This window comes from Physcomitrium patens, chromosome 9 (assembly GCF_059467195.1).
Source record: "Physcomitrium patens ecotype Gransden chromosome 9, ASM5946719v1, whole genome shotgun sequence".
Taxonomy (NCBI): domain Eukaryota; kingdom Viridiplantae; phylum Streptophyta; class Bryopsida; order Funariales; family Funariaceae; genus Physcomitrium; species Physcomitrium patens.
In genome coordinates, this window is record NC_143418.1 from 12,157,852 (window position 1) to 12,229,940 (window position 72,089).

The 72,089-nt window shown below is 31.9% G+C and overlaps 5 protein-coding genes across 8 annotated transcripts; 2 read left to right on the forward strand and 3 right to left on the reverse strand.

Annotated features, from left to right (window-relative positions):
- Nucleotides 1–30,510: 30,510 nt before the first annotated feature.
- On the forward strand, nt 30,511–32,642 carry LOC112286691 (uncharacterized). The gene has a single exon (XM_024528832.3). The coding sequence runs from the start codon at nt 30,593–30,595 to the stop codon at nt 32,447–32,449; it is 1,857 nt and encodes a 618-aa protein (XP_024384600.1). The 5' UTR covers nt 30,511–30,592; the 3' UTR covers nt 32,450–32,642.
- A 313-nt stretch (nt 32,643–32,955) lies between these two features.
- On the reverse strand, nt 32,956–34,741 carry LOC112286693 (uncharacterized). Of its 2 annotated transcripts, none has more exons than XM_090253188.1 (3): nt 34,460–34,741; nt 33,806–33,974; nt 32,956–33,508 (listed from the first exon to the last, which is right to left on the reverse strand). In XM_090253188.1, exons 1-3 carry the CDS (start codon nt 34,724–34,726, stop codon nt 33,483–33,485), a joined length of 462 nt encoding a protein of 153 aa, XP_090109314.1. In that variant the 5' UTR covers nt 34,727–34,741; the 3' UTR covers nt 32,956–33,482. The 2 variants fall into 2 exon arrangements, with proteins under 2 accessions (XP_090109314.1, XP_024384602.2); XM_024528834.3 differs by having other exon boundaries at nt 33,801–33,974; nt 34,460–34,612.
- Nucleotides 34,742–34,814: 73 nt separating this feature from the next.
- On the forward strand, nt 34,815–38,224 carry LOC112286692 (uncharacterized). Its single transcript, XM_024528833.3, has 6 exons — nt 34,815–35,567; nt 35,890–36,023; nt 36,562–36,731; nt 36,912–36,989; nt 37,132–37,279; nt 37,410–38,224. The coding sequence occupies exons 1-6, from the start codon at nt 35,279–35,281 to the stop codon at nt 37,833–37,835; spliced, it is 1,245 nt and encodes a 414-aa protein (XP_024384601.1). The 5' UTR covers nt 34,815–35,278; the 3' UTR covers nt 37,836–38,224.
- Nucleotides 38,225–40,102: 1,878 nt separating this feature from the next.
- LOC112287093 (F-box protein SKIP31) lies at nt 40,103–44,772 on the reverse strand. 2 transcript variants are annotated; one of them, XR_012218110.2, is made up of 11 exons: nt 44,503–44,772; nt 43,248–43,349; nt 43,007–43,080; nt 42,597–42,681; nt 42,182–42,292; nt 41,648–41,822; nt 41,359–41,483; nt 41,149–41,230; nt 40,884–40,944; nt 40,556–40,699; nt 40,103–40,423 (listed from the first exon to the last, which is right to left on the reverse strand). XR_012218110.2 is itself a non-coding variant. In XM_024529749.3 (10 exons), the coding sequence occupies exons 1-10, from the start codon at nt 44,686–44,688 to the stop codon at nt 40,636–40,638; spliced, it is 1,065 nt and encodes a 354-aa protein (XP_024385517.1). In that variant the 5' UTR covers nt 44,689–44,772; the 3' UTR covers nt 40,103–40,635. The 2 variants fall into 2 exon arrangements, 1 of the variants encoding a protein (XP_024385517.1); XM_024529749.3 differs by having other exon boundaries at nt 40,103–40,699.
- Nucleotides 44,773–54,442: 9,670 nt separating this feature from the next.
- On the reverse strand, nt 54,443–58,076 carry LOC112286959 (NADPH-dependent diflavin oxidoreductase 1). Of its 2 annotated transcripts, XM_024529453.2 has the most exons (7): nt 57,181–58,076; nt 56,966–57,077; nt 56,503–56,704; nt 55,826–56,230; nt 55,105–55,632; nt 54,740–54,960; nt 54,443–54,613 (listed from the first exon to the last, which is right to left on the reverse strand). In XM_024529453.2, exons 1-6 carry the CDS (start codon nt 57,695–57,697, stop codon nt 54,763–54,765), a joined length of 1,962 nt encoding a protein of 653 aa, XP_024385221.1. In that variant the 5' UTR covers nt 57,698–58,076; the 3' UTR covers nt 54,443–54,613; nt 54,740–54,762. The 2 variants fall into 2 exon arrangements, with proteins under 2 accessions (XP_024385221.1, XP_024385220.1); XM_024529452.2 differs by having other exon boundaries at nt 54,443–54,960.
- Between the last annotated feature and the right edge of the window lie 14,013 nt (nt 58,077–72,089).

Below are 72,089 nucleotides of genomic sequence, written 5' to 3' on the forward strand. Positions count from 1 at the left end.
CTTCTTTGATGCAATATAAAAATCAATAGGCCATGTGATAAGTTAGACTACTCAAGATTGGAACCATTTGTAATTCAGAAATAAAATAATTACGTAACTTATTGCTTGGAATTACCTTCATCTATGAAAATTCATCTAGTCTTTAATGTTTCACTTTTGGAAAGATATAAAGAATCAAACATATTAAGTCAAGGACAACTACCATCTCTTATGATTGAAATCAATGATTATGTTTAATTTTAGGTAAAAGAGGTATTAGATTCAAGGATAAGATATAGAAGGCTTGAATATCTGGTCCATTGGTATAGATATGATATCAACAATTGCATGTAGAAACTAGTTGGCAACCTTATAAATACACAAATGAAGGTTCAAAGGTTCCATCAAAGACATCTATCTAGACTAAAAGTAGCAAAATGAAGAACAATAGCTTGATAAGATGGCTTCACCATGAAAATTCTTAGTTCTTGGCCTCATAAAGAAAGGAAGGAGGCAACCTATGAAGAGAAAATTTTTTCAAATGTTTAAAACATTATAAGTGAGTAGTTTGAATTCACGACTATAGCTTATTTATATTTTTTTGGTCTTATCTACTTTATATGATATGGGTAGTCAAGAAATAAATGCCTTGTCGGTCATACTCTCTCAATCAAATATCTAGTGGAGACGACCTCAAGATGAAAAACTACAAAAAATACAAAGATGTCAAAGAATATGTAGAAGGTCTCTGGTAATTGTATTTGAAGTAGAACTTGTGTATGAAAGACGTCTAGAAGAAGTGTTTGCAGGACACTTCCACAATAAAGATACAAAAGTTCATGCTTAGTCACAAGTCGAAGGCTTAGAGCACTATCGATGGCTACAAGGACCTATGAATGATTTACCTCACAAAAAACAACTAAAATATTTAATGGACACCATGCAACAGATCTTCAATTTCTTGTACATATACTAACTTGCTACAACATTGCTTTTCAAAGACTTCAAAACTAGAAGATGAAGTGATATCATGGACATATAACTAAAGAAGGTTTGAGAAGATTTTAGAAGGTTCCAAAGAGTTCTAGAAAGTTTTAATAGAATCTAAGAAGGCTCGAGAAGATTCTAGGATGTTTTAGAAGGTTTTGATTGGTTCCAAAAAGTTCCAGTGAGTTTCAAGAAAGTTCTAGAAGATTGTAGGAGATCCTAAAAGGTTCTAAGAGGCTTTGGATGATTTAAAAAGTTGTCAAAGAAGGATCTTATTCTTGAACTTGAATCCTTATCTTGTATATAGTCCTTAACACTTGAATTCAAACTTAAAAGTATGACAAGACTTAAAAGAAGTATTCTTAATATTATGAACAAGAAGATCAGAGGACATACTTAACTAAATTTTTTTGACAAAAGTTGATTCAATAGTCAATGTTGATTTTATTGCTCAAAGTTGAAATTATTTTGGCTTCAATAAAATTATCTTTATTGATTAAAAGCTCCATCTCTTTCTTTAGGTGTAAGATAAGAATGTCTAAAAAATGCATTGGACAAACCTTATTATTTTCTCAACCAATAAGTGATATTAAACTCAAATTTTGATAAAAACATGCTCCAACAAGTCTAACAATAATTTGAAATAAAAAAACTGACATGAAATACTTGAGGTTTTTGTGATCCATATAGACAGTGATTGGATTGGATGCACCTTTTAGATATTGATGCCATTCTTAAAAAGAATCTACAATTATAAAAAGCTCTTTATTGTGGATTTCATAGTTAATCTTGGTTATTGAAAATTTCCTAGAATAAAAAGCTATTAGATGAATTTTATCATGTATTCCTATTTGTAATAATACAACACCTAAAGAAAATTTTGATGCCTCTATTTCCATAAAATTACCTTAGAGAAGTCAATATGATACAAGATTAGTGTAGAAACAAAGGTTATCTTTAAAGCTTCAAATGTTACTTCCGCTTCTTGATTCTATTGAAGTTTGTCTTTAGAAGTCAAACTTGCAAGTAGAGCTACAATTCAAGAGAAGACTTTCATGAAGATCCAATAATAATTAACAAATCCTAAAAAATATTTGACACCTCGGACCATTTTTGAGATCTGTCAATCTATAATAGTTTGAATTTTCTTAAGATCCATCATAAGTCCATTGTTTGAAATGATGTAACCTAAGAACTCAACTTAAATAGTATAGAATATATACTTTTCTATCTTGGTATAGAATCCCGTATCTCTTAATTTTTATAACACACAATAAACATGATGTTTATGTTCTTCTGTGTTCTTATAATAGATCAAGATATTGTCTAAATAATAAACAATAAAATCATCCAAAAATTCTAAAAAAATATCATTTATAAGATGTTAAAAAATTATTGGTGCATTTATAAGTCTAAAAGGCATGACATTATATTCAAAATATCTATATCTGGTTAGAAATGTAGTCTTCTATTCATCTCTTTCTTTGATGCATACCAGATTATATATTCTTTGTAGATCTATTTTTATATAGATTTTAATTTAATTCAATTGATCAAGAAGTCCAAATATTAATGGTAGTAGATATATGTTCTTAATGGTGATCTTATTGAATCCTTGATAATCAACACACATTTGTAATGATCTATCTTTTTTCTTCACAAATAGAATTGAAGCTCTTGGTGGAGATTTGGAATGGCATATGAAGTTCTTGGCTAGATTTTCTTTAATATACTCCTTGAGTTTGGCCAATTCATTTTTTGATAAATTGTAGATTAGTCCAAATGGCGATTCTGCTCTTTTTTGAAGATCAATTGAATAGTCATAAGAATAATGTTTTGGAAGAGTATCCGCATTCTTTTTTTTCAAATACATCTTAAAATTCTTGATATTGGCTTAGAATGCCACTTAAAGACTTTGAACCATTAGAAATGGATTTGGCATAAATGACACAAGGTGATCTTTCTTTTACAACATCTAAAAAGTTCTTATACCTACAAATATAGGTTTAATTGTACTAGATTTGTGATTTTTTACTTGATTAATTATACTCTTAGTTATACTTTTAGAAAAGTTGAGAATATGAAAAATCTAATCTATTCAAGGATTGTATTTTTTTAACCACAATAAGCCTAAAATGATTGGATTAAAAAAAGATCTAATGATATTAAATACCACAAAGCTATTATGACCATTGATTACTATTTCTTTAGAAAGAATTTTGTGAGTAACATCTCTAGAAGACAACGGACAATCATCTATGATTTCTACATGAAGAAGTTCAGTTTTTTTCAGTAAAGATATATTAAGTCTTTTAACAAACTATTCATCTAAGAAATACGCTAAGACTCTTAAATCTAACAAGGCAGTGGCTTTATAATATTTAGGTCTTAAAATAATATTTAATATAAAACAAGGAGAGGGTTCTGATGAGAGATTAAGACCTTCATTAGGTATTGTATAAAGTTCCAATTGTACAATTTCTATTGTAGCTAGATAAATTTGTTTTCCAATATATTATCTTTTTTGACATTTATACTTCTCATTTTATAATTGCATCACTTCTTTGGACAATGTTGAATAGTGTGCTTGGGTTCTCTATAATATTAGTGCAATCCTTCATGGTAATGATAATTCTTTTCTTATTTAGTAAGAAGTTTGAAACATATGACATCAATTTGTATATCCTCTACTTTTGAATATATGTGTTGAAGAGGCATCAGTATTGCCATTCAATTATAATAATGTTGAGGCCCACTTGATTGATTCTAAGATCGAATTTGAAAAGTTGATTATCACACTTCACAATAAAATCAATTGTTTGACTCAATATTTGAAGATTAGATAAGTTGAGCATCAATTTTTTATTTGATATTATAATACATAGAAAAATTGGTTAATAAGTACAACATCATTCTACTTGATATCAATTGTAAGTTGTCAAAATTGTAAAGCATATAATATTACAGATCGATTGCCTTATCATAAAAGACAAATCTTATTAGTTGCAACACAAGTTGTATCATATTTTCCATACATAGATCAAAACTCTGCTAAAAAAGCCTTCAAATTATCCAAATATGAATCTCATCATTCAAAAAAGATAAAAACTATGATAATGTTAAATCTAAAAGAAGTGTATCAATGAATCTAACTTGTGATCTTAGAGTTGGATAGCTTTGGAATTGAAGTTCAATCACAAATTGTACTTGATTCATAAATCTTTAAAATTTAGATCTTATGCCATCAAACTTTTCAAGCAAGGCAGTTCTTGGTTCTCTAACACTGGAACGATGTTCCACCATAGGAGAAAGGATATGATTGGATGCAAATATTGAAGTAGCTCCAATTATATCTATATCTTTATTTTTTGCTATTCTTGTTGCTCCTTGTGGTGGTAAACTAAGTTGATATATCGCAAGCATTAATTCTCTCAATTGCTCTTGTATTTGTGCCATTGCACTCTTCATTTAAAGAAGCTCTACCTTAATAATATCTAAAAAATAAATGTCTAATATCACTCAAGACAAAAAAAAAAGAGAAGGCTTGAGAGTAAAGAACATACTAAGAATAATATTAGTTTAGAAGAAGATAATCCATAACTTCTAATAAGCTTATGTCTTATAAAAAAAAGAGGTAATCCATTCTCAATCAAGAGAAGATAAATCTCTAATATTCTAATTGTATTCTTGTCAATCTATCAAAGACATGAACTAGAAGAAGACTCAAAAATCTGAAAAATTTATATCAAAAGAAAATCAATAAAATAGAAATAAAGTAGTATGTATATTAAAAGGAAACTGGAATAGCTATTGCCAAAAAATAAGAAAATTAGAGAATCTTGAATTTAGTCTAGAAGCAAGAAAGGAGTTGATAAGAGTGAAGAAGGCTTCATTCTTCCTTCTATATATACTATCTAACTAGGAGCTATATGGTAATGTTCTATAGGACCTCTAATATGTGTTGACTTTGTAGGATATATGCCTTAGCTTACAAGACAAGTTTTCTATGTGTGAGCTACATAATTAGCTTATTCTTCAAGCTATCAATATGTGTGGCACATGGCCAACTTGTAAACCATATTTTTAACCTAAAAATTTAATTATAAATACCTATAAAGTCAAAGCAATATCTATGAAGCTTTTAAGAAGCTTCTATAAAAGATATTAGGGAATCAATCTACTTTTATATATTTTTATCTAATCATATAGGTAATTATTGATTTACATGTATATATTTGTGACACTATCATTTCTTCAATCTTTTCCATCTTCTCAATCCCATTCCATCTCATACAACTCCATATTGTTATATTGCTACTTCCATGATTAACTGTTTCTTTAATCTTCTTGTCAAGTAATGATTGGCCTTTTTATTTCTACACCTACTTTCTGCCATCTGATTCAAATTTGTTGATTTTTTTCTCATTTGATCAAATAACTCTCTTCCAATCTTCTATAGTCCATTCTTTGTACTTGAGAGCAAAATCTAAGCGCTATTTTTGATGGTCAATAGATTATAGTGGCTTTTTTTTCTTCACTACAACTTTTATATTCTATTTCTTGAAAATATTTCAAATAGTTTAGGTTGACATAAGATTACTGATAATATTTTTAAGATTTTTAGCAATCCCAATAACATTTTTAGCCTTCTTAGTATTGATTTGGTAAATAATTATTCTTTCATTTATAATAGTAAACTTCTTTGATATACCTAATTTAAGATTCTTCCTATTAAAAATAATCTTTTTTGCTATTCTAGAGATAATAGCTTTACTGCAGCCAAGTTTAGAAGCAATTTGGGCATAATATTTTTGAGAATGAAAAATAATAGAAGTGATGTTGTTTTAGAGAGAGGAAAAAATGGGTCTCATAGTTGTTTAAGGAATTGTTGAAGATATAAGAATCTTACAAAGAAACATGTCTAGATTAAAGACAAAGAATGAAATCAATAGCAAAAGTGGTTCCAAAGACTCTTATTTATACTATAATGAAGGTTACAAAAGTCTATGGTATTTTCTATAGAAGTTTTTAGAATTCTAAAAAAACTTTTAGAAATCTAAAGAGGCTTTAAGAAGCCTATAGAGCTTTTTAAACAATTATCAAAGATTCTATAAATATCTAGAAGATTCTAAAAATTTATTGAAGATTCTAGAAGGTCTTAGAATGTGGTAATTTGGAATATATCCATGCCAAGAATTGTGATTAAGAATGGTACTTTTATAGGTGCTAGTAAGCATTAATGATGTCATTAGATTAATAATAATATATAGTAAATTTAATAATGATAGAATATATAGTAAATTTAATATGTGATAATATTAATATATAATATATAGTAAATTTAATAATGATAGAATATTGTAATATTGAGTAATTTTTAAAATCCAAAAATTAGACACCACACTCAAAAAATTGTTTCAATACTATTCCAAATTAGATTGGTCATAGCTCAATAATTATTCAATAGATTCTTTTCAACTTGGGCTCATTTGATAGCTATAAATGAGTACTTTATTTGCTACATAAATCACATCTTATTATTTACTACAATTCATTTATAATACACCATTCTTTCCAAAATATGTCAATATTGAAATAGTTTTTTGAGTCACTATAGATATGCATATATATTATATGTTTTTCAGCTTAGACATTATAAATAATCAATTGAATATTTTACTTCTTAAAATATTTTATAAACCACACATATAAACTATACATTTACATCTATATTTAATATTTTTTATATAATATATTTTTTTATTTTCACTATCATAATAAAAAAATATATATTTAAGTTCTTTTTATATTATGAATAATATAACTAATTTATTAAATTAATAATTGATTATTTTCTTTTCAAATAAAAATAATAAAACAAAAAAAATAATATCTTTCAAATAAAATTAAAAAGATTAAAGCGCTTATAACTAAACCAACTAAAAATTAGTAATACTTTAAAAAAGTAATTGAGTAGAAATTATATTTGTGTGTATAGTATAGTTAGGTATAGTAAGTTCTTGTGTCATCTCTCAATAGAGTTAGTATTGCTAATTATCTTTATAATAGTCCCTTCAAGTAGCTAGAAAAAGGTGAAAGAAGAGTTGAATAAGAGGATTTTAACCTTCTACAATATACCATGCTAGTATTATGAGAGAATTGTGAAGGTTTTGAAAGCAAAAAAATCAAGAGTTCAAGAGGTGGTGAGGACAGAGGATTCACAAGGAGAGACGAAATGAGATAATATTGAAGATGCTCTTTGTAAAGGTTATTTGCAAAAAAATTACAAAGATTATAAGAAAGAAAGTAGAGGAGGTAATAGATGAGGATCCTATATTATCTTTATAAGAAAAAAAAATGATGGATTTTTTTATTTTTTTCAAATATTCATAAGATTGTTTTTATTAATGGATTCTATTTGATGGTATTGTGATTGAAATCCTTCAAGAGGTCATGACAAAAAGAAAAATATATAGGATTTAGTCATAGACATTGTGGGTGGACTTTGCATTAGTGGACTAAGGTTTGTTTCATTGATGAGGCTACTATAGTTTATAATCTATGTCCATGAAAGAGGATTCATATGCATAGAGGTAAAGAATTTCATGAAAATAATTTAAGACCTAATTTCAATTTAGAGAGAATAAATTTTAGAACTTTTTTATTTATTGCAAAATAAGGCCACTCTAGAATAATATTAATGAAGAAGAGGACATAAAAAAAATGTTATTCCTTACAATAGATTTGACCTCAATATTATACAACTTGCTTGAAAATGACACAAACCTTACATTTTTCTTTTTATTTATACTATAAGCCATGAGTTGAGTCACATCTACCTAGTTGTAGATGGAGAAAGATAGTACCAAGGACATAAGAATTTAGAAAGAACATAGCTATGCATAACTACCTTCCCTATCCAATTCTTTGGACCTTAATTCATTTGAATTTTTTTGGGTGATTCTTAAATGACATCTTAGAAAGAATTTCTTGCAAAGAAAAAAGAGACCTCATGATGCCCAAAATTTTTTTGAGGTAGCAAATGAAGAGTGAAACTTCATTGATTAGGGTATTATATATAAATGGATAAATGAAATGCCTAGAAGATTGCAAAAACTTCTTTATGCAAATGAAGGTCATATTCAATGGTAGAGAAGCATCTATATTTATCTTATATATATATTATGGAAAAACTAGATTAAATATATTTATAAAACAAATTTAGAGTTTCTTTCAACCATTGATACATTAATATTAAATTAAAAAATACATAATTATCTTGATAGTTTCAACAAAGAATATGATATATCAATGAATATTTTAATATAAAATGAAATTTCACAATAAACGCTTCATATCAAAAAAAATAATATCACATTTATATTTATATTATAGATTTTTATACTTATAATTTTAAATTTAATTTTTTGATATATAATGAAAATAAAAAATTAAAATTATGTATATATATATATAATTTATTTTTTATAAATCATATAATTAATAATATTTTATTTATAAAATCATTTTTTCAATAATTCTTTAATTAATATCAAATAAAAAATTATTATACTTGTTATATTATAAATAAGATAAAATTTTGAATGCATGATCATTAAAGCAATAATAAATCAATAATATATAATCATATATATTTTTATATTTTTAAAATAAATATTTTTATATATATGTAAGTATATACTTAGGCTTTTGCCATTGCGACCACTACTTGTCACCTATTCAATGTATTTTTTAATTTTAATTTTAATTTAACCATAAATTATATTAATATTTATAATATATTTTCTTCTTTGTAAATTATATAAAAAATGAGTTTAATTTTAATAAGAAATAATTGAAATGTTAAAAAGTTGTAATGATAGTAGCAAAAATTATGGTAGAATGAACAACACCATCTACATAGGGCTAAAGAATATATAAACATATAATTTATATAAGAGAATATTAAATAAACTAAGATTTTGATTAAATATATCCACTCTTAATAAAAAAAATATGATACTTATGATCAAGATGGTTGATTTTAATTGACTATAGATTCAATAATAGGAATATAAATCATTATTTTTGTTTTATGATGGTATCAAGGACATGAATCTCAAAGAAAGAAATCCTTAATAGACTCTTATGTCACTCAAAAGGACTAAAAAATCACTCAAAGATGATATAGTATTAAATTAGAATGGCAATTATTAAAGACAAGAAAACTAAAAAGCCTTGAAACAAGACTAAAGACTGGAAAGACATTGACTAGAGTAAAGAAGGTTTCACTCTTGCTTTTATATATACTTTTAATTAGAAACTATGTGGCAATGTCCTATAGAACCTCCAAAACATGTTGACTTTGTAAGACATGTATTTTAACTTACAAAACAAGTTTTTTATATGTATACCACATAATTAACTTATCCCATAAGCTATCAACATATACTTAACTTATTGACCAAATGTTTAGCCTATCAATCAACAATAAATATATGTAAAGTCAAAGAACCTACTATAAAGCTTCTAAGAAGTTTTTTAAAAAATATTATGATATAAATTTATTTTTATCTATTTTTACTTAATTATATAGGTAAATATTAGAGTAAATATTTTTTTCCATGATATTATCTCCCCTTCTAGGAATGAGTCCTACAAGGAGCAGTCATCATCTTTCATACATCTTATAATTCTTTATTTTGGTTTTGATAGATGTTATCGATGAAAAGCTTCAACTCTCTCTATTATAATTGCAAGATTCTTTGTTAATTCCCATGTGCATGCACTAATATTATATCTACATCAATGAATAAGATATTTTAATCTATTTTTGTATTACCTTAAATCTAAGATTCTTCTACTTTGAACTCTTCATTATTATCTACTTCTATAGAAAGAAGTAGTATTTGTCTTCTTTTCGAGATATTTATTATCTTATATAGTTCAAGAAGAGACACATAGAATATCAAATAGATTATTATAGACTCCGATAGATGTAATCAATAAGAAACATGATAATTTTATTCATAAATAGGAAAAAGTCTAAATCTATAATTGACCAACTTGTCATAAGAATAAGCAGTTTTAATATTGCAATAAAGTAGTCATACCTTATCATCTATGTTGAATTATAATTGTTCCTTGTAATAGGCATTTGTATTGATTTTTCGTCAATCTTAAGCTTTTTTTAATTGTACCTTTATTATTACCTATAGCTTTAATAAATGATTTATGAAATCTTTTACTACATGATTAACTTTTAAAAAATCAAAAATATTAAATTATGGATGATTACCATAATTGGAAAAGAAAGGTATTTATTGAGTAGAAAAATATATTGAATTTTTGTACAAAAACTTTGCTAATGACAAAAATATTGTTGAATCATCTTGATGACAATTAATGATACTTCTTAAATACTACTTTAGAATTTGATTTAGCCATTTTGTTTATCCATTAATTTGAGGATGAAAAACCAAAGAAAACTTTATATCCACATTTAAAATCTTAAAAAGGATTCTTCAAAATCTTGATACAAATTAAGTCCTATTATTTGATATAATATCTTTAGACAATCCATGATATTAGTAGATATTTTCAAAAAAAAACTTAACCATTTTTTCACATGATATAGATTTTGTATATGGTACAAAATATTCCATCTTGGTGAAATAATCTACTATCACAAATATAGAATCATACAAACTTAAGATTGAAAGATTCATAATAAAATCTATAGAAACAAAAGACCATGGTTGTTCCAAAATAGATAATGGTTGAAAAAGACTATGAGGTCAATGAAAAGGTTTTTTTTTTATTTTTATTTTAAACAAATATCACATAATAGTATAAAATATTTAATTACTTTTTATATTTGAAGCCACTAAATTTTTTTTAATATTAACTCAAAAGTCTTATTATATCCAAAATATCTGATTGTTGGAAATTCATGATGAGCTTAAAAAATATGTAATCGTGCTTTACCTTCTAGAATATATAATTATCTCTAAAAATAGAGTAGATTATTCTTAAACTTGAACTTAAAAGTATCATAAGACTTAGAAGAATTATTCTTAATATCATGAATAAAAGGATTATAGAATGTATTTGATTGAATTTGCTTAACAAAGATTGAATTAATAGTCAATATTGATTTTATTGCTCAAAGATGAAAATACTCCAACTTTAAGAGATTCATTTTGATGCAAGCTAAAAAATTTTCTTATTTTGATACAAGCTAAAAATATATAAAATAGGTATTTGATAAATCTTATTATTTTTTGGATCGATAAGTGATTTTGAAATCAAATCTTTATAAAGACATGTTCTAACAAGCTTTGCAATAATTTAAAATACATATCAATATGAAGTATTCAAGATTCTTATAATTTATATATACAATGACTAGATTAGAAGTACTTTCTATATAATTATACCATTCTTGAAATGAATCCACAAATACAAAAAATTCTTTGTTGTGGATCTCATAGTTAATTTTAGTTGCTAAATATTTCTTAAAATAAAAAGCTACTAAATAGAGCTTATCACTTTCTTCTATTTATATTAAAATAATACCCATGGCAAAGCTTGATGCATCTATTTCTATGAAGAATGCCTCCAAAAAGTCGATACAATGCAAGATTGGTGCAAAAATAAATGTTGTCTTTAAGGCTTCAAAAGATGCTTCAACTTCTTTGATCTATTTAAGTTTTTTTTTACATGTCAAGCGTATAAGAAGAGTCACAACTTGAAAAAAGTACTTAATAGAGTTTCAATAATAATTGGCAAATCTCAAAAAATATTACACATCTTTGATTGTTTTTGAGATCTTTCAATTTATGATAGTTTGAATCTTCTTAAGATCTATCATAAGGCCATCATTTGAAATAATATATCCTAGAAAGTCACCTTAAATAGTGTAAAATATATAATTTTTTTTATTTTAGTATAAAATCTTGCATCTCTTAGTATTTTTATACACAACAAACATGAAGTTCATATTTTTGTATGTTCTTAGAATAAATCAAGATATCATCTAAATAAAAAATAATAAAATCATTAAAAAACTCATGAAAGATATCATTCATTAAATGCTAAAGAACAACTAATGCATTTGTGGATCCAAAAGGCATGATTATATATTCAAATGCCCATACTTGATTAAAAATATAATTTTTTATTTGTCTCTTTTTTTAATTCATAATGGATTGTATATTTGTCATAGATCTATTTTTATATAGATCTTTACTTAATATAGATCTTTATTTAATATAAATCTTTGTTTAATTGAATTCATCAAGAAGACTTAAAATTAAAGATAGAGGATACTTATTTTTGATGGTGATGTTGTTGAATCCTTGATAGTCCATATACACACTTTGAAAGAATATCTGCATTCTTTTTTAAAAAAAAATATCTTAGTAATCTTGGTATTGACTTGAAATGTGATTTGAAATTTTTTTCTCCATCAACAATAGATATGGCGTATATAACAAAAGTTGATCCTTTTTTTGTAGCATATATAATAATTCTTACATCTATCAATAATACTTTGGATGTATGGATCTTATTGGTTTTTTTCATAGATATAAATTTTTATTCTAATATTTATCCATATAACTAAGTAGAAATAGATGAAAGTAGATTTATCTCATAATATTTTTTAGAGAAGCTTCTTAAAAGATGATAGAGACTATTTTGATTTTACATGTATTTATAGTTGATTGATAGGCTAGAAACTTTGTCAACAAATTAAATACAAGTTGATAGCTTATAGAATAAGCTAACTATGTGGCACACATATAAAAAACCTTGCCTTGCAAGTTAAGATACATGTCTTGTAAAGTCAACATATTTTGGAAGTCCTATGGATCATTGGCGCATAGTTCCTAATTAAGAGTATTTATGGAGGCAAAAGTGAAGCCTTCTTCACTCTTATTAATGCCTTTTTAGTCCTTAGTCTTATTTCAAGACTTTCTAGTCTTTTTGTCTTTGATAATAGCCATTTTAGTTTAATATTATATCATCTTTGAGTGATTTTTTAGTCTTTTTAAGTGAAACAAGAGTGTGTTGATATTTTAATTCTTTGAAGTTTATGTCATTGATAATTTCTACTTGCCTAACAAAATCTTGGACTAAATAATGGAAAAAATCAAGATCACAAGAAATCCACTCTATTTGATGGTTATACCTTTCTTACCATGATAATCCAAAATAATTGGATTAAAAAGTGATATAATTGTATTAAATATTATCAAACTATTATGACTACTAGTTTCTACTTCTACAAGAATAGTTTCATGTGTGACATTTCCAAAAGATAATGAATAACTATTTATTACTTCTACATTCATAGGTTTGATTTTCTTAATTAAAAATATATCTTATTTTTTGACATTGTCTTTATTTATAAAACAAATTCATGTTCATGAATCCAATAAAGCTAAGACATTGTGATTTTTTGGTCCTAATTAAACTTCTATTATAAAATAAGATGATGGATTTTACTAAAAAATAAGACTTTTACCAGGAGTTGTATAAAATTTCAATCATATAGTCATTATTGCAGTTGGAGAGACTTATTTTTTGACACATTATTCTCTTTAGTAACCATGCTTTTCATTTTGTGATTGCATTGCTTCTTTGCTTAATGTCAAAAAAATTGCTTGAATTCTTTACAATATAGATACAAATCTTTTTATCAACAATAAGTCTTTTCTTATTAAATAAGAAGTTTAAAATGTACCATATCAATTTACATTGATTCGAGCCTTCATGAATAAGTTTTTGACAACTTAAAAATTATTGTCATTATTGAAGTAAGTCACTTAGTAAAAGGTATTAACTTAGATAAGTTACTAGTGGTCAAAAGGTAGCAAAGAATATAGAAAACTTACTATGGTGGCTTCTAGGATTTGTAGGTGGCGGCTAGGTTAAGAAAGAACCTAGGGTTTAGTTGGATGAAGTAGAAATGGATGTAACATTGATGGAAGTTGCCTCATTGGTTGGCAACCACCACCTATAAGTAACAAGTGTATGAAATAAGAGTTATCTTACTCCATACTTCCTTTTGTATGTAACCTTGCTGATGCTAAGTGTTGTAACTTCAAAGTGCTTGTTCTTCAATAGGCTATGGACCCACAGTCCTTTAGTTGTGATTTTTGAAGTTCTTTGAAGTCTTTGTTGGTATTAAGAATAGATCTTATAGTTGTTGCTGATGTTAGGATTTGATATCTTCTAAATGTGGTTTTACATCTAGTTGTTGATGTAGTTATGTTCTTACTTATTGTTAAGAGCATTCATAATCTTTGAGGTTGTTAGATACATTAGATTAATGTTTAAGAACACTTGCGTAGTGTTTTCTTGCTGAGTTTCACCATTGGTACTCTAACTTTGTGTTTTTATGTATTAATCTCCTTAAGAGTTCTACTCATTGTGATAAGAGATGCTTTGTGAGATTAGAAGCGTTTTGTGAAAGAAGAGAGGTGATTAAAGAGAGGAAAAGCTTATTTAAGAGGTTATCAAATTTGTAAGAAGTCTTATAAGTAAAGTTGAGAGTGATTGAAGAGTTTAAATAATAGTTTACTCATTAAAAGGGCATTCCGGATTCCTAAGGTAGTATCTTCTTGTTGATTTTGAAAGTTCATTCTTCCTTTTTTTGATTTTTTTTTTAATACACCCCTTTCTTAGATATGGCTAGAAGTAAGAGTGAGGATTTGAGAGTAAATGAGAAGTTTAAGGGTGACAACTTTTACCATTGGAAGAAGAAAATGGAGTTGTTGTTGGTTTCATTAGATCTTTGGGACATTGTTGATGAAAGTAAAGACCCTTCAAGTGACGATGCTGATGTGAAGGTGAAGAAGGAGTACAAATGATGTGAAAAGAAGGCTTTTGGCATGATTGTAAAAAATCTTGATGATACCAATTTTTTACATGTAATTGCTTGCACTGGACTAGGGGAAGCAAAGAAGACTCTTTGCAACATCTATGAGAGTAGAAACCTTACCAACATTCTATAGATAAGAAAGAAGTTCTTAATAATAAAGATGGAAGAAAGAGATGACCTCATGGCTCATATCAACAAGATAAAAGCACTTACAAATCAACTAGTACTTGTTGATACATCAGTTGATTATAGAGAAATTGTGTTGATATTACTTATGAATCTTTCTGAGTCCTACAACTATCTCATTGTGGAATTAGGAATCCATCAACATGAAAGAGCTTATTATGAACTATGTCATATGAAGACTTGCCCATGAAGTAATTAAGAGAGAGAAAAAAAAAAAAAAAAAAAAAAAAAAAAAACATCAAAGTGAGGATTTCGCTCTATTCTCAAGACAAGGCAAAGGTAGCTATTTTCACCAACATCATAGTTCAAAGAGCAATATGATAAATTACTATATTTGTAGAAAATCAGGTCATTTTACTAGGAATTGCTATAAAACCAAGAAAGGAGATAGAAAGAATGCAAACAATACTTGTGATAACTTTGGTGAAGATGACTATGCTTTCATGGCAAGTGAAAGAGCTTCCATGGCTACAATGTCTAAGTGGATTAGAGATTCAGGTACTACTAAGCACATGATATCATATATGTTTTCATTTGATACTTATAAAGAAATTTCAGTAATCAAAGTTTGGTTGGGAAACAATGGCATGGTACAAGCCATTGAAATTGGTTCAATTGTTGTAGAGATTGTTATGAAGGACCAAATCAAGAAGATCAAATTGAAGGAAGTGTTACATATGCCAAAGTTGAAAAAGAACCCCCTTTTGGTGAGTAAACTTATATCACATGGTTGTAAGGTTTAATTTGACATGAATGGATGCTTTGTAAGGACAATGGATGAATAACATGTTGTCAAAGGCCTTAGAGATGGAAATCTCTACTTCATCAATTATAAGAAGGTGAATAGAATTGAAGTGGTTGCATTTGCTCATTTTCCACAAGACCAAGATAAGTTTGGAATTTGGCATCAACAACTTGGTCATTTAAATGCCAAATGCATGAAGGAGCTTCAATCTATGGTAAGTGGCTTGAATCTTGGTTATTTCAGCTACAATGCCATGACACTTGCTTGTGAAGGTTGTATACAAAGCAAACAATAAAGAAATTCATTTCCAAATAGAGGTCCAACATATGCAAGCAAATTATTGGAGATTATACATTCTGATGTTTGTGGACCAATGAAGATACCATTAATTGGAGGAGCAAGGTACTTTGTGACATTCATTGATGATTTTTTAAGAAAAGAATGGATTTACATCATTAAATCTAAGACTGAGTATTTTTCAAGATTTAAGGAGTTTAAAGCTCTTGTAGAAAAACAATATGAGTGCAAGATCAAAGTATTTCACATGGACAATGGAGATGAATATATATATCAAAGCATTTTGATGAATTCTTAAAGATTCAAGGTGTTACAAGACAAACCTCTACTCCTTACATTCTACAACAAAATGGAGTTGCTAAAAGAGCAAATCGTACCATTATGGAAATGGCAAAGAGTATGCTTCATGCACAACATCTTAGGCATGAGTATTGGATTGAAGCTGTGGTTACTTCAGTGTAGATAAGGTATAGGTGCCCTATAAGTGCACTAACATCAATGACTCCATAAGAAGCTTGGAGTGGCAAGAAACCTTGTATTTCACACATAACGAATATTGGATGTATTGTTATGCAAAGGTACCAAATTGCATGAGATCCAAACTTGATACAAAGAGTACAAAATGTGTATTTTTTGGATATTGTGAAGGTACAAAGGCATATAGGTTAATGTGTTTAGAAACCAAGAAGATCATCAAAAGTTGTGGTGTTGAGTTTTTGGAGCATAAGCATAGTTTTGAGTACTTGGAGATGTATCCAAGTAGGAGTAATGGTATATTTGTGGACATATCATCAATTTTAGCAAAGAAAGAAGAAGATAATGGTGACAATGAAGATGGAAGAAATACAAATCAAGGTGAAGTGCCAAAGAAGGTAGACCATAGTATACCTTCAATTATTACAATCACCAATAAATATAATGAAGATATTGATGATACTGATGATAATGATGATGAGGAGTATCAACCTTTAAGTGCAAAAAGACAAGCTTTAAGCAAGAAGAAGCTTTGAAGAGAGCATAAAGTGCAAGAAGATGAAGCCTCTCCAAATCAAAGAAGATATCTTTTGAGAGAAAAAAAACCACATGGTGAATAGTGGAAGGACCACATTTTTTCTCAAGTAAGTGAAGAACATGTCAATATTGCTCTTTTTGCTAATCTATTGAATTTTTGTGATGCAATGAAGTCCAAAGATTCTATGAAGTCAAAGAATGCTATAGAAGAAGAATATAAATCTTTCAAAGATAATGAAATATGGGAATTGACTCAATTTCTATCAAATCAATCTTCAATTGGTTGTAAGTGGGTGTTTAAAACAAAAAGGGATGCAATGGGTAATATTGTGAGATACAAGTCTAGATTGATTGCCAAAGGCTATTCACAAGTTGTTGGTGTTGATTTTAATGAGATATTTGATCCTATGGCCAAATTCACCACCATTAGAATCATTGTGGCAACTAGGGCAGCAATGGACTTAGGGATGCATCAAATGGATGTGAAGACGGCATTCTTGAATAGAAGCTTGAAAGAAAACATCTACATAGATCAATCTCAAGGATTTGTATAAGAAGGCAATCAACATCTTGTTTGTAAGTTGAGAAAATCTTTGTATGGACTAAAGCAATCTCCAAGGGCATGGTACCAATGCATTGATACATTCTTTGTGATTGAAGGATTTGTAAGGAGTGAAGCTGATCATTCCTTATATGTGATATAATCAAATGAGTCATATTGATTGTCATCTTATATGTTGATGATTTAATTATCTTAACCAATACTATGAAGATGATGGATTGGTTGAAGACAAAGTTAGAAAGAGAGTATAAGATGAGTGATTTGAGAGAGCTTCACTATTGTTTAAGAGTGGAATTTATAAGAGATCATGCTAAGAAGACTATTACAATGAGTCAAAGCAAATATATTGAAGAGATGTTGAAACGATTCAACATAGAGGAGTGTAAGCCTATTGGAACACCTTTGGAAGCCAATTTGAAGTTGATGAAGCTCACAGATGAAGAATTTACTGAAGTTGAAGGTCAAATGCAAGGAATTCCATACAAGGCAGCAGTGGCCTCACTAATGTATGCAATGGTTGGCACAAGAGTGGATCTTGCATATATGGTGAGTATTCTGAGCCAACACATCTTAAAGGCTGGACCTATCCATTGAGAAACCATTAAAATGATCATAAGGTACTTAAAAAGCACTTTAAACTTCAAATTGTGCCTTGGAAGGGATAACATTACTTTGCATGGTTATTGTAATGTAGATTGGGCTGAAGATGCAAATGATAGAAGATAAAAAATGGGATATGTATTCTTAGTTAGAGTGGGAGCAATTTCATAGAATTGCAAGAGACAAACAACAATTGCAAGATCAATAATGGAGGCAGAGTACATGGTAGCAAGCTATAGTGCAATGGAAGCAATATGGCTAAGACAACTTTTGAAGGACATTGGAAATGTATAAATGGAAGCAACTCCAATGGAGTATAGAAATCAAGGATGTCTTGTATTTGTAAAGAATTCCAAACATCATTCAACGACAAAACACATTGATATTCAACATCACTTCATAAGAGAGAAGTTTGAAATGAGAGTGATTGATATAAAGTATTGTGCAATAGAAGACATGCTTGCTAATTAGTTGACAAAGGCATTAGTAAAGGATAGACATCACATGTTGACAAAGGCTTTAGGATTGAAATCCCTTTGACTAATAGCAAAGTAGGAGTGTTGAAGTAAATCACTTAATAAAAGGTATTACCTTAGATAATTTGCTAGTAGTCAAAAGGCAACAAAGAATATAAGGAAGTTACTATGGTGGCTTCTAGGATTTGTAGGTGGCGGCTAGGTAAAGAAAGAACCTAGGATTTAGTTGGATGAAGTAGAAATCGATGTAACGTCAATAAAAGTTGCCTTATTGGTTGGCAATTACGACCTATAAGTAACAAGTTTATAGAGTAAGAGTTATCTTACTCCATACTTCCTTTTGTGTGTAACCTTGCCAATGCTAAGTGTTGTAACTTCAAAGTACTTTTTCTTCAATAGTCATTACTTAACTTGTTCTTCTCTTGTCAAATATTTGTTTTTGACCCCTTTCAAATAATCAATTGTTGTATGCAATAGCTTGAGTAATTAGTTATTATAAAGATTTTACTTTTGATATTATAATAAATTTGTCAATAATAAATCTTTGATATTTTTGTTCAACTCATATCAAAATCAATTGATAAGAACTTTGTCATTTTAGTCTATGATACAAGTAAGGTTTTGGAATTCAGTAGCATATATAGTGGTTAACCGTGATCGTTGTTATAAAAATAAGAGCTTGGTCTTTGATACTCTTTCTTGATTGGTTTCTCTAAATGGAGCCATAAACACTTCTGGGAATGATTTCAAATCCTAAAAGATTTATAAATTTTTTTCCATCAAAGATACAAACCAAGAAAAAATTAATTCAAATAAAAGTACACCTATGAATCTAACTTGAGTAAATCCATCAAGATATTGGAAGGAATGCTATCTTAGATAGAGCTTATCTTATTACAAAAAATTTCATAATTTTGATCTTATTCCATCAAAATTTTCAAGCATAGTAATCCTTATCCCTATCATATTTACAGAAGCAAAACTTCCTTGATTTGATTATGAGATCAATCTACTTGTTTTCTTCAATTATACAATTTTTTTGATGTTGTTGTATGGTAATACAAATATATATTGAAAAATAAAAATATGAATGTTTATTATAGAAGAACCTAATATAAAGATGTAATAAAAAAATAAAGATAAATAATAGAAAGGTACTAAAAGATATAGTCTTAATATTGTCTTTTCTAGAAAAAACTTCTATTTACTTTGTAGAAGCATAAATGAACTAAATCAAAGTAAATGAGATAAGAAATTGATATAGAAATATTTAGAAAAAATTTAACATTGAATTAAAGCAAAACTTACCTCAAATTATTAAAAATTTATACTTGAAAAGGACTAGTTGTCAACTTTAATTGAAATCAAACCACAAGGTACAAAACCATGTCCATATGACGACTTTGAGGTTGTTTTGTAGATTAAAGAGTGAAATTTGATAGAATACTTAAGAAGAGATTTTAAAATTTTTTTTTATGTCATTTGAATCAATATTGAGATTTTGAAGAATTTTCAAAGTTAGTAATGTTCTTAATAGATTTAGACTTTGAAAAATAAAAATGTGTTTACAAATTTGAGGATTTCTTAAATTTTGTAGTGTATATATAGATAGAATTTGGAAAAATGAATTGGTATGCTAGTAATAAATGTGTATGCAAATTTTGACATCAATTGAATAGTTAGATTGAAGTATATGAGAGTTTTGTAGATTGAGGTCTCAAAAATTGGAATTTGAAGGTTAGTGAGTATTTTTGAGATTATTAGCAATTGATCAATTGAATTGAAGTGAATTCTTTTTTGTATTTATGTTAGACTTGATTTCCAATTTCAGGTGAAATTTGAAAGTGATTCAACAATTCAAGAAAGAAGTATTGGCACTAGAAGTTTAACATTTAGATTGGAGTAGGAGGCTACCTAATATTTGATTAGATTATCTTATATTTCTCTCAATTGATAAGTGTAATTTTTTTCATCTTTTTGTACTTATTTTTAACTAAGTTATTAAGTGGTGTATAAAATTTGAGTTAATATAAAAAAATTGATTATTAGTTATTGAGGTTTCAATCTGCTATAGGATTTATTAAGGATTTATTAAGAATTTATTTAAGATTTAAAATTTAATCAAGTTTTTTTTGTAAGATTTGATTTAAGATTTTTCTAGAATTTAGGATTTTATTAAGATTTTATTAGGATTTGGACTAAATTTTGGTTAAGATTTAATTAAAGTTTCAATTAAGATTTCAATTAGGATTTTCCTAGGATTTTATTAAGATTAAATTAATATTTTAATTAATATTTGACCTAGGATTTTATTAAATTTTATTAGGATTTTAATTAGAATTAAATTAAGATTGATTAGAATTTATTTAGGATTTTTATTTTTAATATTTTTTTAAGATTCTTTATTTCTTTTTTAGAAATTTTTATTTATGATATATTTTTTAAGATTATTGTTATTTCTTGAAAGGTTTATTTTTATATTTCTCTAAAATTTCTTGTAATTTTTTTTATAAAATAAGTTAGGACTTCTTTGTATTTTTTTATAATTTATTTTAAATTTATTTTAGATGGATCAAATTTTAATTAAGATTATTAAGGTTTACTTAAAATCTATTTAAGATTCTATTAGACTTGATAAGATTGTTATTGCATTTCACTTAGCTTCTACAATTAGGCACCCAATGCATTTTCAAACAATAACATATGCAATATAATAATATAGACTATGAACTTCTTTTATAGGCATATAATTAGTATTTTTGTAGTTGGTATTAGTGATGTATGTAATTTTTATTCTAAGAGTGTTGACAAATTTGTAAAGATTTGTAATAATTATAAATCTTTTCTAAATTTTGTCAAATGAAGCATCTATAATTTTTTCTTCTATTTTAAATAATTAAATAAATTCATATGTCAAATTAGAAGAGGTAATCTGTAACTTCAAATGTCATAAGATGGATAATCTACTCTCTTTAAGGTAAAAAATTAGTTTTTAAAAAAATTAATAGTTTGTTTAAATATAATTAATCTACAATCTTCAAAATACGGCAATAGAAATAGAATAATCGACTCTTTTTTAAAATAGGACAAAAACAATGAGTTAAAATTCTTGTCAAACTATCAAGGACATGAATCTTAAAAAAATAAATCCTCAATATATTCTTATGTCACTCAAAAGGATTAAAAAATCACTTAAAGATGATATAGTATTGAACTAGAATGGCTATTGCCAAAGATAAGAAGACTAAAAAGTCTTAGAATAAGACTAATGACTAAAAAGGTATTGACAAGAATGAAGAAGGCTTCTCTTGTATCTCCATATATATTTTTAATTAGGACTTATATTGTTGTATGGTATATTTTTATAACTAGGAATATATTGGGTACATAGCTGTAAAGAGTTTAGCTTTAACTTATTAAATAAGTTTCAATAAGTGATGTATTCATATTATAAAGGCCAAATAAATATAATATTATTAAAAGATATTCTACTAATAAAATTTTTTTATATTTAAGAAGCTTTATACATAAGACTTTCTAGAGCATCTACAAATGCCTTAACATCCTTTGCTATACTAAGTTATAACTAAATCATTTGCCGATAAGCTTAATATCCAATAAGCTCAAAAAAAATCCATTATCTTCTTACAAAAATCTATCTTTGTATCATAATTTTTTCATAGCTTTATAGCTCCATTTTCATTCTATATATACATATATATATATATATATATATATATATATATATATATATATATATATACGTGTAAAAATATAAAGTCTATGCTCTCAAAATCCTCTTTATTATGCATAAAATTTCCAAAGTGTAGCAAAATCCTTTCAAAACATTTTTTTCCTACAAAGAATTTTTTTCCTTAAATTTTAGAAATTTACATGAAAAATCCTTTCAAAACATTATAATCTTCTAGTCCATTTTTATATTTGAGCAAGTACTATATAATTCATCTTGTATATTATTAGCTGCCCATATTATCCATCCATATTCCATATTAATTGGCCATCTTTGCTTCATGTAAAGATCCTTAGATATAAGATTTATCTCCAAACTATGGTCAATTAAAGCAAAAACTAGCTCATCTATATCTCCAACCTTCATTAATGCCTCTATAGTTGCTCTAGCCCAATGTTTTCAAGTATAATGACTTAAAACTTCTTTATCTTTATTGCTTTGATCATCAAAACGTATTCTTTAATTAAGTCTCCTTCCCTCACTTCCTGATTGTTTGCAACAATTACAAAATTCATCTTCTTCATCCTCATATATGAGTGCATCAATATTATGATTTAATCCAACTTCTCCTATTAATTATCTCTTTCATTTAATATTATCAATAATGACATTGTAGAATTCTTTCTTGACAATTTTTAAAATTTATTTTAATATAAATTCAACCTTAGTATTGAGCACATGTTCCTTAAGCATTTCCTTTAAATCAATTGCCACTTCAAAATTAGAGAGTAATTTGTAAGTTTTCAATTTATCTTTATCTTTTGTCTCCTTAGCTTTTTTTTCTAATATTTTTGAAGTAGTATTTGTTGGCAATTCTTGCAAAGCCGCTTCATGAACCTTATTTCCTCAAGTTTGTTCTTAGGAAAAATTTTCTTCTCTTACATCATCAAAATTTTCTATCCTCTTTTCTTCCATTAAAGCTTTATGTTAGCTTTTAGCAATATATGCATGTATTAACAAAGCTTCTATAAGATCTTTTTAGCCTGTAGTACCACAAATTATTGTAGCAATTCTCAATAAAGCTTTTCATTGCATCTTTTCTTTTTGGATTGTAGAAATGGCAGAAGACCAAAGTCTATTTGCTTGAACATTTCCAACAAAATTATGTTTGCTATCATTATCTATCTTAGTTCCATAAATTGAAGCTTCCATTGCTCCAATTCCATGTATTGCTAAACAATCCTTAATCAATACTTTTATACATCCTTTATCAAATTTGGTTTGGAGAAAATCACCAATATCCTTTAATGTAGCTTTTCCAACTTTCCAATAAACCATCCTTTGTTGCACCATATCATTGAATTCACCACAATCTTCTTAAGAATAAGAATTATGATCACACCAAATACATCTTTGTACATATCTTTGTTTAAAAATAGCCTTTGAACTTATTGTAGAAGTCTTCTCTTCAAGCCTTGGAAGTTTGATTTGAAGATCTCACATTCCACGTATAATCTTCTTAAGTCTTTTATCTTTTTTTTTGGTATAGCTAGTAGAGGTTAGATAATAGGCACAATCAATTGTATAGTAGGCATTAGAGTCTTTGATACTTGTACCACTCTTTGAGCACCAAATCTATTCTTTCTCGTTCTTCTTTTAGTAAGCAATCTTATGGCATCTTTAATAATCCTCCTTTTTGTTGTCAACCCTTCATCTTCTTCTTTGTCTTCAAGAAGTACTTCTAACTTTTCTTATAATTATAAGAGAATTATAAGAAACAATTCAACTTTATTTTATCCCAATATTAACTTTCCTATTTTTGATACTTAAAAAAACTATATTTAAATTTTTTTAATAATTTTGTAGCTTACAAATTCTTATTAGATTGTTCAATCCATTCCAAGAATGATTTCTTGGTAACTCAATCAATATCTTCCAAAAAATACTCATCCTTCAATGTATGTGAAAATACCTCTTATGAACTTCTAAATTATTCGATATAGATTTTATATGCTTTCTTATTTCTAGTATCATAGCAAGCTCAAATAATTGAATCATCTCCTTCTCGAAAACATGATTCAATTCTATTTCTTACACATAAAATCTTAAATATTTGAAAATATTCCTCCCATCAAATTGGTCAACTTTTTTACCTATAGCTTGTAATGCTTTGGTTGCAAAAGCCTATTTGCAGTCATTGCCATGTCGCTATTGCATAAATAATGTAAATGCTTGAAAAAAATTGTAGTATTTGGATCAAAGTACATACCTTATTCACTAGTAAAAAACCTACTTAAAGCTCTATCCAAAGCTCCATCAAAAACTCCAAATTCAATCTTTTTGTCTTCTTGTGCCATCAATTCAAAATAACTACAAATACAATTCAATACCTTCCACCCTAAACTTTTACATTGGATTCACCACTTATATCATATTATGTGTTGTCTTATTTGGAAATGCACTGGGTATCTTGCTCTAAAAGGTGGGATTGTGTTTTACAAGTACTTAAGAATCTTAATATATTTTATCCTTATAAGAAGAATATAATTTCAGTTTTAATTCAAAAATACTTAAATCTAATATAAAGTGCTAAAAAATACTCTTTTTAATAATTTCAATCATACATAAACTCCAATTTCTTTGTTACTTTCATAATTAGGCAATTTTGAATTTTCTCTGCAACTTTAATCCGAATCAACAAGCTTTTCAAGCTGTAGCTCCTAATCTAATTATCCACTTATTGCAATATTTTGCATAAAAATGCGACTATAAGTCTTCTATTTCTTTAAGAAGAAATCATTCCAATTTAACTTGTAAATCATGAAAAAATACCTAAAAACCATACTAATATTACTTAGCCACCAACTTGAAAGTTGATGTAAATGTTCCAATAGTGATTTCTCTTTCTTCAATTATTAACTTCAAGTCAAAATTAGTATGTAGCTTTATCTTCAATTCTTTTAACACGATGCCAAATTTCACTTTGATCTAACTAACAGATCTTTAGATATCATAGAAATTCTATCCAACTCTAATTTACTAGCTTTTGATATTTTTTGTACCAAAACCTAGATATCTCTCAACTGTACTATTAGATTTTTATAGATTTTTAAATACACTTAGCACATCAAATTAGCTAAATACTTTCAAATTTTGAAATGTAGATATGATACAAATTTTACAAACTACTCGAGAGTACTAGTCCTAATTATATTGCATAAATCCTAAGTTACTGATATAAATTGTGACTTTAAAGAGCAATTGCTAAGTCTAAATAAACCCTAAAAAAAGAAGCCTAATGTCTTTAAAACAAGATCTAAACGAGCTCTTAAACTCTAATCTCCAATCTTTGAATGAGATCCTATTTTGCCTTAGATAGTCTTTTTAATTGAAAGAGATCTGATTTTGACCTTGTCTCACAAATGGTCAATCCTTGGGTATCAATCTAACCTATCTTAGGAATTTTTTGGCTTAATCCTACCCTCAACTTAATTCTAGTACCAACCATGCTAATTATTTATTTCTTTTAATTTGATTTTACTAATTTATGGTCTTTCTAAGGTAATAAAAGAGTCTCTACATCCTAAAAGATAAAATTACTAACCAATCTTCAACCTACTAACTATTAAGACAAGAAAATAAACTAAGAGGCTTTTATAAAATCCATTTTTAAATATCTTGAATTATTATTGAATCAAGATTATTAGATATTTAATTAAAAATTTAATTTTTTTTTAATCCATTGCAATCTCGCTTTACAATGATGTGTGGTAAAAATTGCTCATATGTTCATTTCTAAATTCTCTAGTAATCTTTGGCAAAGGTTGCTCTCTCAAAATTCTACAATTTTTCTCATGATTAGCACATATCTTCAAAAATTGCACCGTTTTTGTTCCATCCTGATTCCTAATCCGAGCATATTTTCATCCATTTTCCATTACCTTTATTTCCATGTGAGTAACTATAATATAAGATTATCATAGAATGATATGATAAGTAGACATATCTTACACAAAGAAATTTTGCTCATCACTAACATCTCTTATTATAACTTTCAAATTTGAACATGCCCCATATAATTCTCTTCATGAATTATTTGCCGCTCAAATCATCACCTATACTCAATGTCAATAGGCCGTTTCTTCCTTTTATACAGATCTTTTGATACCAAATTGATTTCCAAACCATGATCAATTAATGCCACAATAGGTTCTTCTAAATTTTCTAACTTAATAAATATCTCCGTTGTTGCTCTTCTTGAATAACTATAAGAATAATAACTTGAAGTTTGGATTTCTTCTTCTTCTTCCATAATCCTTATACATTAAACATCTCTATATGCATAATGATTGTCTTCTTCATCTACCATCACTCTTATCCCATGTGCATTTGAAGCCATATTCTCATCCAAAATTTGTCATTTCTTCTTAATAATATCCATGATAATCTTATGAAATTTTTTCTTTGTAATCCTAAGAACTTCTCCCAATATAAATTCCACCTTGCCATTTAAAATGCGTTCTTATAAAATCTTCCTCAAATCCACTGTTGTCTTAATATCTAATTATAATTTATAAACATGAGTCTTTGCTTTTTATTTTTTACAATTTTCTTTTCTTTTGTAGAAATATTCTTTGTTATTTCTTCATACCACATGCAGCTATGTGTTTTTTCTCCCCTTGTAGTTTTTTTTGATGGCCTTTTATTATTTTCATCTCTCTTTTGTTTTTTTTCTATTAATACTTTGTATTGACTCCTTGTAACATATACATGCATAGATAGAATATCAACTAGATCATTCCAACTTGTGGTTTTTCAAATAGACTTGCTTGTATTAATTAATATATCTCTAGCAACCTTTCTATTTGCCACATATTTCATTGCATTTAGCCACAATGAACTTATATGATCTGATGCTTCAATGCTTATTCCCGCACAATCTCAAGTAAGTCCAATCCTATATATCTTTGCTTCCTTTGCGTGAACCATCAATGCTTTCATACCTCCATTACCAAAGTTTGTCTCCAATTTTTCTCCACTTTCTTTTAGGTGTATCATACCATCTTTGAAAAAAATATTTCCTTTACGTAGCACCTCTATAAAATCTTCACATTCTCTTCTTGAATGATCTACACTATCACACCACATGCACCTATGTACTACACCTTCTATCAATCCTAACCTTTATTTTGTTGATACTCTTGATGATTGATCCTTTTCTTTAAATTTTACAAATCTTTCATCTCTCATATAATTTCATCAATGTCCATTTCTTCTTTCTTTGATATAGCCATTGAAGGTTGAATCATAGATATAGAATTGATAGTAGGCATTTTTATCTAAGATGCTTGCAATGGCCTTTGAATGGATACCCTATTCTTTTTCTTTTTTCTTTTTATAAGCAATCCTAATGCCTCTTCTACTTCCTTTTAATTTGTTGTCAATCCTTCATCTTTTTCTTTATCTTCAAGTAAGATTTCTAACTTTTCTTGCAACTCTCTATCAATTGCTTGAAGAAAAAGATTCACTTTGCTTAGATCCAATAGTTGCATTTCTTTCTTTGATAAACAAGAATATTGCTTTTCAAACTCTTTTAATAATTCTGTTGCTAGAAGATCCTTCTTTAGCTTATTAATTTATTCAAAAAATGACTTCTTTGTGACCTTGTCACTATCTTCCAAGAAAAACACATCTTTCAATGCTTGAAAAAATTTCTCTTATGAACCTCCAAAATGTCCTATAAGAGACTTTATTTGATTTCTTATCTCTAATGCACAGGCTAATTCAAATAATTGAACCATTTCCCTTTCTAAAATATGCTTCAACTCCATTTTTTTTTTACATAACACTTTAAATATTTTATAATATACTTCCTTTTAAATTGATTGATCTTGTCCACAACCACTTGTAATGCTTTATTAGCCATATCTTCTTTGCGGTCTTTAACTTGTTACTATTACAAGAATAAGGTAAAAGCCTCAAACATGCTTATAAAATTGAAATCAAAATATATACTTTTTTCTCTATTAGTTCCATGATCTGTAGCTCCACTTGAAGCACCACCTATAGCTCTTATTTCAACTCCCTTGCCTTCTTTCTCTATAATTTAAATAATCTAAGAAAATCAAATACCTTCTACCGTAAGCCTTTCATGTAGAATTCACCAAATATGTCATATTATGTGAAGTCTTGTTCGAAAATGAATTGGAGACTTGACTATGGAAGATACAATAGAAATTGCTACAAAAAAAATCCTAACTATAATAGAATAATAAATAAATTCTAATTAAACCTTAATAATACTATATAAAATTTAATGAAATTCAAAATAAACCTTAAAGAAATTACAAGACAAACAATAAGAAATCTTAAAAGAGTTGAAAGAAAATCCACAATAAAACTTAAAAGAATCATCAAGAAATCCTAAAAAATATTAGAATAATCAAAAATATATCTTAAATAGATTTCAACCAAGTTCTAATTTAATCCTCATTGAAATCCTAATGGACTTCAATCAAACCTTAGAAAACTCTCAAATCCTAAGCCAAATCCTAGATAATTCTTAAACCCTAAATCAAACCCTAAAAAAATCCTCAATCTTTAATTAAATCCTAGACTCTAAACCAAATCCTAACCAAATCTTAACCAACTCAATCTAACCTTAGTATTGTTTACAAGCTCAATATCTATCAATTGAACTATTGATCTTACTTAAAAATTTACATACTTTTTAATAACTAAATTAGCAAGCATACAAAATTTGAAGATAATTGCACTTACCAAATGGAAGAAAAATCCTAAAATCCGCTAGAGTATTAGCCAACCTCCTACTCCAATCTAAATGTTGAACTTCCAACTCCAATATCTCCTTTTCAAATTTTTCAATTATTCTCAAATTTCACATATGTGTAGCAAATCAAGTATATTATCTTCAAACACAAATTTTATCCTAATCCAACTAGTAGATTGTTGAAGATCTTAGAAATCCTAACTATCTTTCAAAGTCCAATTTTTGAGACCTCAACCTAATTCAAATTCAATAACCTTCAATTCAACTATTCGATCAAGCTCAAACTTATAGCATATACTCCAAACAACTATTCTCATAAGTCATTAAAATTTGAACCATAGATCTACTAACAAACTCACAAAATTCTTCAAAATGTAATATCCTTCTTATTTTACAAATTTCAAAGTCACCCAAACCAACTCTCACTTTGCAAAGCTCTTGCAAAGTCATTACACACTCAAACCACTCAAAATCAATGCTTAAAGAAATCTTTTCAAGTCTATTCTCTAACTCCACTCTCTAATCTGCCAATGAAACTCCCAAGTTGCTGTAGGTGCCTGATTTTGTGCCTTGGGGTTTGATTTTGACCCAGGTTGATAACCAATCCTCTTTGGGATCAAATTTTGTCCTTTTTAGTTATTTTTTTGCTAAAAATCAACTTCTAACTTGCTTCTACGTATGCTCATATCCTTTGTTTTTCTAATCTACCTTGTTTTGCCTTATTTATGGCCTTACAAAGTAAATGGAAGCCTACTTTACAAAAAGGTAGCATTTACATTGTTAATTTTACTTTTTTTAGACTATAAATATGTATGTTTGTAACAGATGGTTAAAATAGGTGGATAAATTTAATAAAAACTTGGCTCTATTTTAAATTCTTCTATGTTTAAAGATATATATATATATATATATATACATGTATTAATTATTTAATTCGAATGGATATATTTTCTAATTGATAATAAAAAATATACCAAAATACCTTAATTTTTTTAAATAATTATCAAAATAAATATGATTTAATTTGATTCAATTCAATTAAATGCAATTGAAAATAAAATTAAAATTCATAAAAAATTAAAAAATCAAAATGGACGTATTCTTGCTTCATGTTTTACATGAATTCAGCGCAGAAGAAATGATACCGAAACATAAGTACTTCCTTGGTTATCAGGAGGTTATTGCCGTTGTACCCATACGAAATCCGGGTCTCAGTTTCAACACATATACCCGGAGAGTATCAAACATGGAGGATATCTTTCGTGGGAACGGGTGGTTCCCTCCCGGCGGTGAGACCTGCTTCCGGGGCAAGGTGGAAACCTGCGTCTCGCAGACCAGGTTGTAGTGTCTCGTCACAGCGAGAGAAGCAGAGAGTGAGTGATGCAAATGGATCGTGGCAGGGAGAGAGGCCGCGATGGCTACGTCCATAGCCACTTGCGTTCTGTTGCGGTACCAGTCAGGGATTCCAATAACTACCGCCACCGCGAAGAACACGACCGCCTGGAGGATTCCGACAGCGATTCCGAGTTACGTCGCACGCAGGATCCTTCGGAGTATCGTCGCCTCAAGCGGGAGAAGATGCGTCGCCAGTTTAAAAATTGCATTTGGAACGTTACCCCGAGCCCACCGCGGCACCGTGGCGGCGAGCCGGAGCGTGAGAGGAAGCGGGAGGAGGTTGGTGGGAGCGAGGGGGAAGACGAGGGTTTGCTGAGGAAGAGGGGGACAGGGCATCACAATGGAATGGATAGTAGTGGGGAAGGTGGGGATGAGAGCGACCGAGAGGTGGACAGGAAGCAGCGGAAGAAGTCGGTTGAGAAGGAGAAAGTTAGGGTTGAGGACGAAGGGGAGAAGTGGCAGAGGCATGGGAGGGCACATGGAAGGAAAGATATTAGGGTTAGTAAGAGTGATGACGATGGTGCTGATGATGATGAGGATAGGGGTGGATGGCATACGAAGAGGTCGCATGATCGGAAGGTTAGGGCTGATGAGAGTGAGGAAGAGAGAGAGAAAGATGCAAAGATGAGCGGTAAGGTGAAACGAAGAGGAAGTGTTGAAGAATGCGAAGAAGACAGGGAACATGACGAGAAGCGGAGGAGTAGAAGGTCACACCGAAATGGGAGCATTGATGAAAGTGAAGACGAGAGGGAGCAGCGTGGGAAGAGGAAGGATGGAAAGCGGACTGAGCGGAAGGTTGTTGCAGAAGAAAGTGAGTCCGATTCAGACGTGGACCGAAAGAGGAGACATAAGAAAATGAAGCATAGTAGGAGGGTTGAGGAAAGTGAGGAGGATTCGGATGTTGATCGAAAGAGGAGGCACAAGTCCAAAAAGCGTAGCAGTAGGTCTCATAAGCGTAGGGAGGCTTCGGACGACAGTCAATCGGATGACAAGGTGAGTAGAAGAAGTCGAAGAGTAAAATCTTCCAAAAGGAGACGTTCTGATGACAGCAGTGAGGAAGACTCTGATGTCGAGCGTAAGGAGCGTGCAAGGACGAAGCGGGGCAGTAGCAGAAGAAGCAGTGAGAGGCGATCGAAAGAATCGAGAAAGAAGTTGCGGAAGTTGGAGGATAGTTCGGAGGAGACTGAAGAAGAGGTCGATCTTAAATTGGGTCTCATGTCCAAGGAAGGGCTCAAACCATCAGGACCTCCACATTCAGATGGAGCAGCAGAGAGTTCTTCAGGAGGCTCCGACTCCGATGAAGCGGATGTAGAGGAGATTGGTGAGGAGGTCGCGAATCAAAATGAAGTTGACGAAGAGGCTTTTAAATTTAAGGAGTTGCTGGAAGCTCAACGGAAGGCTGCTGCAGGGGGTCTCGAAAACGAACCGATGATAGGGCCAGCTCCGGCACCAAGGGCTGAGGGTCACATTAGCTATGGTGGTGCATTGCGACCTGGAGAAGGAGATGCTATAGCTCAGTACGTACAACAAGGAAAACGTATTCCACGACGAGGAGAGGTGGGACTTTCAGCAGACGAGATTTCAACTTTTGAAGACTTAGGTTATGTCATGAGTGGAAGTCGGCATCAAAGAATGAATGCTATTCGTATTCGAAAGGAGAATCAGGTGTACAGTGCTGAAGATAAGCGTGCGCTGGCTATGTTCAATTACGAGGAGAAGGCAAAGCGGGAACATAAGGTGATGTCAGATTTGCAGCGTCTTGTGCAGCGTCACATTGGACAAGAGGTTGCTCCTAATCATGACCCGTTTGGAACGACGAAAGCTGACGAAGTTCCAAGTTGATTCATTCGTGGTGAAGTAGAGATGTTTAACAGTGAACGTAAGATTAGATCCCCTCTCTGGGACATAGGTCGCTCTGGCGTAGTATCCCGAACAAGTTTGATGCGCATTTTCTCGATTTTATAACTTGGACAATGTCGAGCAGGTTAAGTTGTAATCTATTTTTGAGAAATGAAAATACAGTACCTTCATGTAACATTTACGCCCCGCATCACATCCTTTTGGGATCGTATGTACTGAACATATGCTTGGGACATTTACGAGACTAGTGTGTGTTTTGGTCTCACTCGCAATTCAAACACGCAATTCATAGACACCTTCTGAAGGAGGAGCATTAGCAAGTTCTAACAACCCAAACCAGATTCCTCAAGTTTCAGATTCCAAAATTTCCTTGCTAAGTTTGATTGACTCACTATGTCGAAGCCCTCATGTCGTTGCAGATGAATATCAATCAATAGATTAAAAAAATTACCTCTTAATGTACATACCAATAGTTCTAAAACCGTAGAGAAATGAAAGGATTCACGTATTGATATAATGAGAAGTTACAATAGACATATTTTAGACAGGTGTGAGACATCCAACCTTCAGTTGCCCCTTCCACAATTTCAATGGATGCAAGTGCAATTCATATTGAGAGCAATGAGTATACGCCGTACGTTTGGTATCTATAAAGTGACTTCACTCTGGTTCGTGAATTATCTCATTCTCTTGACAGATTTCAACAGAAGCAAATCTACCACTTGGTTGTCATAGTTAAGATGCCCTACATCACTATCTGACATGGGATAATATGCTGTACACTAGAAAGAACCTCGTCTCTGCCGACAAACCTCATAGAGTTTCAAAAGCTGAGGTTCCTTAGCGGCCTGTGAGACCGGTCTTGCCGTCCCTCCGAACTGCTAGAGCCAGATTCAAATCCCATAGTTCGCACCTGATGGGCATTTCCACTTCATAGAATGGGTTCTTCAGAACATAATCCGTGTAAAGCTCATAGACAGTTTTCAGCAAGCTATCAATGCCCGGCGTTCCTGGTTCAGCGGCCACGAAGATTTTTTGTGCCTGCACCAGCAGTGATGGGAATAAGAAAATGTTTGACATGACCATTACACCAGCAACCTGCAAAATTAGAATCTCCAAGTGATAAATCCTCGCGCAACGCAACTGGAATAGGATAATCTGATGCACACAATGCAATTGATATAAAGGGTTACCGATGTCGAGCCACCGTTGTCTTCTGACACACTACTGATTTCCATAACAATTGTTCTGACCTTACTGTAACGGAGACTAAGTGCTGATGACCACGTTCATACCAGCGATATCCAGGAGATTTCATAACAAAGTCTCTTACCATACCTGTGAGGGCCTGGAAGCAATGAAGTTCGAAAGTATCGGCCTCTAAAACCTCGATCCCATTGCACCCATTGACTGGAGACAACTCCTTCGAAATTGCGTGCATGGAGTGCCACAGACTCGCGAGTCTCAAGCTGTCATTTGTGTCGAGACGGCCTTGCGTTCCATAATCCTGCACCATTCCATAATTCATGGCCTCTCAGCACCTACGAACAATGATCTCAAATCACAGCACCTAGTCTAAAAATTTATCTTTCAGGATATAATGGATTCCGTTAAGCACATCTTGATCCTGGAAAACACTACCCTATACTATCGAGATTCGAAGTTCAGAAACCCACAGCCGCATTTACAGAGACCCTGCCAAAGTGACACGCTCTATCAATAAATTATCACACTAAATAGCTCGGTCACACTCCAGTTAAAACAACACGGTCTATGATGGAAATACCAATGTAAGTAGCCAATTCCAATTTATTATACGCAGGAGAAAGCAGATTTTTCTTTTGTCTGTGATCACCACGACGAGTCTACATAGGATTTTTACTGTTTAACAACATTGTGGCCGGAGGTTGGCCATGAGTCAAGCTGGTTTCCTACACTGAAACTAAAACCCTACAAATTGGCAAAAGGCGCGAAGTATAAAAAGCGGCAAACCTTGTAGAAAATCAGCCCGCCAGACTTGTTGATGACGAAGAGGTTGAAGATGATAGCGGCCATAGCTGGTGTATGCCCTCCAAAGACATTGACAAACTGGGCTTTCCTCTCCTTAAGAAATCTGAGCTCCAAATCGATTTTGCCATGCCTGCCATACAACTGTGCATAGCTGCAGGGGATATAGCGGGATTTATAGGTTTCCGAATTAAAAGGAAGAAGGTGGGCCAGGTTGGGTGGCATCAGGGCAACGGGGCAACCCAGTTCCATTTACCGGTCCTAGTTGCTCCACCCGTCAGAGGCAGGAAGGCCTATAAAGTTTCTTCACTTGCAAGCACTGAAGCTCCATGGATCCCACTGTTAAGCCGTTTCCAGGCGGTTAAAGTCATTGCGAAGGATCTCGGAACATGAACTCTTTCCAGTAGTGATGTCAATCGGGTTACTTGCCTGTCTAGTCTTCGCAGTAGAGGACCTTTCAAGGTCAAGCACCGGTCCGACCATCTTTACTCTGTAGACTGCATTGCACACGCACTTCTGTTCCAAGCGGGTGCAATTCTGTGTATGATTTTGATCTGTAAAATTTTTTTAGGGTGGAGTTTGAAAGCTCCAATGTGACTGTAATTGTAACCCTTCAATTGAGAGTTAGGGTATGCAGTACCGAAGATAGCCAATTCAATGAGAAAGACTTTGGAAAGCTCTTTGAATTGGGTTTTGGGTTTGTTGGCAGTGAAAGGTAGGATTCGGAGTCTCTAATTGGATAATTACTTCGCGGGAGGCTGTGGAAGGGTTTTGGGTTTGTGGGGATCAAGGGGAGTGCGTAACATGGATGGCGGTGGAAGGTGCCAACAGAGTGAATTAGGGCGTTTTGGCACTGACCGGGAATGCAAGTGCGCATTTTGTACTGAAAGGCAGCTTGAGAGCCAGTTTGGTGAGTGTTCCAGGTGTGCTTTGGGATCGAATCGACAACCGTCCTCCTCTCCGGCCGCATCAGCTGTAAGTAGGCTTCAACACCATGCAGGAGCTAATTCAGTCAGTGTCATGACAAATTCGCCGTCCGGTGAAGGCGGTCGGTCTACTATGGCATGTACTTCTATCAAGGGCAATCAAATAGGTTTGTTCCATTTTCGTGTTCAGGCCAATTTGTTTTTTGAATACTGGATTGACAATCAGCATATCTTTAAAGGACTGACGATTTTGCAACTGATTGAAATGCGCCTAAAATTCGGGTACTAATCGGATCATTAATCTGAGCTGTGCAGGAATTTCTTTTTGTAGCTAGAACCACAAAAAAATCCTAGTTAATGAATTGAGCTGGTTTGTCCAAGCCATACAGAATTGGATAACCAACTTGCTTGCTCTCCTACTCATATCTTCTTTGGTACAGTAAATGGAGCTTGTGGATCCGTTCTCATACAAAAGGTTGTGCTCCTCAGATGTAGCCCCAAAGGCGTCGTCAATACATTGCAGGAGTCTTCTGAGTTTGTGTGTGGGGTATATTGGCGAACATCTGGAGGACTTGATTGATGACATAGACGACATTGCCCCCGCCTTCCCTTTTCATGTGAAGGTATGTGCCGGGTTGTAGTGGTTTAGAGCTGAAACGAAGCTGGTCTATCCCTGTTTTTTAGGAAAGTCAGAACATACACTTTTTCGTAGTCACCTGTGCGCCTGCATACCTCCGAGACTATTTCTGCACTGATCGTAGCAATTTTGTAATAAAATAAATTTTTATGTCTCCCTGACAATGCACGGAATTTGTTCTCGATTTTCTTCATTACCATTGCACTAGCCCTATATCAATTAACGGTGGTCCTCTTCTCTTTGAGCTCAATGTGTCTAGTTTAGCACCACAATTACAATAGGTCTCATTCACCGATAATTCCTCCCTTGAAATTCGTGAGCTCGTCCCGTAGTAGCACAATCCAAATGCAATGATTGGGACATTTTTAATGAGTAATGAATTCTAACGTTTAAAGTAATGAATCGAGGGTTTGTTTTTCGTTTAGGGTCTGTCGCGTGCATTTCCTTTTAGCATAGATACGACGTTTTTCTGAGTGGATGAAGTAGGTGAGATAGAAGTTTTAATTAGATGTTTCATTTCGCAGGGTAAATTGCTAGCGATTGCCCGAAGAAGGAACCTGCTATGTGATGAGCTCCTCACTGCTTTGGCAGACATTTCTTGGGAAATTCTTGACGTGTCAGGTTCAGATGTGACGGACTCTAGTTTAATTGCGGCAGCGCAAACGTGTCCAAGATTGCAAGACGTCGACATAAGGTGTGTGGAATTAAAATTTTGAAGTCCATCTTAGTGCAATTTGACTGGAACACTTCTTCACTCTTTGAGAACTCATATTAGGGTTTAGGGATGTGAATTGTTGAATTTCTCGTGTTTATGAGGGTTATAAAAGAGTGACAGGCACTTTAACTGGGTGCACGGTATTGTCCCCACATGCAGTCGATGCAATAAGCTGACCTGCGCTGCTGTTCGTGCTTTAGTCGAGCATTGTCCTAATCTAAGAACTTTGCGATACGGGTACGCAGCTTACTTCATCTTCCTCTGTCCTGTGGAATTAGCTTCTTTATATATGGTATTTGTGTTGTTTTGTTGATAACCTTTATTGTATATTATGTTTCATAACAAATCTTCCACCTGACTGTTGCTATTATTCCTTCAGTGGCACGCCTATGTCCGATGCTGCTGCTAGAAAATCAATCAGCTACATAGTGCCAAAACTAAATCGTAATGAGGAGGAAGATAGCTGGGAAGTGCTAGAGACCAAGGCTGTTGCCGAAGGCGCACAGACATTGAGATGGCTAGTTTGGGTAAGTCTTGCGCAATCCCTCTTTTCAGGCTTCTCTAGCGAGTCGAAACTGTATCTAAATTTGCTCCAGTTGGAGAATCTTGGTCGTGTCAACTGGAGTTGCTGGATCTCAGACCTGGTCATATGTACAGCCCGGTATCGACCCCATTTCAATGGAGCGTTTGAAGTCTGAATGTCCTCGGATTGTTATCAATCCAGTTTTCTCTTGGAAGTCTTACGGTATAATTCCACCAGCAGCGCTACGTGACGCGGTGTTAGACGAATCTTTCCTCGAGGACATCGACCCGAAAACGTGGGCAAATAAATCAAAGACTCCACCAAGATCAGAAAAAGTCCCACCTCGCGCCACTGACGAAGTCAAGAACGAGCTCTCAGTAGCAGAAAAGTTTCGGCTGGCGTTTGTTGCGAGAGACGAGCGTTTGGCTCCCAAGAGAGCCAAGAATGCGAGGCAGAACCAAAGACGTGCAGAGAAAGCTTGGTTGAACTCAGACACGGAGGCCAAGTCCATTGTGTGGGCAGGCATTGCCCAGAAGTCTCTCAAAAAGCTCGGATTGTGACCCACTTATCAGTTCCTGCTCTTGTATGTAATTTTTGGAGCAATTTTGCACACTTTCTAGCAAGGTGCCCAATTGATTCACTTGGTCGCTTTGTTAAATCATCCTGGCTTTGTCACCGTGGCTATGCGGTTCATTTTACTGTATTTCACCTCTCCAGTCTCAGAATAATGTGCCCTTAAAAGAGGAACCAATTGCCCTGGAATTATCAGCAGTGATCTCATTTTGAGATGTGTGTATCGAATGAGGAAAATAGAGAAGGATGAACATAGTACCTCGCCATTTTCGTACCTTTTTTTGCTGATTAGAAGAAACCGGGTTTGATACAACTGGATAACTAAAATGAGTTCCCTCTTCAGTTCAAACTAACTGATAGCTTTTTTGAGGTTTTACTTGGATCACTGGCATGACTCTGGAAGTGGTGCAAATACTTGCTACTTTGTTGACTGGTATATTCTAACTTTTTCCAGTGCTTTCATGGTGAGAAATCATATTGTTATTTTGTCTGATTCAAAACAACATTGTTGACAACTGATTTGCATATTGAAAATGAATACTCGCAGATTGTGTGCATCAAAGTCTTCAAGAGTAAGCAAAAAAAAGCCAAGAAAGGCTTTGAAACCATCTTTTCAACTTACACAAGTTAGATCTAAATTTCCAAAATGCCTTACATACTCTTTGTAAATACTAAAAAATAATTGGGTTGGAAGTGCAATCAGTTTGTCCCATAGTTTATCAAATTCATTAATTAGAAGCATATTCTCACAATGCTCTTTGTACAGCATCCTTCAAAGTTGCCTGTGGGACACATTCTCAACAGTTAAAGTATTTCAGTAAACCATGAAACCATTTAATGGGTTAAAATTTACAACAATCTCTTTTCATGATGAAATTAGTATTTTTAAAGCCTTCTGACAAGTTCTTATTTTTAGTTATAATATTTTTTGGATTCAATCAACAATTTATTTACATGTTAAAAATTGTCTTCTAAGGAACAAAAGCACTAGTTATTGTAAATGGGTGCCTTGCAAATTCCACTTTAAAAAAGTGCAAGTCAAGGATGTTTCCTAGTTCCCTCAGTTTTATTGTTGTTTGGGAAATATTTAAAGTCACTATTAATAACGCTATTATGTGCAAATGCATCATTAGTATCTTTTTCTATGGTGGCACTAAGCAACAAATCTTAAATTAATAAGCAATTGATTTTTCATTGATTGCAAGAAACATAAAAAATAAATCATGCTTAGTATATATTCTAAACAAAAACCTTCTTGGATTTAACAATGAAATTAGTCAAAATTGGTGGCATATTAGTGATATTATTCTGCAAGACTACCAGAGAAAAAAAAAATTTCAAGTGTGTAGCAATATGTATAATAATACAAACCAAAGCACAACATGGAAATAAAGACTAATGGTTATTCTTTAGGCTTTTAGAGGTACTCAACATTTGATTCCAAAAATGTACACATGATATGATGATATGTACAAAAAAACCCAGATATGAGATTAACTACATATGTTGGAATTTAAGAGAGACTAAATCAAAGAATATATTAGATTCCAAGTTATAGTTTTCTTGGAAGGATGTATGATTCTATATTTGGGCACATAAAGAGGTTATGTTTATGCAAATAATGTAGCGTAGAGGGATTGCAGCAAATTCATGGAGGGCCACCACTACCTTCAAAATAGTCTTTTTGCTTTTCGTGTATGTTTCTAAAGTAAGAGACAATCTTACAGAGTTTAGGGGTGCTTACAAGCATGTTGGATTTGAGAGAGGGCTACCACTATGGACTAGACACAAACCCAAGACACTGAAGATTGTGGAAATTGGATGTTACACAAAAAAATATGCTTGTGAACCTGTGTCGGAAGATGTCTAAAAAGAATAGTCTTTATATTGGAAGATATTTATACTCAAAAAATTAATTTGAGTATAAACAAATACAAAGGAACGTTAAGTGCTATAGAGTAAATAAACAACCAAATAATGACAAAATATTCCTTGCACAATGGGACAAATTGCAGATGCCAAAAGCTAGGTGAGTGTCACAAACAATATAAAAATTTATTAGAAATCAAGAAAACCACCTTATGACGTAATCACTCACAACAAAACAAAATATCAAAAACAAAATAGTTCTTCCCTAAGCTCTCAGCTCAGAGATGGCAACTATAATCAGAAATGTGTGAGATCAACAACAGCTACAGCATCCATTCAGATGGCTAGCAATGGTAACCAAATCAAAGAAATAGGCTTCGAAGCATGAGGTAAACTTTGCTCAACTCCTGTTTGAATTTAAAAGTACTCATGACATGTTCCTTTCTTACGAGCAATAGTGCGTTGGAGAAATCGTGGAAGATGTATACTTTCAAATATTTGGACAAAGTATCGTAACTACAGCTTTTCAACTCACATCCTAGATAGTGTCATATCCTTGCACGAACGACTGCATTCTCAACTAGAAAGTGGCTTGTACTACGGGATGTAGTTCGTACAAGGAAAGTCCAAATGTCTACTGCAAAAGGAAATTGCCAACGCACCTTGCACTGATGCTAGAGTGGCTAAATATGTATGTACACGTTCCCTGTCAATTAATCGGAACAGCTCTCTTATCCAAAACGTGAAGAATAATTGGAAATCGCGTGACAACTGTAATAACAAGCTTCGAGAGAATCTGATGTGGAATGAGAGGAAGGTGAAGACGTAAAAATCTTACAAATAACCGATTGAATCAAGCCGCAAATGAATACTAAGCGAAAGTCGCAGCAAGGGCTTGTTCCAATCTACTGTCTGCAGTCACTCTAGAAAACAGCCGCCATAGCACGATTTCGGCTTTTTACTCCTGGGATAGACAACCTCCCTGCAAATAGAGAAACTACGGTCAGCATGTTTATTCATATAGCGTTGTCAATACCCATACATGCCAATCTACGCATGGCGATTGCCTCCACGCGACTACCAAAACTACCGAATCCGGAATAAATCTTCCAAAATTGGATACAATAGTGTGAAAATAGGATTGCACCTTGATCACGTATTCATACCTATAAGCGGCATCTAGCTCTCGTTCGTCTGCACAGTTGTATCCCAACAGGTACGCGCGTCCTGCACATCCAAACATAATCTTTCGACATCAACTACAAATGACATTTGAAAAGATAAGGTACATGTAAGCCCGCAAAGGACATCAATACGCCAAAGCTTAGAAATCTTCCATGTTGAACTCAATCAGTTATACAGACCAACCATGCTTTGTTGTTCCCAAATCTCTAAAGCATAAATGATGAAATGCAAGATTTGTCTAATTACCCAGGCGACCCGAGCCCAAGAAAGGCTCCCCTTCATCTGCTCCTGCGTTAGCATCAGCCTGTTGCTGCCCTTGTTGCTGCCCCTGTGACATTCAGTATCAGTAAATAACATTCGATGAGCGCCATCATAAACTTGAAAAGCTCAATATTAGCTGGATAAGTATAATCAAACTTTCCTCGATCGATGCCAAGAATTTTGGAAAATACTTACAAATTCTTCTGCATAGTTTTCCTCAGAGGGCGAGAGCCAACGATCAAAACAGCGACCAGATACAGTGCACACAAGAAGCTCATTGGAGGGATCCAGGAGAGTTTCTTTACAAGTGTCATCACATACTGCAACAAGAAGAGGAAAAAAAATTATACTTTCCCAGTAAGATACTGCACCAAAATATTATAAAATTCACCAACACTACCCTCACACAGCATTCCTCAAAATGTACAAGTTCAAATGAAGTTCGACGCAAGTTGTGAAACCAAGGGAGATAGACATGGATTACCATGAGCTCGTCCAGTCTTCTCACACAAAAAGACATCCCCAATTTGATGGTAGGAGCAGCTCCTACCGGAGCACCCATGATCACCAACATATACATCTGGCAGACTATATCTTCGTCTCCAGGCCGTAATCTGATCGGCTACAGATGTGTCCACCATTAACAGGTCATCATATACCTGCACGACCAAACAAGTAATATTAAGAAATATAGCGTTGAGCTTTTAGTGCAACACAGCACATTGTCTCAGTCAATGCAGCATGTTGCATGCATACGGAGATAAGAATCTGATCTACTCCTCATGTGTTGGACTGTAGACAGGTCTATTACACATGTCTACCAAGTTTTAACCTAACCGAGTTTATCAACGACCCAGCCATCCAGAGAATTTCAAGAGTGGAGAATCCACTATGGATCCCATGAAGTTTATCGCCATACAAAAAACGGATTCAAAGCATTAACAAACTATGTCTAACGACGTCAAGTGAATACCATCACAATCACAATGCAGCATTTGAAGCACATACAGTAATTTACCTGGGATTTCAGAGGGGCCTGGCTTCGTTTAGCAATCTGCATCTGGATGAATAACTCACGGAATTCTAAAGGTGTATTTCGTACGAACTCCGCCATATCTGCATGATCACGCTGTTCAAATCCAACCAACAGTCAAAGTTAGCGTTTGATCACGTTACATTTGATTTGTATCATCTAGAGAAAAGTCATACATCATTGCCAATCACGAACCTAAATAATATAAACGAATGCAGACAAGTCCTTGAGGAGAAGGCAAGTAAATAAGATGTACAAAAGCCATTGCGCAAAAAATGCATAATTGAGCTGTACTCAATGACTAACTCCAGTTAAAGGATTGTAGAAAGTACGATGTGACATGATTATCACATGCTTATGTCTATACTAAAACACAGACAAACAGAAACATCACACTCACTTCGAAGTAAAGTTTCTTCCATGCGCTTCCATGGGGTTCCTTGCGACCATTTGGTTTAGTAAAAGGACCCCATCTAAGACAGTACCTGCAAAAGAAGGCAAATTTGATAAATAAGTACCAGCTAAGTTTGATGAGCAAAGACTTGGTTCACTACTTAATCGTCGCGTTTCTGTGATAGCACCTCTAAACTTCACATGCTTGAATTGTCATTTCTGCTTTCAACAGTTACTACACGCCCTCTGTTAATTAAGTTGAAGTACCCAAGTCACTGTAGAAATTCTCCAAGGCACAATTCAGATACGAGAAATAGTGCCAAAATAGCAGAGCACTACAACCAAGGCAAATAGCGAGTTCATGCAACAGTAGCCAATAGACGATAATTCAAGACAGCATTGAACAAAGTAACGCACAGTTTGCGCCAGAGCCTCTCGTCAGAACCAGCACCCCGAAGAAAGCGGCAAACACTTGTACAACTTGAAAGATCCTGAAATAAAATTTGCATCAGATCATCACGAAAAGACGCATTAAGAGCCCAAGCCCGGTGAAAACCTGCACTTTTCTATGTACAACTGAGAAAACAACAGAAACGCACATGGCACACAATACTCAAATAATACGACACACAACGTCACTTCTGGGAACGCGATGTACCTCTGGAGACAGAAATCGCAATATGTTCTGAAAAATTTCTGGCGGAACCTTGCCGAGGCTTCCGGTCTGAATGCTGAGTTGCAACCCTTCTTTCGGATTTACCTACCCAGATAAAAAAAACACAACATAAACGTCCTGCGAATAAACAAAAACTTCTGGATAACTTATCATATAATGAACCAGGTGTATCAGGCTAGATCAACACCTCCAGCAAACCGCCCACTCAGGGGCAACCGCTCAAACACAAACACCACCCAGCACTCTACTAGGGGCACAAGAGAGCAGTACCGAATTAACCTGTTTCTGGGACAGCACAGGCTCCAGCTTGAGGGGCAGGCAGAGAAATCAGCCGATGAACGATATCTGGAAGCCAGGTCTAGCATCCAGCACCATATCAATGGTGGTCAAGGTTCTTAAATTCTCCGAATACACATCAGATACTTCTAAACTACGCACAGATACCACGAATTCCTATCTTCGGAACAAAACATGTGACTTGTTCCGCAATGAAGTGTACAAACGTTGTGAGGAAGTTCGCTAAAGATTAGTTTGTGACTACCAATGTCTTCCTATGATGTAGTAACGCACTAATTAGTACGAAAAACACTCTCGGTATCACAAAGCACACAGAATGCCTATGTCACTCGAGAATTACGCAGTTCATGTCGATGGAGATCATTAAACATGACTATTCACGTGGACCCAAATGAAACACGGGAAAACTGCTACAGATCATCTCGATCGAGATGATTAAATTATTATGAACGGTGTAGGCATATATTCATAATAATTTAACTTCCAAAACGGAACAATGCGTACACCGACGAAATGGTTACACGTAATTTTTTAAAACTTGTAACGACATTCTTCACGACATTAGGAGTCCTCATGTCCCAACATGAAAATCTTGAACATCTCATGAATAAATGTTTCGTAATTTTAACGTAATTATAGCTCATGAAAATGCCAGAAAAGAAAAAGGAAATACTCATTCTAAACTAAGCAGATAGACACAAAATATAAATTGTAAATACCAGAAAATTCATCCAGTTCCTCTTTTAAAAAAAGTTAAGTCATGTATTTGTAGAATAAATTTTAGACGTGACACACTCGACTCAAAATAAGTTCCATTCTATATACTTTGGCAAAACAACCTATCAACAAGCCATCACAAAAGCATGCGAAGTATATTCAAAGTAATTACGTCACAACAAGGTCGATCCAAAAGCAAAAGAAAATCGAGCCAAGATAATACCCCTAACACCGCAATAGCTTCTTCATCATCCGAACCACCAGCCTCCGCTCCCGAGCGCGGTGCGTCATCGACGTCACCACCTTCCTCCTCTCCCAACACCTCAGACTCGAGAAAAGCGCAGAGTGAAGCGTCGTCCTCGTACTCCCCGTCGCTGCTAGCGCCGTCGAGGTCCTGGGAGGGATCCATGCGTACAGCCGTAGGCACAACACACCGAAAACACGAGCCAAAGAACGCGAACCTAGGGTTTCCTCAACAGCATTCCGCCATAGCCAGATGCAAGACCCAGAGGACGCCAGAGCTCCAAACCCCAAAGCGCTCGCGAGAACCGTGGATGACTGGGAGTTTATGTTTAAGAACGTGTGAGACCCGGATAGGGGCAGGTACCTCTGTCCTGTTGTGTTATCGGTAGCAGTTTCCGTCCAGGTCACAACTTCGTCGAACGAAAAACTGGGTCCCAAGTTTCGTTGCACATGCTTTTGGAGGAGTGGTCTCAATGAAACTTTTACTTTTCCAAAGGGGTACCACGCAGGAGAAACTTGTTGGGTAGTTCTTCATGGAAACGTGCTACTAAAACTTGATTTTTAAATAGAGATATATGTGTATATAGAGAGGGCAAGAAAAAAAAAGAAAGATATACGAAATATTGATGTGAATGTATTTTGAAGTTATACAAATCATTTATATTCTATTATTTTCATTTCTATTTTTTATTTAATTTAAAAATATATTTAATCTTTTAAGATCTATTTAAAATATCAAATTAAAAAATTTGAAGATGTATTTGATATAATTTTAACTTCATTAAAATATTCTTGATTTATCAATTATCTAATCTATCAATATGTGTGGTTGGATTGCTTAATATTGTCTCTTTCTTGATATGGTGCTAAGCAAGTGAGAAGTAGTTCATAGACTTGCACAATGCAATCCACAATGATTGGTATCTTGTTAGTTGGTGGTTGCATGATTTTGTAGACAAGAGAGCATTCAAACCTTCAACTAAGTCGTGTCATGTAGTAACATGATCATTAAGTGAAAGAAAAAAAAAAAATTATTATAAAAAAGCCTAATTAAAAAGATATAATTTAATGACTTTGTAAGAGATTTGCAAAATCACAGTTATTTTAAATGAATTTGGTTTTTGTAAAATAAAATAAGATTGATATTTTGGATAATTTCATGAATTTTGTAATAAATCTATAAATAAAAATTTGTGGATTTGTGAGTATAATTATTTTAAATGTATGCTATAAATTTAATCTTAATTGAATGGTTAAACTAAATTTTATTAAAGTTCAAGTGAATTGAGGTTTCAAAAATTGGAGTTAGAGGGTTAATAAGAATTTCTAAGATTTTTAATAATCTACTAATTGGATTAAAATTAAAATTATTAATATAAATAATAGATTTAATTTCTATTATTTGTGTGAATTTTGAGAGCAATTTAATGGTTTAAAAGGAAATATTGGAAATAAGAGCTTGGCATCAAGGTTAGAAAAGATGATTTTCCAACACCTAAATGGCTAATCTTATATTTTTCTTAATTTGTAAGTGCAATTGATTTCATTTTTTTATACTTATTTTCAATTGAATTTCTAAAAAGTATAAATTTTATAAATCAATATCAATAATTTGATTACTAGTTATTGAAACTTCAATCTATAAAAGGATTTATTAAGAGTTTATTTAGGATTTAGGATTTCATTAGATTCAATCTAGGATTTAAGATTTATTTAGGATTTATTTAGGATTTGTTAGAGCTTGGTTAAAATTTGTTCGGATTTCATTAGGATTTGGTTAGAATTCAATTAAGATTTTTATTTTTATTTAGTTTTTAGATTTTAGATTTTATATATATATATATATATATATATATATACATATTTAAGATTAATTTATAATTTTTTTTATAAGTTCATTAGAATTTTTGGGGGTTTAATTAAATATTGATTAATATTATTTCAATTTAATTGGAGTTTGTTTAGAATTCTATTAGAATTATTACTGTCTTCTTATTGTAATTTCTATTTTATCTTCCATAGCCACATGTTTGGTGCATTCTTTAATAAACTTCACAAAATATGACAACAGATAGCACATTAAAGCTCCAATAATTTCAAGCTCGTCCAAATTATTTAAACCTCGAAAGCTATCAAAGACAAGAACATGATAAAAACAAATAAACAAGTGAGACTTCTCTCAAAAAAAAGATGAAAAAATAGAAATAACTTGATATGTATATTAAGAAAGAAATTGGAATGGCTATTGCCAAAAGCCAAGAAAACTAGAGACCCTTGAAACTAGACTAGAAGCGAGAAAGAAATTCACAATAGTGAAGAAGGCTTCACTCTTGTCTCTATATATACTATTTAACTAGGGGCTACGTGGCGATGTTCTATAGGACCTCCAATATGTATTGACTTTATAGGATACATGCTTTGACTTACAAGGTAAGTTTTTCTATGTGTGGGCCACATAGTTAGCTTGGTCTTCAAGCTAACAACATGTGTTGCACATGGCCAACTTGTAGAGCACGTTTCTAATCCAAAAAGTCAATTAAAGACACTTATAAAGTCAAAGCATCGTCTATGAAGCTTCTAAGAAGCTTCCATAGCAAATACTATAGAATTAACTTACTTTTACCTACTTTTACATACTTCTATCTATTTATACATGTAATTATTGGCTTACATGCATATGTCCATGACATTACCAGAGTGGGAAGACCACCCAGTTATTTGATCATTGTTGAGGCCTTCATAACTTCCTTCAAATAAGATATTTGAAACACCATCAAGAGTTGTTTCTACCTCTAGTAAAATCACCAAACATTGGGAGTCCCTTGCGGGGTTGTGATACTAAACGTGTTATATCTCATCATCTATTTGAGGAAGAACATGTTATTCTTCAAGATCTTCATCTCGATTGCATCATCTTGAAGGTTGTGACAATTGTAATGTCTCGTCGGGTAGGTCAACAAACGAAGGCTCTTGAGTCGAATCTGCTGGTTGTTGATTCTCCATCTCTTCACCATCACAACTACAAAGAAGCTACAAACAAGGATTGAAAGTAGAACGTTCTCTTGTTTAGATCTTGTTTCTTTTATAAAGAAGATTTTCATCTTAATTTTGATGGATGTCATCAATGAAAAGCTTCCACTACCTTTGCTGCATTTACAAGATTCTTTATTGACTCCCATGTGCATTCACTAATATCATATCCATGCCAATGAACAAGATATTCCAATTTATTTTGGCACTGCCTTGAATCTAAGACTTCTTTACTTCAAACTCTTCATTATTGTCCACTTCTAAAGGAGCTTCTCTTCTTCTTGGTATGTCCACTGTCTTGCATGGTTCAAGAAAAAATACGTGGAATATTGGATGGATTTTCATTGACTCTGATAGATATAAATGATATGCAACTGGATTGATTTAAGGTGAAAAATAAAAAATGGTCCAAGCCTTTGATAGTCCAACTTATCACAAAGACGAGTGGTTTTGATATTGCGATGAAGTAACCATATCTTATCACCTATGTGGAATGGTGGTTGTTCCTTTCGATAGACATCCGCATTGACCTTTTAATGTTCTTGAGTTTCTTTTAACTATGCCTTGTTCGTTGCATGTAGCTTTGACAAATGAATTGCCAAATCTTTTGCAATAGGATTATCAACTTTTGAAAAGTCAAAAATATCACGTCATCGATGGTAACCATAATTGGCAAAGAAAGGTGTTTGTTTTGTAGAAGAATGTACCGTGTTATTGTAAGCAAACTCTGCCAATGACAAAAGAGTTGTCTAATCATCTTGTTGGTAGTTAATGGTACATCTTAAATACTACTCCAAAACTTGATTAACCCGCTCCATTTGTCCATAAGTTTGAGGATGGAATGCCAAAGATAGTTTTATATCCACTTTTAGAATCTTAAAAAAAGTCTGCCAAAATCTTGATACAAATTGAGTTCTCTTATTTGATATAATATCCTTGGATAATCCATGATAGCAATAGATATTGTTGACAAGGAAAGAGCTTAGCTGTTTCTTCACTTGTGATGGATTTTGTACATGGTGCAAAATGTGCCATCTTGATAAAACGATCTACTATCATGAATATAGATTCATAAGAAGCTGAGATTGGAAGATCCATGATGAAATCCATAGAAACAAAAGACCATGGTTGTTTTGGAATGGGTAATGGCTGAAGAAGTCCATAAGGTTGATGACAAGGGATTTTTAATCTTGAGCAAACATCACAAGATAGTACAAAATCTTTGAGTGCTTTCCACATTTGAGGCCACCAAAAGTCCCTAGATATTAGTATCAAAGTTTTATTATATCCAAAATATCCTACTGCTAGAAAGTCATGACGAGCTTAAAAAATACGTAATTAAGCTTCACCTTCTGGAACATATAGGTGTCCCTCAAAATATAGTAGATTCTTCTTGAATTCAAACTTAAAAGTATCATGAGACTTTAAAGGATTTTCCTTAATATCACGAATAAGAGGATCCGAAGGCATACTTGACTGAACTTGCTTAATGAAAGTTGAATCAAAAATTAGTGTTGATTTCATTGCTCGAAGATAAAGATGCTCTTTCTTCAAGAGAATTGTCCATTGTTGATCGAAAGCAGCATCTCCTTTCTTTGATACAAGGTAAGATCATCTAGAGAGTGCATCTGACAAACCTTGTTATTTTTCTAGTCCATAAGTGAACTTGAATTCGAATCTTAACAAAGACATACTCTAATGGGCTTGGCGATGATTCAAAATACGTGCTAACATAAAATATTCAAGATTCTTGTGATCCGTATATATTGTAATTGGGCTAAAAGTACCTTCTACATAATGGCGCCATTCTTCAAACAAATCCACAATTACAAGAAGTTCTTTGTCAAAGATCTCGTAGTTGATCTCGGCTGCTGAAAATTTTTTAGAATGAAAAGCTATTAGATGAAGTTTATTATCTGTTCCCATTTATGATAATACGACACCCAAAGCAAAGTCTGATGTGTTTGTTTCCATAAAAAATGGCTTAAAAAAATCGACACAATATAAGATTGGTGCTGAAATAAAGGTTGTGCTCATAGTTTCAAATGCTACTTCTACTTCTTGATTCCATAGAAGTTTGTCTTTACAAGTCAAACGTGTAAGTAGAGATGCAACTTCAAAAAAGTCTTTGATGAAGATCTGATAGTAGTTGGTAAATCCCAAAAAGTATTGGACATCTCTTACCATTTTTGGAATCTTCTAATCCATAATAGTTTGAACTTTCTTAAGATCCATCATAAGTCTATCATTTGAAATGATGTATCTTAAGAAGTTGACTTGAGTAGTGTAAAATGTACACTTTTCTATCTTGGCATAGAGTCTCACATCTCTTAGTTTTTGTAATACATGATAAATATGAAGTTCATGTTCTTTTATGTTCTTAGAATAGATTAAGATGTCGTCTAGGTAACAGACAACAAAATCATCTAAAACCTCCCGAAAGACATCATTTATTAGATGTTGGAATACTACTAGTACATTTGTAACTCTAAAAGGCATGACGTTGTATTCGAAATGTCCATACCTTGTTCAAAACACAGTCTTCCATTCATCTCCTTCTTTGATGCATACTAGATTGTATGCTCCTCATAGATCTATTTTTGTATAGATCTTAGCTTAATTCAATTGATCAAGGAGTCCAGATATCAAAGGTAGCAGGTACCTATTCTTGATGGTGATTTTGTTGAGTCCTTGATAATCGACACACATCTGCAATCATCTATCTTTTTTCTTCACAAATAAAATTAGAGCTCTTGCTTGAGATTTGAAATAGCGTAAGAAGTTCTTGGCCAAATTCTCTTTAATATACTCCTTGAGTTCAGCCAATTCATTTTGAGATAATTTATAAATTGGTCCAAATGGCAGTTGTGCTCCTTCTTGAAGGTCAATTGAGCAGTCATAGGAACGATGTTCTAGAAGATTATCCACATTCTTCTTCTCAAATATATCTTAAAAATCTTGATATTGGCTTGAAATGCCACTTGAAGTCTTTCCACCAGTAGAAACAGGTGTGGCATAAATGACATAAGGTGATCCTTCTTTTGCAGCATGCAAGAAAGCTCTTGCATCTACAAATATAGGTTTAATTATACTAGACTTATGACTTTCTACGTGATTAACTACACTCTTAGTTATACTTTCAAAAAAGTTAAGACTACGAGAACTCTAATCTATTTTAGGATTATTCTTTTTTAGCCATGATAAACCTAAAATAACTAGATTAGAAGGAGATCTAATGATATTAAATATTACAAAGCTACTATGACCATTAGTTGTTATTTCTATAGAAAGGATTTTATGAGTAACATCTTCTAAAGACAACGGACGACCATCTATGACTTCTATATGAACAGGTTTAGTTTTCCTCACTAAAAATATGTTATGTCTTTTAGCAAATTCTTCATTTAAGAAACATGCTAAGGCTTGTGAATCTAGCAAGGCAGAGGCTTTGTGATGTTTAGGTCTTAGAATAATATTTATCGTAAAATATGGAGAGTGTTCTAAGGAGAGGATAGGACCTTTATTAGGCGTTGTACAAGGTTCCAGCCGCACAATCCCTATTGTAGTTGGACAAATTTGTTTTCTGATATGCTATCTTCTTTGATCGCCGTACTCCTCATTTTATGGTTGCATCGCTTCTTTGGGCAATATTGAGCAATGTGCTTAGGTTTTCTAAAATATAAACACAATCCTTCTTGACAACGATGAATTTTTTCTGGCTCAGTAAGAGGTTTGAAACGTACCGCATCAATTTGCATATCCTCTACTTCTAAATGTATGTGTTGAAGAGATGTTGGTGTTGCCATTGAATTATAGTAGCGTTGAGGTCCACTTATACGGTTCTCAGATCAAAATTCAAAAAGATGATTGTTGCACTTCACAACAAAGTCAATTACTTGATTCAATGTTTGAGGATCAGGTAAGTTGAGCATTAATTTTTTTACCTCATATTGTAATCCATAGAGAAATTGGCTAATAAGTGCAACATCATTCCACTTGATATCAATTGCAAGTTGTCAAAATTATGAAGCATACAACCTTACTGATTGATTGCTTTGTTAAAAAATATGGATCTTATTGGTTGCAACACGAATTGCATCATGTTCTCCATACATGAATCAAAACTCCGCCAAAAAAGCCTCTAGATTATCTAATATTAGATCTCGTCATTCAAGAAAAGATAAAATCTATGATAATGCTGAACCTGAAAGAAGCATACCAATGAATCTAACTTGCGATCCTGGAGTTGGATAGCTTTGGAGTTGAAGTTCAATCACAAGTTGTACTTGATTGATAAATCTTCTAAACTTTGATCTGGTGCCATCAAACTTCTCGAGTAGGGCAATTCTTAGTTCTCTAACACTGGAAGGACATTCCACCATAGGAGAAGGGACATGATTTGGTGCAGATGTTGAAGCAACTCCAATCATTTATATATCTTCACTTCTTGCCAATCTTGTTGCTCCTTGTGGTAGAAAATTGAGTTGATGCATCGTAAGCAGTAACTCCCTCAATTGCTCTTGCATTTGTGCCATTGCACTCTTCATTAAAGCAAGTTCTGCCATGATAACACTTAGAAAAGAGAAGATGTCTAATATCGCTAAAGACAAATAGAAGAGAGGACTTGAGAACAAAGAAAATACTAAAGACAATATCAGTTTAGAAGAAGGTAATCCGTAACTTCTAATATGCTTATGTCTTATCAAGAAAAAGGGGTAATCCACTCTTAATCAAGATTAGACAAAGCTGTGATATTGTAAGTGCACTCTTGTCAATCTGTCAAGGACAAGAACATGATAAAAACAAATAAACAAGTGAAACTTCTTTCAAAGAAAGATGACAAAATAGAAATAACTTGATATGTATATTAAGAAAGAAATTGGAATGGCTATTGCCAAAAGCCAAGAAAACTAGAGATCCTTGAAACTAGACTAGAAGCGAGAAGGAATTGACAAGAGTGAAGAAGGCTTCACTCTTGTCTCTGTATATACTATCTAACTAGGAGCTATGTGGCGATGTTCTATACAACCTCCAATATGTGTTGACTTTGTACGACACATGCCTTGATTTACAATGCAATTTTTTCTACGTGTGGGCCACATAATTAGCTTGGTCTTCAAGCTAACAACATGTGTGGCATATGGCCAACTTTTAGAGCACGTTTCTAATCCAAAAAGTCAATTAAAGACACTTATAAAGTCAAAGCAGTGTCTATGAGGCTTCTAGGAAGCTTCTTTATGAAATATTATAGAATTAATTTATTTTTATCTACTTTTACATACTTCTACCTATTTATACATGTAATTACTCGCTTACATGCATATGTCTGTGACAAAAGTGGAGCAAAGGTCAATTATATCTAAGTTTATAACAAGTTCAATTCTACATTATGTGTGCATATTAAGTGCATATTCTATCACCACACCTCCATCTCTAGCAAAATAGTGATATAACATTGAGTAGAAAAAAGAATTTATTAGGTTAATTATAAGATTAAGTTTAAATTTTTAAAACAAAATTTTTAACACGCAATGATGAGAGCACAATCTTACAGAAATTCTATGAAGATTTGACTTTACAAGTGTTTATAAGTAATTAGTAGATTGAAAACTTAGCCAAAAAGTTTTTTACATGTTGCAAATGTTAATCACTTATTTTACAAGTTGGCCACTTGTGATACAAAGTAGCCATGTGATATACATGTGGAAAACTTACCTTGTAAGTTAGACACTTCAAAAGTGTCACATAAAAATTAAATATATTAGTTAAGAAAGAAAAACAAAAAAAAACAAAAACAAACAAAAACAAACAAGCAAACATAAAAACTTCAAATACAACATCTATGAAGGACAATTATTTCGAATTAGAGAAATTTAATCCAAAATTAAAAAACAGAAATAAAAGAAATTGAAATCACAATTAACATAAAACATACATCATAATAAAATAAAAAGAAACTAGAGATTCTTGAACCAAATAAATACAATAAATAAAATAACTTGTAGTTTAAGAAAACATATACATAAAATATACTATAAAATATTATAAATAAATAAATTATATATATATATATATATATATATTCAAATCCAACATCCAAACTATTCAATAAATGCTATATGCAATGGAGATGATTAATAATCCAACTCACAATAATAGATTCACTATTACCTAGCCAAAATATGAGAATGCCATGATGCTTGTAATTGATGAAATTGATGAGATTGCTTAGAAGCTCATACATAGCATCCTCATTGATGATAGTGGTGTTGCTGGTATGTAAAAGTTAAAATATATACAAAACACAAATACAAAAAAAATTCCAAAACGAGTTTAATTGGCCATTCTATTTGTCATTATACGTAAAAAGAAGTTTTATTTTTAAAGATATACCAAGATATCCAAACTTTGTATTTGAAATACATCCTTTGTGGCATCAAAAAAATCTATAATTAATGTAAAATTTTAAAAGAAATTAAACAAATAATTAATTTTTGTGTTTCCAAACTGCATATAAAGAAACTTGTGTAAAAATTACTTTGAAGTTAGGAGATATTATTTAAAATATTTCCATGTAAAAAAAATATTCAATAACTAATAGTTAAAAATAGGTTCATTCACATTAAAAATGTGCATCTCAGAGTTTTTACTCTTGATACAATTCTACATTTTCGGCATTGGACAGACGACGAAAATTCTTAAAGCTGGAAATCTGTTCACAAATGATTTTTAAAATTTTAGAAGCAAAATAATTTGAATAAATTAAAAGCAAGCAGGTTTAATACCATGGTAAGATTACTTGAAAATTTGTTTCAATCTGACTTGATTTTTAAAGAGAGCGAGAACCATCTATACAACTAGAATGCAAACAGCCATTTAGATATCAAAAGTAATCAACAGGCATTATTATTTTAACACAAAAGCCAGATCAGGCTATATAGAGAACAATGAGAGCTTCCGAAGCTCCATTCATGGCATGGAGAAGTTAAACTATAATTTCTGTATACATATTCACAATAATAATTCCAGTTATTAAACCTGATTCTCGTTAGGCCCGGAACCTGTTAATATTCCACAAGAACGTCAGGCAATTGCAAATTGAATGTCCTCATGTTGAATGTCATGATGAGAAGAATTTTACGATGTAACCCTGAGCACATTCTACAAAATTGAATGAAAAATCTTACATGATCAGGTCAGAGACTCTGAATCACGACCATGCCTCAACTACGTATTGACCTCTGCGCTCCAGATCTCTCAAATATTTGGTTGCTTTCTCCTGAGGCCAACCAGTTTCCTTCGCAAGTACAGTCTCAAAAGCTGCCATCACATCGGCTGGCATCTTGTTTGCAGATCCCGCAACATATATCACTGCTCCTGACTGAATGAACTGCATCACTTTCTTTCCCTGAAAAAATAGAAATTCATTTCATTGCACACAAAACACTAACGTGGTCTCTATCACAGGCATCAAGGACAAATTATACGTGTTTGACTACAGAACTGTCCGCCAGAAATGTCAGAGACGTAAGAAGAATTGGGTAAATGGTACCTGCTCACGTATCTTATGCTGCACATACACTTTCTCTGGTTGATCTCTAGAAAAGGCAACAAAAAAGTCTCCACCCACATCCGGTGATAAAACATTTTTGCCTTGAGACCATGCTGACCAGTCAGATTCGTATAAGAAATCCTTTGCCTGCATCCGACAGCCAAAAAAGAACAGAACTGGCGCCACTGCTTCTTCCGCATTTGAGAGTGCAACTCGCTCTTGAATAAAAGCTCGAAAGGGAGCACAGCCGGTTCCAGGCCCAACGAGAATCAGTGGCACAGAAGGCGAAGGCAAAGCTATGGCACCCTTAGTGAACCAAACAGGTAGGAAAACCTTCCCAATCTTCGGGTCAAGGGAGGCCAGCCACGACGAGCAAAGACCTCTTCGTTTCCTTTTAAACGGAGTCGTCCACTCTACCACAGCCACTGTCAAATGAGCCTCATTCGAATGTGCCAGTTGTGATGATGAAATGGAGAAAGAGCGTTGTTGAAGGCGAGGCACCGTCTGTAGAAGCCATTCGAATGGCATCTGCAAAATAACAAGACTTAATTGTCAATAATCCAGACTAGAGGTACTCGCAGAAGCTGGTTGAGATCGACATGTAACGAAATCAAAGATGAAATGTGCAAGATACATGACCAGAATAAACGAAACACCTTTTGTGAAGTCATTGCGACTATTACTCAAGATCCCGACCCAGAAGAAGAGGATTCCAACTCACTTGAACCGATGGAAAGTCTTCCAATACTTCAAGAACCGTCCGTCCTTCTCTTTGATTGTAACGATATAAATCATCACGGCCTTCAGGAGTCGCAAAATACTGCAGTCTCTCTTTCTCATGCTCAGCAGACGCAAAATGACTCATAACCTCAAAGAAATAACGACGAGGGGAAGCAGAGTCGATGTCCATGAGAGCTTCGACTATTGTCTTCAGTAAGACTGCTGTTGGCTTGCAAACGGTTTCAACATCTTCGGCTTGTGCGATGGTACAAACATCACTGTCATTAGCTTCCACCGTGACAAAAGTGTCTCCATCGAGACCACATCGTTGTAAGAATTTGTCAACAGAAGCTAGTTTTTGGCTTGGTAACAAGGTCAAAATATCCCCGGGTACGTACTGAGCTCCCTGAATATCCAAGTCCCAATTTATTCAGCACAGTCCAGTAAGCAGCATAAACCACAACTGTCGTTAGTGACCAATCTTTAGCGGTCATTTTTTCTAAGGGCGATGGACATGTAAGTGTAAGGTTTTTAGACTGTCAGGAACAACTTGTGATTTGATTCGAATCCGGAACAAAAAGACAAATCAATTACATAGCTGATCCTCTGCAATTCGTGTCAATTCACCTACAAATATACCCATTAACTTAAAAACACACAGAGATGTTGAACTATTACCGAGCTTCCCAAGTCAAGTTCAATGTGCCGAACGTCTTGCTCGTGATCCTCACTGGTAATCCGAGAATTTACTAACATTTTAGCGAATATGGGCATGACTGGGGGGCCAAATCCAGTGCTACTACTGTTGTGGTCCCTTGCGTTTCCAAAAGGGTTTCCAGCACTGTCGACGACAGCACGCGCTCTGCCATGCTCAACCCATCTGTCCAAGTCGCACATTATTTTTTAAAAATAAAAATACAAGATACAAACTAAAAAAAGTGCTTACTTCAAAATGTTAAAAAATAGATTTACCTACATCTCACATCACAGCTGCTTCATCTGCTCCATTTTGGCTCTAGAACGAGAAGCTAAACCAAGACAGATATTGCAGGAACTAGGATACAGACATTCATGATAGAAGAGCCTGGAGTGGCGACATTCGACAATGTACTTGCTGTGACAGGACAATGGATGCACTCACCTTGCCACAATATCCGTCTTTAAACTTTCAGGTAAAGTGGCTAACTTCGACTCTGGCGCCAAAGGATGATGAAAAGTAACCCGATACTTTGGAGGGTCTAAAACACTGATACCTGCATTCCACAAATTCCCTTTCATAATCTGTACTGACGAACAAAAATATTCATCGAGCGGGAAACGATATCGTATCTTACTGCAGAACACCCCAATACATACCCGTGTCTTCGGGTCTAGGATCTTCAAGGCCGGCTGGAAGTGGGACATGGCGGCGTAAAGCAACCCATAGAGACGCCAACCAGGGGTCCAAACCAGCCTCGAAACCTGACGGGTGTTGGTCATCTCCTAACCCCCTGGGCACTACGGACGTCCCGCCCAAATCCAATAACCTCCTATCAAGCTTCTTCCCAATGATGTTATACTTCTGGTACCCAGAATCTCCTAACCCAAACACAGAAAACAGTGTTGATTCCAACCAATGAGGACCAAGGCTCCTGCGAAGCAAAAATTTCCAGAACACCCTCATGGACTCCGGCGGGTCGCCCTGGCCTGTGGTCGACACCACAAAGATGGCAATTTTTTCCTGGGGAAGCTTGCTGGGGTCATACAAGTGCATAGACTCCACTACGGGCTTGAAGTGGTGACGGGCAGCCTCCCGGCCCACGCGTTCGGCAACATCCTGGGCGTTCCCCGTCTGGGTCGCATACAGAACCAGAATCCTCTGCTTCTCTACCATCTCTGAGACGCCTCCCAATTCTCTCACAGCCTCTACAGCAAAACCCTTGCACTCACACTCGCGATGTTTCCCTCACCGCCCTCTGCGGAATTGAACCTCCCACCCCTTCACATCCCCACATTTACTCGAGAAACCCTACAGATAACAAACAAATCCTGGTCTGCAAGGCCCAGACCACAACTCCGCGTTCAATCACGCACGGAAAACCTCAAAGCAAGCCAGAGCATGCAATCTACGGAGTCGCTGCTCGGTTCTGCAGCCAAAAACTTAGCACGCCCCACAACTTGCACACAGTTACCGTGCCAAGATGGAAGCACATCGTGACTCGTCACGCTGCCTCGAGGCGTAAACAATCCACAAGCCTTGCGTGCGTGCATGCATCCTCGGAGTCCAACGCCTAGCAGCCCCCGAAATTGGACGGGACCGGGTCCCGGACCTGTCCATGGAACCGGACGGTTGATTTGCCTCGCCCCACCCGGGCACTATTCGTTGCTGACGGGGCGCTGACAAGGCCGTGTAGAAGTTGTTGAATTGTGGAGCATGTCTAAAGTAGCAAAAATAGGCGCTAATTGCTTAAAAAAAATAATTTCAAAAGATTCTTCGCTTACGAAAAGGAAAAAATATCAATTTTATAGAAGAATATTTTCAAAGGAGAAAGTGAAGCTAACCCCGAAAGTCGTGCTAAACGAGAGTTGTCCAACTGCAAACGAATTTGAAGACATGAAATTAAGGCTCCAAGGACAGAAATGGCAATATACGGTGACTGTAAAGTTGGGGGGGGGGGGGGGGTCTCCCAGGCACACGCCGCCCTTGCCTTAGCACAAGCCTCTACCTCACTTCCGCCCGGCCGTCTATTCTTGCCAACGTGGACGTATATACCAACCCGACATGCAGTACGTACTTTTATATGAATTAGTGTACCATACGGTACAATAATAATTCATAAGCTCCAGAAGTCCCACCATCGAGGTCCTTTTGTAACCACATTACTCTACCACTTCGTCACAAGGTTCAGTGATTAGTTTAGACTAAGAATAGGGTAACTGATGGGCTTATGTAGATACTAGCTGAAACACAACTAATTAGAATAAAATGCATAAATTTTACACAGAAAGTTCTTCCAAATGTTTCTACCTTTACTTCTAGTACACACTTACATTGCTGAGAACAACAAAAATAAATTACACATTTGAACATAACTCTTATATATGTATTCTTACAAAGTATACTCACATATAAAAAAAAGTTTTAAACTATTGTACAACCTTTTTATTTATTTCTTTGAAATTACACTTAAGATATGTTATTTTAACAGTCATACCATGTTAATACATATTAGGTTAATTTAGTTTAATTTATGTATTAACATAGTATGACTATTAAATTTTAATTTAATTTAAGGCATAATATGTTTATAGTCATATTTTATTATTAATATGTTTCAAAAAATAAATTTAATGCAACTAATATATATTAATACACTTCAATTTATAAAAATCTCCTAATTAAATCTATTTCATATATAATAAAAAATAAAAAAATCCTTATTCATGCAAAAAAGATTCCTTTTTTTATGCATGCAAAAGTTCTCTCTTACATCAAAAGTTCACATTTAGTAAATTTATTCTTTAATTTAAGTCTTTAAAAACTTTAGTCAACTTACACATATCACATGGACTTATAAAAAAAAAAAATCTTCTTAGCATTATTTTTATAGTGGCTTATATAATAGATGTAACCAACATATTAAAGGTAGTGGTGTTTGTGAATGTGTTTATTCATTTTACCAAAAGCCATATATCTATTTATCTAGTCACCTTTGCATTCATTAATATGGCAATTTTTTAAGGATGATAATTATTTAAAACTCCAATACTTGATTATATCTTATTACTCAAGTCTTTTCAATAAAGTTGTGAAAAGGGCATCTACTACAAATGTCTACAACCTTACTACTCTCAATATCAATATTCATTAACAACCACAAAACTTTATAATCATTCCAACATAAATCTTCAAATTCTATAATCAGCTATTATTTGTGAATATATATATATATATATATATATATATATATATATATGGTTACAAATGTAAAAATATATTGTAATTCTTTCTATCTTTGCCTTCTTATATCCATACTAAAAATATCATCCATATTTATACTCAAATCATAACAAGACATCTACAATCTTACAAATCCACTTTTCAAAAATTATAATTTTAATTAATATAAATCACAAAAAACCATCTAAATAACTTGTTTATTTTGGTTATTTAGTTATTTTTTTATTTATTTTACACAACCATCATATTATAAAATTTAATGATTGTAATTATTCTTATTTTTTTAATTATAATTCATAATATTCTATTTAAGATTTGATAAAGTATTAATATGAAACATGTTGCAAATAAGTAGACCAAATAAAACATGTCTTATATAAGCAATCAATAGTGTATTAGCTCTCTTATGTTGTCTGCCACCAATTTTCTTGCTAATGTGCAAAAAACTTCATATACAACAATAACAATAGTTGTCTACATTGATTGGTTTTTATTTGCTACATTCTTATGTAGTTATCCAATAACAACAAAAGAAATAATTTTTAATCTTAATAACATCTAGTTTTTTTTACTATGATCTTCAAATAAAGTATGTAAAGTTCTAATAATGCATGGTTTTTAATGATGCTAATTGCAAAAGTTATAAGACTACAAATAACACAACTGTTGTAACAAATTATTTTTTGACTATGAAGATATAATTTTATTTAAATTTCTTTATACAAAGATGCTGATGAATATTTTATAAAAATATAAAATTTATTTATATAAATTTTAAATTTATATGAAGAAATATGTAAAGATATATAAAACATCAAAAATACATGTTGATTTTCATTGGTATACATTATAAGAAAAGATTAAAGATTTATAACATGAGAATTTTTTAACAAATATAAAAAAATTATCAAATTATAAAAAAATCTTAATAAAAAAATCATAAATATTGCTCTTTTTAATTTCAATACTATTGATTCTATCAAAAAAAATTGATGAAATTTTAATCAAAGACAACTATCATAGGTTCAAATATACCAAATTTTAATGTGAAGTTTTAAATAAAATTTATTGAAGTAAACATAAGGTCCCAAAAATTACACTACTTCAAAAGAAAAAAGAAGAAAATTTATAATTTTAAATACTACAACTTAAAATAATTCAATTAATTAAAAATTATGTTTTTAAAATAAAAAATACCATAAATTTATAGTACACACTAAAGCTTAAGTTTTACATTACTCTTCTATTGTTTTATCTTAGTGGCAAATTCTTTAGTAGACTAGATTATCTTTATAGAAGTTAGTTAAGTAACAAAGACATGAATCTCAAACAAATAAAAACTCAAGACATTCTTGTATTATTCAAAAAGAGTAGATATATACTCAAATATAATATGGTATTGAAACTAAAATAACTAATAATAAGGAAAAGAAGATTAAAAATTCTTAAAATAAGATCAAGGACTAAAAAGACATTGACAAGATTGAAGAAAGCTTCATTCTTGCCTCCATATATACTATCTAATTAGGAGCTACATTGTCCTCTCACATGAAGTCTACTTAAAAATATACTAGACACCTCATTGTGGAAAGAAAAATGGAACTTGCAATAAAATGGTTTTAACAACTTTAATAGAATCCTAAATAAATTTTAATTAAATTATAACAATATTAATAAATTTTTAATTAAATTCAAAAGAAGTCTCAAAAACTTATAAAAGAATATAAAGAAATCATAAATTAATCTTAATGAAATATATACAATAATTATTTTTTAACTAAATATCAAAAATAAAACTCTTAATTGAATCCTAATCAAATTCTAATATAACTTTCAAAAAATCCTAATAAAACTTTCAACTCATCCTAATTTATATAAATATTTAAGTCTTAATTACTCTCACAAAATTAACTTCAATCTAACTAGCAAATATTGCTAGATCCTTGAATTATTTATTGATTTTAAATCTCAAATTTTTGAGACCATAATCCAAAAAAACCTTCATATGTTTCAATCTAATTATTTGATTGACCTTAAATATTTTCACACACATTTATAACAAGCACAATAACAAACTGCCTAATTTCTATTCAAACACATGCTATAAAACTCATAAAATCCTAAAATTTGTAAACCTATTTATGTTTCTTAAAATCTAAATCTATCAAATATATTATGAATTTTAATAATCCTTCAAAATATCAATATTAATCAAAATGACATGAAATCAATATTCAAAAATCTTTCCTCTAGTCTGCTCTTAAATCTCATTTTTTAATTTACAAAAGAATCCTTATTGTTGTTGAGGGTCTTCATCTCTATAATGTCATCTTAAAAGTTATTACAATTGCAATGTTTCACGTGATATTTCAACAAATAGAAATTCTTGAGTTAAATTTGTTGGTTGTTAATTCTTCATTTCTTTAAAGACACAAATATACAAAAACTACAAACAATGATAGATAATAGAATGTATTTTTTTTTTAATCTTGTTTTTTTGTAATAAAAATCGTTATTCTTTATTTTTATTTTGATAGATATTATTGATAAAAAGCATAAATCTTCTTTACTATATTTACAATATTCTTTGTTGGCTTTTATGTCATTTTATTAATATCATATTTGAATCAATAAATAAGATATTCTAACATATTTTGGAGTTGCTTCAAGTCTAAGACTTCTTTGACATCATATTCTTGATTATTGTCCACTTCTAAAGAAAGTAATGGTATTTATTTTTTTTCTAATAGATGTTTTGTCTTGTATTTTTTAAAAAGAAACTCATGAAATACGGAATGGATCTTCATATACTTTGATAGATGTAATTAATAAGCAAATAAAATGATTTTTTTTACATATATAAAATTGTCGAAGTCTACAATAATCTAACTTGCCACAAGACCAAATAGTCTTGATATTATAAAGAAGTAACCATATCTTGTCATCAATGTAGAATTGAATTTTTTCTTTGTAATAGACATCTGCATTGATCTTTTGTTGTTTTTGAGATTCTTTTAATTATGCATCCTTATTATATATAGCTTAAATAAATAATTTGCTAAATATTCTGTTGTAACATTATCAACTTTTAAAAAGTCAAAAGTATTAAATTGTGAATAATAACCATAATTGACAAATAAAGATTTTTATTGAATAGAAGAATGTATTATATTATTATTAAAAAACTCTATCAATGGCAAAAAAGTTATCCAATAATCTTATTGGTAGTTGATGGTACACTTCAAATACTACTTCAAAACTTCATTCACTTGCTCTGTTTGTCTAATAATTTAAGAATAAAAAGTCAAAGATAGTTTTATATCTATCTTTAAAATCTTAAGAAGAATTTTCTAAAATTTTGATACAAATTGAATTTCTTTATCTAATATAATATTCTTTGCTAATTCATAATAGTGATAAATGTTGTTAAAAAAAAATTGTTTGTTTCTTCATTTATGATAGATTTTATACATAGTACAAAATATACCATCTTAGTAAAAGAATCTACTATAAAAAATATAAAATAATAAGAACTTTAAATTAAAAGATCCATAATAAAGTTCAAAGAAATAAAAGTCCATGGTTGTTTTTAGAATAGATAATGGCTAAAAAAATCCATGAGGTCATTGATGAAGAATTTTTGATCTTAAAAAAATATCACATGATTATAAAAAGTCTTTAACTATCTTTTATATTTGAAGCCATACAAAGTTTTTAGATATTAGCTCTAAAATCTTATTATATCCAAAATATCTAATTGTTGAGAAGTAGTGATAAGCTTGAAGAACAAATAATTATGCTTTATTTTTTGGAATGTATAAGTATTTCTATTAATAGAATAAATTATTTTTAAACTTAAATTTAGAAGTATTATGAGAATTAAAAGAATTATTCTTAATATGATGAATAAAAAGATTAAAAGACATACTTGATTGAACTTACTTAAGAAAGGCTAAATCAACAATTAGTGTTGATTTCATTACTCAAAGATAAAAAATTTCTTACTTCAAGAAGTTTTTTTTTTTTATCAATTAAAATTTTGTTTATTTTCTTAATTTTAAAAACAAGATAAAAATGTCTAAAAGTGATGTTTTATAAATCTTATTGTTTTTTTTTTTTTTTTTTTTTTTTTTTTTTTTTTTTTTCTCAATAAGTAATCTTGAAATTAAAACTTGATAATAACATGTTTTAACAAACTTAGAAACCATTCAAAATACATGCTAATATAAAATACTTGAGCTTATTGTAATTAATATATATGATGATTTGATTCAAAGTGCTTTTAAGATAATAGCCTCATTTTTAAAATAAATCCACAATTACAAAAAGTTTTTTATTATGGATTTTATAATTAATCTCAATTACAAAAGAATTCTTAGAATAAAAAGCTACTAAATAAAGTTTTTTATGCACTCTTATTTATGACAATACTACATCAAAAAAAAAAATCATGCATTTCTTGCTTTAAAGAATGCTTTAAAAAAACCAACATGATATAAAATTGATATAGAAATAAATAATATCTTCAAAGCTTCAATTGATACTTTTACTTCTTTAATATACTCAAATATGTCTTGATGAATATTTGATAATAATTGAAAAATTTTAAAACAAATTACACATGTTTTTAAAATTAAGAATCTTATATATTTCTTGAATTGGAATAGATGTTATTGGACTTAATGGAATGATTGGCATTATAGGTGATAGAACTTCATGCTTTTAATTCCCTCTTCTTGTCTTCATCCACCATTGCTTAGTTATAAATATCACAACATCTTCTACTCTCTCTCAAATATTATTTAAACCTCCATTGGTGGACTTGACAACTAAGGGTACGAAGAACATATCCTCTAGTAGTTTGTTTATTGCTTGCAAGAAGAGCTCGATCTTCCTTACATCAAATAAAATTCTCTTTGAAGATGAAAGTAAAGATAATTTTTTCTAAAATTTCCTAAACAACTTGTTAGGGACCATAGACCTCTCCAATTATTTTACAATTCACTCCAAAAATAACCTCTTGATAACTCTATTAAAAACTTTATTAAAATCTTTATTTTTCAACATGCCTTTAGAGTCACTCCAAGCCTTTGAATCATCTCTAGGCAAATCCCTCACCTTCTTTGTAATTTCAAGAATGTATGCTAACTCAAGGCTAAGAATATAGCAAGTCTCAAGGACTTGATATATTTCCATTTCTTATATATACTCAAAACAACTTAATAATCTTCTTTCCAATAAACCTTCTATGATTGTTGATTGCACCTTGCAAAACCTTAGTTATTCACCTCTCACTTGCTTGTATCTTTTATTTTCACTTTATGAATATATTTAAAGCTAAGAGCAACTCATTAGTACTTTCTTCTCAAGTGTGACTTGTATTTGATTTATCAAAATCACCTATTGTCTTAAATTATCAAAAATCTCTTATTTTATTCTTTTAATTCTTAAAATATCCATGCTCCAACCTTGTATTCTAGCTTTACATTTCTATTGTGCTCTACTTCCACTCTCCATTATCTTGAAGATACTTTCAATAGAAATACCAAATTTATATCAAAAGAGTAAGTGTATTAAAAATAATACAGGGTCTTTAATTGCAACTGGATTGTAAGAAAAAATATGTTGCCCAAGTGAACTCAAAATATAAAAAAGATAGCTAAAAGATTGAGTAAAATTTTTAAGATTAATTTCTTTCTTGTGCCAAGATGCACTTAAGCCTTATCTCTAATTTCAAAGCTAAATTTATTTTTACTACAATACTTATAACTTATTTATTACTAATTTAATCCAAAAAAAATTTAGATCATTGATCTTAATTTAAATTACAAACTTAAAATTTATTAAAATAAATAAACAAAATTTTGTAAAAATAATAGCCAAATCAAAGAAAACAAATTAATTGCTTGCTGCAACCGCTGCTCTTAAAATCCTTGTCCACAAATTAGATTGGATCTTCTTTATTAAAAATCTTTTTTTGCATGCTAAGACTTATTGGAAAGCTAACAATAAGATCCAAATTTTTTCAAATTTCAAATCAAAAAGAAAAAAAATATAAGAAATAGCACAAAAAATCTTTAATTAGTCTAAAATTATGCCACTCAAAAATTCCAATGACCTTCCTTCCATAAACTCACATGGATTTTCCTTGTCATATCTCTTCTTCTTACATGCTAAGACTTATTAGAAAGCTAACAACAAGATCTGTCTTTTCTTTAAATCTCAATATATAAAAATGAAAATTTAGTAAATGGCATTAAAAATCCTTAAATAGTCTTAAAACTTGTCCCTCAAATTTTCAACAACCTTTCTTCTACACACTCCTATCTAAGAAAAAAAAAAAAAAAAAAAAAAAACCTACTTAATGCCAAAATTTCTACCTTAATCTTCTTCCAATACTTGCTTTAAATCACTATAGAATTGGATATCTATCCTAAAAGATACTACCTTCAAAGCTTAAATAATCTATTTTAGCCAATAATTTTCTATTCTAAATCCCACTTAAATTTGTAAATATATTTGCATTATATTCTTCCCTTCCTATAAGTAAAGTTAATTATCCTTCAAATATCTTTGATGCACTTAAATTAAGTGTATCACGATAGTGCCTTCATTATTGCATATAGTTTTTACAAATTATTTGCCAAATCTTTTGCATCAAGATTATCGATTTTTTAGAAGTCAAAAGTATTAAGTTGTAGATGATAACCATAATTGACAAAGCTAGGTGTTTGTTGAATAGAAGAATGTATTGATTTATTATACATAAACTTTGTAATGGCAAAAATATTCTCTAATCACCTTAATTACAGTTGATAGTATACTTCAAATATTTCTCTAGAACTTGATTTACACATTCTGTTTGCCTATTAGTTTGAGGATGAAAAGTAAAATGTTTGATAAATCTTATTATTTTTCAAGTTGATAAGTAATCTTGAAATCAAATCTTGATAAAGACATGTTCAAATGGATTTGGCGACAATTCAAAACATGTGCTAATATAAATTACTCAAGATTTTTTTTTATCCATATATATAGTAATTAGACTTGAGGCACCTTTTAGATAATAATTTCATTCTTGAAATAAATCTTTAATTACAAAAAGCTCTTTATTGTAGATTTCATAGTTAATCTTGGCTACTAAAAATTTCCTAAAATAAAAATCTTTTAAAAAGAGCATACTATTTACTTCTATTTGTAATAAAACTACATCCATAGCAAAATCTAATACATCTATTTCCATGAAGAATGCCTTAGAAAAGTCAATGTAATAAAAAATTGGTATAGAAATAAATATTATTTTTAAGGCTTTAAAAGATGTTTAAGCTTCATTGCTATATTTAAGTTTATCTTTACATATTAGGCATAAAAGAAGAGTCACATTTTGAAAAAAATTCTTCATAAAGATCTTATAATAATTGACAAATCTCAAAAAATATTACACATCTTTGATTGGTTTTGGGATCTTTCAATCCATGATAATTTGAACCTTTTTAAGATCCATTATAAGACCATCATTTGAAATGGTGTATCTTAAGAAATTAACTTAAGTAGTATGAAATATACACTTTTTAATCTTACCATGTAATCTTACATCTCTTAATTTTTGTAATATATGATAAAAAATTAACTTTACATTCTTCTATGTTTTTAGAATAGATTAACATGTCATCTAAATAATAAATAATAAGATCATCAAGAAATTTATAAAAGAAATTATTTATTAGGTATTGAAAAAAAACTAGTACATTTGTGAATCTAAAATATATGATATTATATTTGAAATATCCATACTTGATTTAAAATATAATTTGTTTATTTATCTCTTTCTTTAAAGAATACTTATCACATACATACATACATACATACATACATACATACATATTTACTTTAATATTTACTTATATGATTAAGTAAAAATTAAAAAAATAAATTTATTTATGATACTTTTTAAACAAACTTTATAGAAGTTATATAAATGCACCTTTGACTTAATATATATTTGTAGTTGTTTGGTAGATTAGAAACTTTGTCAAAAAATTAATTACATATTGGTAGCATGTAAAAAAATTAATTATGTAGAGTCCATAAAAAAAAAACTTCTATAATAAGTTAAAACATGTATATCTTCTAAAGTCAACATGTTTAGGAGGTCCTATAGGACATCGCTATATAGCTCCTAATTCAAAGTATATATGGAAGCAAGAATGAAGCCTTCTTCACTCCTATCAACACTTGTCAAAGATATGAACTTCAAAAAATATAAATGTCAATACACTCTTATGTCACTCAAAAAGACTAGATAATCATTCAAAGATGATATAATACTTAATTTGTAAGGCAAGTTTTCTATATGTGTACAACATAGTTAATTTTTTTTTTAATCTTTCAATACATGATAAACTTATTGATCAAGTTTTTAACCTATCAATCAACTTCAACCATATTTAAAATCAAAACCATGTCTATGAAGCTTCTAAGAAGCTATTCTAAAAAATACTATGAAATAAATCTATTTTAACTTATTTCTACTTAATTATATGGATAATTATTAAAATAATTATGTATATCTGTGATATTATTTTTCCTTCTAGAAATAAGTTATATGAAGAGCTATCAAGGACAAAGACTCAATGAAGGAAAATATAGACAAAAAGGCTACGTCGATATAATAAGTCAAAATATAAATAAGTATGTATATTAAAAGGAAACTGGAATGGCTATTGCCAAAAGACAAGAAAACTAGAGACCCTTGAAACTAGACTGGAAGCAAGAAAGGAGTTGACAAGAGTGAAGAAGCCTTCACTCTTGTCTCTATATATACTATCTAACTAGGGGCTACGTGGCAACGTTCTATAGGACCTTCAATATGTGTTGACTTTGTAGGACACATGCCTTGACTTACAAGGCAAGTTTTTCTACGTGTGGGCCACATAGTTAGCTTGATCTTCAAGCTAACAACATGTGTAGCACATGGCCAACTTGTTGACCACATTTCTAATCCAAAAAGTCAATTAAAGACACCTATGAAGTCAAAGAAGCATCTAGGAAGTTTCTAAGAAGCTTCTATATTAAATATTATAGAATTAACTTATTTTTATCTACTTTTACTTACTTCTACCTATTTCTATATGTAATTATTAGCTTACATGATTATGGCCGTGACATTACCCCCCCTTCTAGAGACGAGTTCCACGAGGAGCGGTCATCATATTTTGAGGAAATCTATGATGCGACGAATTGTATTCGCCACATACTCTGATCTCTGTTCTCTTCGAAGATGATTGATAGGGCCTCTCAACCATCGATAGTGTCCCATACCAGGGCGGAAAGACCACCCAGTTATTTGATCATTGTTGAGGCCTTCGTAACTTCCTTCGAATAGAATATTTGGAACTCCATCAGGAGTTGTTCCTACCTCTAGCAAAATCACCAAACATCGGGAGTCCCTTCCTAAATCGTGATACCAAACGCGTTGTATCTCACCATCTATTCGAGGAAGAATATGTCGTTCTTGAAGATCTTCATCTCGATTGCGTCGTCTTGAAGGTTGTGACAATCGTAATATCTCGTCCGGCAGGTCAGCAAATGAAGGCTCTTGAGTTAAATCCGTTGGTTGTTGGTTCTCCATCTCCTGAGCACCACTACTACAATGAAGCTACGAATAAGAATTGAAAGTAGAATGTTATCTTGCCTAGATATTGTTTCTTTTATAAAGAAGGTTTTCATCTTGATTTTGATAGATGTCGTCGATGAAAAGCCTCCACCGTCTTTGTTGCATTTGCAAGATTCTTCATTGGCTCCCATGTGCGTTCACTAATATCATATCCGTGCCAATGGACAAGATATTCCAGCTTATTTTGGCGCCGCCTTGAGTCTAATATCTCTTCCACCTCAAATTCTTCATTATTATCTACTTCTATAGGAGGCGGTGGCATTTGTCTTCTTCCTTGTATATCCACTGTCTTACATGGTTCAAGAAGAGACACGTGGAATACATGATAGATCTTCATTGACTCCGGTAGATGTAACCGATATGCAACTGGGTTGATCTGTTCAGAAACAGAAAAGTTGCCAAGCCTACGATAGTCCAACTTGTCACAAGGTCGAGTAGTCTTGATATTGCGACGAAGTAGCCATACCTTATTACCCACGTTGAGTTGTGGTTGCTCCTTACGATATAGATCTGTGTTTATCTTTTGTCGTTCTTGAGCTTCCTTCAATTGCGTCTTCATTATTACATGTAACTCTGACAACCGATTTGTCATATCTTCTGCTGGAGGATTATCAACTTTTGAAAAATCAAAAGTATCAAGTCGTGGATGATAGCCATAATTGGCAAAGAAAGGTGTTTGTTCCGTGGAAGAATGTACCATATTATTATAAGCAAACTCTGCTAATGGCAGAAGGGTTGTCCAATCATCTTGTTGGTAGTTAATAGTACACCTTAAATATTGCTCCAAGACTTGGTTTACGCGCTCTGTTTGTCCATCAGTTTGAGGATGGAAAGCCGAAGATAGCTTTATGTCCACTTTTAAAATCTTGAAAAGGGTCCTCCAAAATCTTGACACAAATTGAGTTCCCCTATCCGATATGATATCTTTAGATAATCCATGATAGCGATAGATATTATCAATGAAAAGCTTAGCTGTTTCTTCACCTGTGATAGATTTTGTACATGGCACAAAATGTGCCATCTTGGTGAAACGATCTACTATCACAAATATAGAATCATAAGATCTTGAGCTTGGAAGATCTGTGATGAAATCCATAGAAACAGAAGACCATGGTTGTTCTGGTATAGGTAATGGCTGAAGAAGTCCGTAAGGTCGATGACGAGGAATTTTTGATCTTGAACAAATATCACAAGATTGTACAAAGTCTTTGACTGACTTCCACATTTGTGGCCACCAAAAATCTCTTGATATGAGTTCCAAAGTCTTATTATATCCAAAATGCCCTACTGTTGGAAAGTCATGACATGCTTGAAGAACACGTAAACGTGCTTCTCCTTCTGGAACATATAGACGTCCTTCAAAATATAATAGATTATTCTTGAACTCGAACTTAGAAGGATCATGAGACTTGAAAGAATTATTCTCGATATCATGAACAAGAGGGTCTGAGGACATACTGGACTGGATTTGCTTGAGAAAAGTTGAATCAACAGTCAATGTTGATTTCATTGCTCGGAGATGAAATTGCTCCGGTTTCAAGAGGACCATTCTTTGTTGCTCAAAAGTTACATCTCCTTCTTTTGGTGCAAAATAAGAACGTCTAGATAGGGCATCGGACAAACCTTCTTGTTTTCCTGGCCGATAAGTGATAATGAACTCGAATCTTGACAAAGACATACTCCATCGAGCTTGACGACAATTCAATACGCGTGCTGACATGAAATACTCAAGGTTCTTGTGATCTGTATACACAGTGACTGGACTAGAAGCGCCTTCTAGATAATGATGCCATTCTTGAAAGGAATCCATGATCGCAAGAAGTTCTTTATCGTGGATCTCATAATTGATCTCGGCTGCTGAGAATTTTCTTAAATGAAAAGCTATCAGATGAAGTTTGTCATCTGATCCCATTTGTGATAAAACTGCATCCAAGGCAAAATCTGATGCATCTGTTTCCATAAAAAATGCCTTGGAAAAGTCAACATGATATAAGACTGGTGCAGAGACAAACGATGTCTCTAAGGCTTCAAATGCTGCTTTCGCTTCTTGATTCCATTGGAATTTATCTTTACTAGTCAAGCGTATAAGTGGAGCTGCAACTCGTGAGAAATCTTTGATAAAGATTCGATAGTAATTGGCAAATCCCAAGAAACATTGGACATCTCTTATTGTCCTTGGAATCTTCCAATCCATGATTGTTTGGACTTTCTTAGAATCCATCATGAGACCATCATTTGAAATGATGTATCCTAAAAAATCAACTTGAGTAGTGTGAAATACATACTTTTCCATCTTGGCGTACAATCCTGCAACTCTAAGTTTTTGTAATACTTGACGAACATGTATTTCATGTTCTTTGACGTTCTTAGAATAGATCAGGATATCGTCTAGATAGCAGACGACAAAATTGTCTAAGAATTCACGAAATACATCATTCATGAGATGTTGAAAAGCAGCTGGTGCATTCGTGAGTCCAAAGGGCATGACATTATATTCGAAATGTCCATACCTGGTTCGAAACGCAGTCTTCCATTCATCTCCTTCTTTGATCCGTACTAGATTATATGCTCCTCTTAGATCTATTTTTGTATAGATCTTAGCTTGATTCAACTAGTCAAGGAGTCCTGATATCAAAGGTAATGGATACC

Excerpts from the sequence above, each read along its gene's own strand:
- LOC112287093 (XM_024529749.3), bottom strand. The coding sequence starts at position 44,688 with ATGGATCCCTCCCAGGACCTCGACGGCGCTAGCAGCGACGGGGAGTAC. Across the intron at positions 41,823-42,181 it reads AGGCCCCTCTGAAATCCCAG|GTATATGATGACCTGTTAAT; the intron begins GTAAATTACTGT and ends TTGGTCGTGCAG. Across the intron at positions 41,484-41,647 it reads GAAGACTGGACGAGCTCATG|TATGTGATGACACTTGTAAA; the intron begins GTAATCCATGTC and ends TTCTTGTTGCAG.
- LOC112286691 (XM_024528832.3), top strand. The coding sequence starts at position 30,593 with ATGCAAATGGATCGTGGCAGGGAGAGAGGCCGCGATGGCTACGTCCAT.
- LOC112286692 (XM_024528833.3), top strand. The coding sequence starts at position 35,279 with ATGGATGGCGGTGGAAGGTGCCAACAGAGTGAATTAGGGCGTTTTGGC. Across the intron at positions 35,568-35,889 it reads TATCAAGGGCAATCAAATAG|ATGTAGCCCCAAAGGCGTCG; the intron begins GTTTGTTCCATT and ends TGTGCTCCTCAG. Across the intron at positions 36,990-37,131 it reads CTAAGAACTTTGCGATACGG|TGGCACGCCTATGTCCGATG; the intron begins GTACGCAGCTTA and ends TTATTCCTTCAG.
- LOC112286693 (XM_090253188.1), bottom strand. The coding sequence starts at position 34,726 with ATGGAACTGGGTTGCCCCGTTGCCCTGATGCCACCCAACCTGGCCCAC. Across the intron at positions 33,975-34,459 it reads GCGGGCTGATTTTCTACAAG|GATTATGGAACGCAAGGCCG; the intron begins GTTTGCCGCTTT and ends GGAATGGTGCAG. Across the intron at positions 33,509-33,805 it reads TTGCTTCCAGGCCCTCACAG|GCACAAAAAATCTTCGTGGC; the intron begins GTATGGTAAGAG and ends CTGCTGGTGCAG.
- LOC112286959 (XM_024529453.2), bottom strand. The coding sequence starts at position 57,697 with ATGGTAGAGAAGCAGAGGATTCTGGTTCTGTATGCGACCCAGACGGGG. Across the intron at positions 57,078-57,180 it reads TCCTAGACCCGAAGACACGG|GTATCAGTGTTTTAGACCCT; the intron begins GTATGTATTGGG and ends TGTGGAATGCAG. Across the intron at positions 56,705-56,965 it reads AAGACGGATATTGTGGCAAG|ATGGGTTGAGCATGGCAGAG; the intron begins GTGAGTGCATCC and ends CGACTTGGACAG.